General features: G+C 32.3%; 1 protein-coding gene across 1 annotated transcript; it reads left to right on the top strand.

Annotated features, from left to right (window-relative positions):
* Nucleotides 1-1,325: 1,325 nt before the first annotated feature.
* On the top strand, nucleotides 1,326-24,090 carry LOC127722152 (sodium-coupled monocarboxylate transporter 1-like). Its single transcript, XM_052229009.1, has 16 exons — nucleotides 1,326-1,670; nucleotides 2,114-2,182; nucleotides 4,630-4,681; nucleotides 5,933-6,000; nucleotides 7,139-7,219; nucleotides 10,012-10,085; nucleotides 10,440-10,580; nucleotides 12,021-12,159; nucleotides 12,561-12,646; nucleotides 15,587-15,699; nucleotides 16,061-16,131; nucleotides 16,915-17,001; nucleotides 17,658-17,848; nucleotides 19,345-19,445; nucleotides 22,221-22,345; nucleotides 23,504-24,090. The coding sequence occupies exons 1-16, from the start codon at nucleotides 1,326-1,328 to the stop codon at nucleotides 23,735-23,737; spliced, it is 1,977 nt and encodes a 658-aa protein (XP_052084969.1). The 3' UTR covers nucleotides 23,738-24,090.
* Nucleotides 24,091-60,948: the final 36,858 nt, after the last annotated feature.

Genomic DNA, 60,948 nt, shown 5'->3' with positions numbered 1-60,948 from the left:
TGACAAGTAAAAGGAAATACTACAGTTTGAATAAAAGAATGATTATAATTTTGCTAATTGTTTGTTGTCGTTGCGAAGTGGACATTTTTTCATGGACGCCACTTAAAAAGTTACTAGCACAAATCTATTTGAACTTATATAAATATTTGAATACTTTTTGTAATCTTCAGATATAGCTCTATGACACAACATTGAAAAAGGCACAAAAAAGATTGGTAAATTGAATGAAATTTTGAAAATTTGAATGAACTTTCAAATGTGTACAGAGCTTTTTTGCTGTTTTTGAGCCCTTTGGTGTGATAGTTTCAGAGAGTCCTTACTACAAAGCAGACAAAATGTGTTGTCGTTGTCTTTAATAAGTACAATTTATAGACTGAGACAAAAAAAAAATTAGGCCCTGGACAGAGAAAGTGGACATTTTTTTTTAAAACGCCCAGACAATACATTACCATTGTGTAGTTGTAAAATATATTTTTATTTGTTTCTTCACCTTTACATTCTTGGCCTAGATAAAGAAACATTTAAAATATAAAAAATAAATGACTTGACACATATAAATCATTAAGGTCATTTTTATATTATTTTTGTGCCTTTTTTATTTCTTGTTTGTCAAATTACAATGTATGTTATGGTACTGCAGGGGTGTGTGTTTACAATGATTTAGCGCGGACTTTTTATTGTCAGTTTATCATTTCAATTTTTTTTATTCCTTACAAATGTACAAGTCTAAAATGCTCATTGTCAACAATTAGATGGAAGGCGACCCTTGCAGTTGTTCATATTTGTGTAAAAAAGTTGAAATAACGTTATAGTATTTAGGGCATTCACTGTGACATGTATCGAATTTAGTTCTCATATCATTTCCAAACACGAAGAAGACGGACACTAAAATTCAGCTACACTCGGGAAGTCCTCCAATGGTAATTAAATATGATATACTAGATAATAAGTTTGATTTACTGGTCGTTATCTCTATATACAGTGACATGTAAATAAATACAAATTGTAAATAACTGTTGAGATGAGTATCTATTGAGATTAAAAACAAAATGTTGGAGGACAACGGTAAATTTAAATTTACAATCAGTAGTCTGTTACTGTGGACAGAAATAAGTGCTGTGATCGTAGTGCTGTAAATGTCGGTGCTTAGATTGTGACAGAAAAAATTGTAACTTTGAAATACAGCAAAAAGGGAACAATTGACTAAACTTCTAAATATTTGTGATTGGTGCTGTACATGTGGACTTAGATTGTGACCCTGGAATACAATAAAAAGGGAACAATTTTTAAGATTTTACAAAAAATTGTAAAATATTAAAGACACAATGGCACGTTCAAGAGATGAATTTAACGTTTGGGACTGGCTGCTGTTTGCTGCAATGTTGTCAGTTTCAGCAGCCATTGGAATATACTATGCTATACGAGGAGCGAAACAAAATTCAACAAAAGAATTCTTGATGGGAGGAAGACAGATGCTGTTGATACCAGTCGCTATATCTATACTGGTTTCTTTCATGTCCGCTATTCTTATCCTTGGAACACCAGCAGAAATGTACACACAGGGAACCCAGTATTTTGTTTACCTGTTCGGAATGATTTTGGCTGTTATTCTGGCCTCTCAACTGTTCGTACCTCTGCTTTATCCTCTAAACCTCACAAGTTCATTTGAGGTTAGTTTACTTGATCATTTCAATTATGTTCATAGCTCATTCAAATCATAACAAACATATTAATAGCCCACTGTTTAAAAAACAAAATATACTAAGGGCCGATCAAATATCTTATGTTTAAGAAAAACATGCAGTAATATTATGTCAAAAAGAATAACGATGAAAGAATTACAAAAGTCCAGTAGACTGAGCAATAAGAATGCCAACAAAACCACGGGTAATACCAGGTGCTTTAGGAGGGTAAGCACATCCTTCTCTTCTAGCGGCACCCGTTTTGTTTTAAGGTTTTGATTGCTTATAAGGAGACGGCTGAGAGCAAGCAGATATCGAATTCAGATTTACTTTCGGTTAAAAAGTTGTGTTTTTTTTGTTTTTTTTTTTTTGTCGAAAAGGAACTTGAAGAACGTTGTTGCTTTTTTTTCATTATCAATTTTTTATTTCAGTACCTCGAAAAACGTTTCGATTCGAAAGCGGCTAAGTTGACGGGAACAATTATGATGATCTTGCAACAGGTAAGGTTTTGTATGTAAATATTTCTCTAATTCTTTGGCAATTTAACGCTTTCTTGACAAGTTCGTGGAATGTGGAAGGCATTCGAAGGCGATTTTTGTTTATCAATTAAAAAAGAAAATTTATTTGATAAACATTAGAGAAACAGATTCTTACATAGTAACTCGTGTATTATCAGATTTATCAAATCTCGATAGATAAATTATCTCAACTGGATAAATCCGATAATCCACTGGTACCAATGGAAGAATCTATATATATATTATTATTTTTATATATAAATGTCATGAAAATAGGTTTCCGTTACCACTCATAATAAAGTAAATAGAGAAAATATAGCATGACAACCCTACTGAAATCACGATGAAGTATTGAAGAATCCTATAGGTGGCGGATCCGTGATTGTTTTAATGGGGGCGGAAGGAGCAAACGAGAAATGTAACCCGACAGTAAAAAATAAAAAAAATATTTTCTTTTCAAGAAACAAATGTCCGGCCATTATGGGTGCGCCTCCTGGATCCGCCGCTAGTTGGCTGTTGAGTATATATGCATGATAAAAAGTAAACTAAAGTTTATCATGTTCAGCAAAACATGTAGAGAGTATGTCACGTTACTTATGATAAAGTAGCTTTCCAAATGATACATTTTGTATATAAAGATTTATCTCTAGAAAAAAGGGGGGATATGCACATCATGAGTCACTATGACGTTGAAAAGGTCGTAACATCGTTGTGAGGGTATGCATAAGATTAAGTGAATAAAAAATAATGGGCACAAAGTACAGAATAAAGATAAAAAAAATATAAAGTATAGAGAAAAATAAGCCCTAAAATTTTAAAGAATACAGAAATGAAATAAAAGTTAAATAATAGACCCCCATGCAGACCCGCTTACATGTTTAGCCAGTATACCGAAATAAATAGTTCAAACACCATTAGTTAATCCACCATTTTCTACATAAGAAAATGCCTGTACCAAGTCAGGAATATGACAGTTGTTATCCATTCGGTTGATGTGTTTGGGCTTTGATTTTGTCATTTGCTAAGGGACTTTCCGTTTAGAGTTTTCCTCGGAGTTCGGTGTTTTTGTTATTTTACTTTTTTTTTTAAATACCGAGATTTTTAGTTTTATACGGTATATGTTAATTTTTTTTCTCAAGTTTCATTTTTTTGTCAAAAAAAAATACAGTTTACTGTAGAACATGAAAAGAATATAAAAGTTCGTAAAAAACGAAGAAAAAAAAGACAACACCAAGGCAATAATTTTTTTTGTTATGATTTATGGTGAAATGTATATTATACAAAGAATTATACCTTATTCCTAATTGTCTTTACTTTACTTATGATACTTTTCTGTTGACTTAACCGATTTTGCACGTTTTAAAATTATTTTTGTTGTGTAATATATTAAATATCAAGTGCATTCAGCTGTCAAACAGGTTGTAAAAATAATGCATACAAAGTTTATTGTATACTAAATAAAACAGCAAACAAAGTGCAGTAAAACGTTTACTTCTTGATACGTCTTGTTTCAGATATAATAAATACATTGTATAAGGTATAATACACTTTGAAAGGACAATCTGATTAAAATACGGATCCTAGGTCTAAGTTTTTCTTACAATTCTCTGAAAGCACTCTGGTAATGATTTATACGTCAGACATTTCAGCCTTCAACTTTTTAAATCCGACAAAATCCAAGGACCCAGAAAGGTCTTTGAAACAAGAAACCGATGTTAAGTGATTTTTGTATTAATTGATCATACTGTAACTTTTGTTTGTCTACTGAATGAATCAAGATTTAAAAGAGAGAGGTTTTTTAATATAGAATAAGAGAATATTTGATACCATGACCTGCTAGCAATGAACTGTGCAATCGGGTTCAAACCCGCCATTTTGCATATAAATTAAAACGTTAATACTAATTGTATCAGTTCACAGTTTCTGTGAAAAGTTTTGTAGACTACTTTGTCTGTTCGTCGTTTTTCGTTTTTCGCATGTTTTTTGTCTGTTTTTCTTCAACCGTTTTGATATTTGGACACTGTGGTGATGATAGTAGATCTCTTATATTTTCTTTTAAATTTATTCATCTATTTATTCTTTTGTTCGAGTTTTAAAATGTCTCTTAGGCTATTTGAAAATACAAAACAAAATATCTATTATCTCACGAGGGTCTATGAATTAAAAGATTCAATGTTTGCACTGCTTTGACGTCCAACGACTACCGTACGTAACAAATACGGAAAAGTTCATATGACGCCAGAGGGATCTCGAAAGAAATTTGGAGATGAATTTACAAATAAATCACTCGCTACTGGCTGTGAGAAACGTTCAAAAGCAATGCATTTTTCAGCTAAGGTACCGTTGCAGGGGTGAGTACACTGGAATTGCGCCGGATAGAATTATTGCTAGTATCAATTTTATACATACCATATGGTTTTCATCTGTAGGTCATCTATATGGGAATCGCATCGTTTGCTCCATCCACAGCATTGGAAGCTGGTAGGTCAATTTATCATATAATAAATCGTATGATATCCGCAAACTAAGATAAAACTATCAGATTAGATTAAAGCAAATTAACAAGTCGGGCTGAAATGAAAAGAAAAAAGATATACCGCAATATGAAATCGTAATACATTTTACAGTCAGTAACATTTATTTGAACACAAATTTATATTATGCATTTTTTACAAAAGACTACATGAAAATGACCAACAACAGACTATTTTTCGATATATAGTGATACATGTAATAGAAAATAAATAAATGAAGATGATGATGGGTGGCTGTTTAACGTCCATTGACAAATTAAATACATATTCATGACGAGAACATAATACTGAGTGGAATATGAATATCAACCCTGTTTTGTATTAAACCGACGCTAGAATTTTTAATGTGCTAGTTCGCAAAGTAGCAGTCCACAGAAAGACATGTCACCCTAACAGGACACAATATTCTGACCGAGTCGACCACATTTTGCTCTTACTCCTTAATCCCGCGTACTAAGCGGAGAAGGAGAAAATATCAATTTTAAAGACTTTGGTTTGACCCGGCCGGGGTTCGATCACACGACCTTCCTCACTCGAGGCGAACACAAGACCACTTAGTCTGTTAAAAAAAAGATAAAAAAAAGAAATAGAAATCCTCACCCAGTACGAAGATGAAATATATGATATGTCATTATTATTTGAATAACAAAACAGTCAATACTAATATTTCCAATATTGTATGCTAAGTCGCATTTCATTGGTGAGCGTTCTGGGGAACAAACCGTTTATACATATATACATAAGCATTTTCCATGATGTCATGAATTTGAATTCCTACTATTCCTGAAACAGTTCTGTAAATATTAATGTTGGAATCATGAGCAATAAAGGTTATTTTTACGGGGCTTATTGATGTGTTCGCTCATTTCCCTATATTCAGTTTGTAAGTGAGTCGGCAGAGTTAATACACCAATAAAATCCTTCAAAATAAACTTTGTTACTATAATAACATGATTGAATGCTTTATCCCAGAACTCGAATTCCTACACTCCTAGAATTAAACATTAATTTCCTTTATGGAGACCAATTCTTCATTAAAAATAATAATTAAGTGGAATTTTGTTAAGCATATATATATTGTTGGTGTGTGCCATCTTATTGATGTTGCTCGTGTTTTCTTTTGATAAATAAGACACAACTCACATTATTCCGAATAATTTAGCGAGAAACGTGATGCTATATTTTGTTTAATTAACAGTAACAGGATTTCCAACTTGGGCAACCATTGTTACAGTTGGTCTTGTATCTACATTGTACACTTTTTTGGTAAGTTTGCTTCAAAACTTGTATTATCTGTAGTTAGGCTATTTATCAACTAATATTCATAAGTTCACATAATCGAATTGTTTCGCGACAGGAGAACAAAATATGATACGGTCTGTTCATCGACCGATATATACTGAATGACTTTAAAAACGCAACACTAATTTTGTTGATTATTTTTCCCACATCATGTTTGATTCTCATACAACTACTATTTATGCTTACCATACTTCTTTCTCTTAAGAAAAAAATCAACATCTGACTTACCTGTGGTTATTGAACATACCGGATTATTGAAGTCGCACGAATTTCTTAAAGCGAAATTTGGAACCCACAAAAGATTTTTTCAGTTTGTTTTGCTTCGTGAAACAGTTCTTTCAATCCTTTGCCACACTCAAATCAGTTCAAAAATGTTGCATCTCCATATTGCCAAGACTGAGGAATAAAAAACTGAATCAGCCCATAAGAATACTGCAAACAGGAAAACGTGAACGTGCTGCAACCATACAGTTTGACTTAAGAAACTCGTCTTACTGTCCTTCCGACAACGATACAGGTAGACGGGATTTGTTGCTGACCATCAATGACCAGATCAACATGTAGTGACAATGCAACGTCAATAGAATTTGATTACGCAACGTCATTTGCGAGACATGTTTACGGCCGCAACGTCAACTGCTTATCAAATTGAAGAATGCCATTGCGCACAGATTCATGCCATAAACGTTTCCCATAAACTGAACTGCCAAAGAATCGACTGAAGAAAAAACATTTAAAGCCCTGAAGTTTCAACCGCTTAATTTCCAAAACCTATTGTAATGGGTGGAACAAACGCATATTCAGAAGGTGAAAAGCAGAATCCAAAACATGTGGAACAGAATTGGTTGATCTTTCTGACAATCATTTTGGCGTTTGTTACAGGCAGTCATTGCTTTTGATGGTGCCACATTTATTCAAAAATTTAAAAAGAATAATCGAAAATATCTTGAATGTAAAATAAAAAATTAAACTGCATTGCAACTATCTTTACTAATTTGAAATCAAAAACCTTCCCTTGAACATTTTAATATTTCGTTAATAGAATTGTTGCATTGCTTACATTTTGTACCCAATCATAATGAAGTTATGTTTACATTTCAAGGGTGGAATGAAAGCTGTTGTATGGACAGATGTATTCCAGTCATTAGTTATGATAGCCGGATTACTAGCCATTGTAATTCAGGTAGGGATTAGTTCTTATTGGTGCCGTGACCATGAAAGTAGTTCCAATGCATAAAAAGGCTTAGGATGCGGTTCTGTAGAAGAAGAAAAAACACACATCTTCACTACTTCAAAAACTTAAATATACATTTATGTCTGTATAAATGATTAACCATTACATATGCTATACATTATTATTGCATCAACGTCAGAAAAATGTTAACAAAGATTATATCGTCGTAGCTAGAAAAATACATTTACTCTGTAAAAATACTTAAGTGAATCGTATATCCTTTTTAATGGCAATACCTTTTAATTTGAGAACTAGTTTAATTTTAAGTACGCTTCATTTGGACCAATGATCACCATGGTTTTGTCGTGCTTGGCTGATAAAATTTAGAAGGTTTCATCCTTTGTCTTGATAGATTTTTGTCTGGAGTCAGTACAGTCCATATACAGACATATAAAGGACAAATATAAAATTACAATGGCAAATTCCATTGATCTTAAAGACTTTTTACAGAAGTGATTAACATTACGTACGAGTAAACAGAGATATGGGCTACACCTCGACGAGATAGCAACCTAGTTAAGAACTCTTTTCAACCTCGTGACCACGAAAATAATTAAATATTCATTCATTTAGTGTAGTCTCCTTATCGTCCAGTTGCAATTATTTCATGCATATTAAGGACAATTAACATTAATCCAATGTTAAGAAGAACAAATAAACAATATTATAAGACTAACAGGGAAAGGAGCAGAAATGTGGCCTTGCAGCAGACCACTCACGGGTACACCAACAGAGTTTTTGCAAGGGTGTTTTAACGTGCAGATACTGTTTCACTCTTAAAAAGATTTTATTTTATATCAAAAAGACAAGTTCTGAAAGAAATAGCTATTTTTTGTGTAGAAGTTGGTTGTAATTGTATAAGATTTGTAACAAACTGGATAGCACATCCTTATTTATACGGCGACATTGTTTACAGAGCACGTAGATACGATCCAGGTAAACGTATTGATCCTTTAAATAAACTTTTTCTAAAAGGTTATAAAGTAATAAGATCTTTCAAGATTGTTTTTATCGGTATGAATATTGATTTTGTTATCAATAAATTAAAACCCAACTAAATATTATTGTTATACACATATGTATATCCAGGAACCTACAATCTGCCGATATCTATATTTTACCATTGTACAATGTCATGTTTTTCTCTTACTGTTAATCACGTCTTTACACTAAATCCATTGAATGTTGGATGTGTTCTGATTGATATTTTAGTGTTAGATACATGTTTTTTTATTAGTTGTTATTGTCTTTGAACTAGCTTTCAATAACTGTGAGTACTCTCAGATCCATACTTTGTGTCTGTTGTGTTTGTGTTAGTTGTTAGTGGCTTTGAACTAGCTTTCAATAACTGTGAGTAATCTCAGATCCATACTTTGTGTCTGTTGTGTTTGTGTTAGTTGATAGTGGCTTTGAACTAGCTTTCAATAACTGTGAGTACTCTCAGATCCATACTTTGTGTCTTTTGTGTTCATGTTAGTTGTTATTTGCTTTGAACTAGCTTTCAGTAATTGCGAGTACTCTCAGATCCATACTTTGTGTCTTTTGTGTTAATGTATCTACATTGTACACTTTTTTGGTAAGTTTGCTTCAAGACTTGTATTATCTGTAGTTAGGCTATTTATCAACTAATATTCATAAGTTCACATAATCGAATTGTTTCGCGACAGGAGAACAAAATATGATACGGTCTGTTCATCGACCGATATATACTGAATGACTTTAAAAACGCAACACTAATTTTGTTGATTATTTTTCCCACATCATGTTTGATTCTCATTTGCGAGTACTCTCAGATCTGTATTTTGTGTCTTTTGTGTTGTTGTAAGAATTTCTTTGTGCTTTGTATCGATCTGATGAGCTAAACTCCTTTCAACTGATTTTTATAGTTTGTTCTTATGTTGTACTGTTACACCACTGTCCCATGTTAGTGGAATGGTCTGACGCCAGAAAACATGAATTCCCCGCCACATTTTATATGTGCCTGTACCAAGTCAGGAGCCTCTGTAATTCCGTGGTTGTCGTTTGATGCTGTATATAATATTTGTTTTTCGTTTATTGTTTTATACATGAATCGGACCGTTAGTTTTCTCATTTGAATTGTTTTACATTTGTCATTTCGGGGTCTTTTATAGCTTACTAAGTAGTATGAATTTTGCTCATCATTGAAGGTCTTATTTGTATATAATACATTTTGTATTAGAAATACATGTTCTGAAGAAAATAAATGTTTTATATTAGAAAGACAAATTTTGAAAAAAAAATTGTTTATACAACATTCTTATGTGTCTGTCCTGAGTCAGGAGCCTAATATTCAGTGATTATCGTTTGTTGCTGTATATCAAATTTGTTTATAGTTTGTTGTTCATAAATAAGGCTTATTGGTTTTCTCGTTTGACTTTTTATATTTTTTTATGTTGGAGCCTATTATAGGTAGCTATGCGATGTGGGTTTTGCTCATCGTTGAAGGCCGTACGGCGACCTGGAATTGACAATATCTACGTTAATTTGGTCTCTGGTGGACAGTTGTCTCATTGGCTATCATACCACGTCTCCTTATTTTATATGTATGTCAGCAATAAAAATTCTGAAAAAGACTTTGTTTATATAAGAAAGACAAATTCTGAATAATGAATAAGATAAATTCTAAAGATGAATTGTTTTGTATCAGAAATAAAGACAAATTCTAAAATTGTTTCATATAAAGAAAATGAATATTAAAATGAATTGTTTTGTACCTATAGGGTGTGATAGAAGTCGGAAGCATGAGTGACGTGTGGGCAATCAACGACAAGTGGGGGCGTATCGATTTCTTTGAGTAAGTGTTGACAATTTATGAAATACGAATTTGTTAGGAGCAGAAAAAAAACTTGGCATGATGAAGTGACTTTCTAGATGCGCAGGAATACACTGGTTGAACTCACTGGTAATAACATTAAACAGTAATCATGGTATTGCACCAGATGCACATTTCGACAATTAAGATGTCTTCACTAATGTTAAGTGTACTCCTTAAAGGCGCGTGAAATTAATATTTTTTAGTCAACATAAACCGAAAGTTCTCTATTATTTTAAAAAGAAATTATTTCATGCATATATATTTTGCTTTAATTTTTTAAACTTTAGGTTTATTATTTAGATTATATAATTTATTATTATTACTATTTGACAGCTTTAATCCTGATCCCACTCAGCGCCATTCCTTCTGGTCATTAATTGTTGGTGGTATGGTAGGTTGGACAGCGACATATGGTGTGAATCAGGCCAGTGTCCAGAGATACTGTTCAGTACCAACACTTAGAAAAGCTAAGCTGTATGTTTTAATATTTTTTGTTTGGTGTGAAACAAAGTTCGTGGTCAGATGTATTGCTCACTGTCTATATATGGAAAGGATAAGCTGCATGTTTAAAAAGTAAAATAACAAAAATACCGAACTCCAATGAAATTTCAAAACCGAAAGTTCTTTATCAAATGGCAAAATCTAAAGCTCAACCAAATCAAACGAATGGAAAACCACTAGCATATTCCTGACATGGTACAGGCATTTTATTGTGTAGAAAATGGTGGATTAAACCTGGTTTTATAGCTAGCTAAACCTCTCACTTGTATGACAATCGCATATAATTCCTTTATATTGACAACAAGTGTGAGCAAAACAAACAGACATAATAGGTAAACATGTAAAAAATTAGGGTACAGCAGTCAACATTGTGTTATAATCTTAATCACTAAAAAACAAATAACTATTTCAACAAAGCAAAACAAAATAGCATATAAACACTATATAGACAAAGTACATAAGCAAAAATGAAAGACAAGAATACAAAAATGACCATAGCATAATGACACAATGGCGGGATGTATAAATACCGAGCCATACCAAAAGTATACTACCAAAAATGGATTAAACAGTAAAAGTTAAAAATATACAAAGACATAAAAAGAACACTATAACACGTAATTAAGATGATGAACAACGTTAGTACCTAGAATCTATACTTCAAGACCATCATACATTATTTGTGAAGTTGATACGGAATATTTATCAACAAGGTCTTGGTATCTTCCGATGAACTTTTTTAGAAAAAGGACGAGACGTACGACGTTCTTTGACATAACCCTGGTTCATCAACTTTCTGCTCAGACACTGTAATAGTGTTTACTTCAACTTGGTGTGTCGGAGGCCAATGTACAGAGAAACTTTCATTACATTTACTTTGACAAGCTAAACCGTATGTTCACAAGCTATTGGTTCTTCATATAAAACAGATAACATAGATCAAAATCTATTGTGCAAGATTGCAAAATCTCATTGTATTGCAATGGCAATCGAAATGTCAAACAAAAATCCGCTGTACACGAAAGCAAAAACAATTGTTTTGAATGGCAATTGGGAACACAGATCCTATTGTATCTACCTTAATGATAGACGGTAATAAGACCAAAGTATTTCCTGAACGACATTTGTCAACATATGGAAATTGATAACTTCAGTAGTATACTCTGTTGTATCCTCAATATAATTTTGCATAATGACAAACTTCCAGGAACAATCAAAAACCGGAAGTCGAAAAAAAAAGACAGACATAACAAAAAAAGAAAAAAAGAAAAAAAGAAAAACAACAGGAACCCAATCAAACCCACGTTAATTTAAGGTGCTCTTGAAGGGTAGCAGTTACCGCTTCACTAATAGAACTCCAAACTTCTATATAGATGTATGTATTTCAGTAGTCTCCCTTTTTCCTATTTTCAGCGCTGTGTTGTTAAACATCCTTGGTGTTGTTATACTATTGGTTATAACGTGTTTAGCAGGAATAGTTGTATTTGCATATTATAATGGAGTGATTGGTTGTGATCCATTAGCCAACGGAGACGTAGGCAACGAAAATCAGGTTAGCAAAAGATTTGTACAAGCATGTCCAATAATTAACAAAAATGGTAAAAATCACGTGATATTAATTTGTGGTATCAAAGAAAATAATTTAAACAAGCTGACTGTATAAATAATACAAGTTAAAAGATTTTTATCAATAGATATGAACACAAACTATCAAATTCAAACTGAAACCACAAAACAAGACAACTCACAGGCACGAAAAAAATGAAAAAAAAGTTTGCAGAGCCATGTATACGTTTTAACAGAATAATGATCATGAATGTTCAATTAATGAAATTGAATACATGTATATAATCGTTAATTTCATATACAGTACATTGTGTAGAAATCTTCGATTAAACGATTGAAATTGTCTTTACGGTGGAAAAACGATTGTATAACCTGTCATTATTTCAGATCATACCACTTTTTGTCATGAAAACATTGGCATATCCAGGGTTACCCGGCCTATTTGTTTCATGTTTGTTCAGTGGAGCACTTAGGTAAGCAATTTGACAAAAGAAGGGTAACTCAATAGCCGCTGATTTTTTCTCCTTTCGCTGATTTGCCACTATTGTTCAACATTGAAACAGTGAAGAACTATTGGTTGCTAACGATATCGACGTTAAACACAAATTCTAATGCAATTCGTTTAGAACGATAATTTTCATTGGACGTTGAAAACTATTTTGAAGGGTAAGGTTTCACGTTCTACCAGTCCGTAACTACGGAAAGCCACCATTTTGAATTCCATTTTTTTTTTATTTGTAATTTCTCATAAAATAAGCAAAATAGTCACATTTTGAACCTCATAATCTTCTTTTTGTCAATATTAAAACCATTCAAAGTACGAAAAGTATAAATACGTCTAATGTTTATATTTAACATCAGGAGTATACCTATGGTGTCACATTGGTTAGATGCCAAAGACGATGTAACAGTTTCGCGGACGTTTTCGTTTCAGGCACTTTTAAGCCAAAATATTTGCTAAAATGGAATTATTTTTAATGTGTGGAATAAGAATGGAGATAGCTGTAATGTATTTAAAACTTGGTCTTCATAAAACTTGATTTTACAGCTGCAAATATCCGTTTGCCTAGCTCCGCTACGCGTCGCTAGGTAAACTCAATTTGAGAAAGATTTGTAAAAGCAAATTTGCTTGTTTCTGAATCAAAATATTTTATTTCAATTGTATTATATCGTTATGTGATCATTTATCTGAAAAAATATTGTTTAAGGTAGATCATAGGTATATGTTTCGCGAGATAGAATTGTCGTATACTTAGCCATAATGAAGACTTTACTATGCTCTTATCAAAAATATAATAAAAAGGATGGGTCACCGTGCTATTGTTTAAGCTATGAGTCGTTGAAAATTGCCTAAATTTGCTTAGAATGATCATGAAAAAACACATTTTTGTGCATAAAAAGAAATCTATGAGATAGCATTTTGAAATAAATTGTGAGAAGATAGGCTTTATAATATGTTTTCAGAAGATAAAAAGAAAAAATGGTGTCACCGAACTTGTTTTCTTGCTACAAGTAAAAATAAAAAGTTTCCCTATCATTCCAGTATAAATTTTTTACTAAAAAAGTTATTTCCCCTTAGATGGCATAGTTGAAAAAAAATGATTCTAAAACACAAATGTTTAGTATTTGTTTAAATATTTTGATTAATGCAATAAATTAGCAAGTTTTCTTCATATAAATAAACAGTCTAACCAATAAAATTGCACATCTGTCTACAAATTCGCAGATTTGGGCAAATAACTAGACTGATTGTGTACTTAAACTAAACTCAATATCCGACAATAAAATCTACGTTTTACTAAGGCCAAGCGTAAAATACAATACAGTTATCTCCTAAATAGCTTACATTTACTAACGTGTTATTATAATTCAATTTTGCATAAAACACGTCTTATGCTTGGCTTAAAGCTTTTTGTCTATCAGCTCATAGACATAATTTTGTCATTTGACCGTGACGTCATCAACGTCTTTTCAGATTTACTCCTTCAAAAATGGAATTTAGAATTAAATCATAAGGACATATTTTACTGGTATTCGAAATAACCTCAAAAATGATGTGCACACTTTTAAATAACACGTTACATTTTTTATTTTATTTCTTCATAGACAGAAAAAATATTACAGTCATTCCTTAAATACATTACCTGTTTACAGTGATAACTGAACATTTTATCCGTATAATTATAAAAGAATTATAGATGGTATGACTGCCAATGAGAAAACTATCCACCGTTGACAAATGACGTAGATGTTAGCACAAATAGGCCACCGTACTGCTCTCAGCTATGTGCAAAACCCATAGGCAATAAAACATAGCAAGCAATACCACAACCCTTAAATTAAAGGCTCCTGAGTCATGTTATGCAGTAGATTCATTAAAGAATATTTTGTACGATTTTCAATGTAATTATACATGTTTTCGGTTATACTGAATTCCGAATCAAGTTTCACTGTATTTCTAAACAAGACATCATATGGAGGCGAAGCTGTCACAGTGTGTTGCATATATCATTCAAACTGAAACAAGGCTTCATCGGCAATGATACTGCTACAATACTTATTACTCCTATTACATTCTAACTGTGTCCATGGTGATTCACACGTGTATTATGACTGAACATGGTTATAGCTAAAAGTTTGAACTTCAAGAATTTTAAAATAACATTTATATAAAAATTATCGAGAAATTTAACAAAATGCGTAAAAATACCAATGAAAGTTCATCACCCAAGTACAAAATCAAGGTGTGTTGTTTCACCGCAAGCTTTTCATTCTCATGGTAACAGTTCATATTGTTTGTAATTGATTCACATATGTTTAATCATTCTCAGCATGTAGAGCAGGATCGGCTTATTCTTCCAGAGCACCTGAAATAATCCCAGGTTTTTGAACGGGTTCGTGTTGCACAGTCTTTAGTTTTGTATGTAGTGTTTTGTATACACATAGGCTAGCATGTCTTTTCGTCGTTTTTCTTTTTTATGCTGTGGTATTGTCGGATTTTCTTCGGCTTATCATATTTGGTTATCCGTTTGCTATATTAAGCCTCGTTTTCACAATCAATCAAGAGTACTATCTGTACTCATGTTGATCTCAAATATAACACTGGACGTTCAATGATATTTAACTCATTGTATTGTCCATTATTGCAAACAAGAAAAATAGTAAAATAAAGAACGGTAAAGGGATCATTTACTGTAACAGCTTACCTCTCAGTCTTCAACAGTGAAAAAAAAATCAACTGCTAAATAAATGTAAATTCCATTACGTGAACACAATGAAATTGATGAAAAGTATTCAGTACTTGAAAAGGATTATCTTATCCTACATTATTTCTGTGATTAAAAATTTAAAACGAACCTTTTCGTTAGATATCAATAATTGCAGCTTATGACATTTTTTTCTATCTTTTTAAGTACCATGTCCTCGTGTTTAAACAGTTTAGCTGCAGTCACTTGGGAAGATATTTTAAAACCATTTTGGGGAAATATCTCAGAAGATAAGAAAATTTGGGTGACAAGAATATTAGGTATGTATGATGTGGAAAAAGGTCCTTTATTTTTCATATCAAATGTATGTTAAATTGTTCATATAACAAGCATCTGTAATGCAAAGAAGTGTAATTGAAATATGTTGTTGAAAATGAATTATTTAGAAATACAGGTAAAGCTTAGGACATATTTAATTATAAGATACATTGAAATGGTAAAAGTCCGAGAGGTTATCAAATATCAAAGATCCGAGTAATTACGATCGGTACAATCTTTAGAAACAAATTTAATACTCTCATATACATTTTAGAACATTTCAGTTATTTTTATGTACATTTAGAATACTGTTAATGAAAAGTATACACAACCTAAATGAATACACTTTATCCAATTTGATAGTGGTGTTTTATGGAGGATGTGGTATTGGTATGGCTTTCATGGCAATGAATCTGGGAGGAACTGTATTACAGGTAGTTTATATTGTATTTAAAAAACTATTCGTCCTTTCATCCGTCTGTCCCACATATGGTTCTTGGATTGTCCAGCTAACTCCTCATCCAGTTTCAACTTTTATATTATACAGAGTGTCAGTACTTAACTATACCAAATGTTAGCATATTATCGGGATTTTATATTTTCAACAAAATGAAGGATGACGGGCTTTGTATTTTTTGGTTGAAAATACCCTTATAGTGATGATATACGGGTTGTAAATGCTAATTTGTCGTACGGTAGCTTTAACTTAATTTTCACACAGGGTGTTAATACGCTAGCAGTTAGTACATATACTAAAGTATAGAAGCTGGTAAGTGTCAAGGGTTAGTGTTGTGTACGACTTGACTAACTCATGATCACAACTAAGCTTTATACGACCAAGATAACTCGTTATTGTTCAGTCGCTCAAGAGAAATGCTATATTACTTATGGAATACAGCTTGTATACAACAGGTACCACGTAGTTCCATCGTTTCAGCTACGACATGTACAGATAATGAAAACATTTTGAGGGTTTATTACATTCTATCCTGTGGTCCCTTTATCTAACATAACATAAGGCAGTAGATTTAAGAATTATTCACAAGTAGTAGCTCAGGAGAAAATGTTACAGAATAGCTGTTGAATATGGCTAACTAATTGCATTATAGTAATATGAGAGGTGGAATGTGTCCCTGCTATGCAGAGTGCGTAATACAGTACCAAATGGATTAAGAATAATTATATATATTTTGGTTTTGGTCTATATTTTATTTCAGGCTTCACTGAGTTTTACCGGAGCTGCCTCTGGTCCTTTATTAGGAATATTTGTTCTAGGAGCCTTCTTTCCATGGGCCAACTGGATCGTGAGTATTTAATGGTTAAACGTTTTTGTAAGTATATATTGGATATAACAGCAACCCAATGATACACAAAGCATCAGAGGTCGTTCTTGGTATGAAATATCTATTCCCTATAACCGCAGGGGTGAGCCTGTACATCGTGGCACTAGGCATGCAAGTAACATGCATGCAACTGAAAACGTTTTTCATCTTAATGGGTTTATAAATACTAAGACCATATATCAAGCCGACTTTTGGTGGATAAATAATTAACAAGTAAGTTACGCATTGCACAGTTTGTTTAATCTGATAAAAACCTTTTAAAAGAACAAAATATGAGACAGATGTGTATAACAATTCAGTCAATCTTAAAAATGAGGAAACCAGCGAATTACTTAACGTTATCTGTATTATGATGGTATACGTATTGCATAATAACAAAATAAAAAAACATAAAACCAAAGGTTTAAAAATGCTTCAATACAACTTTTGAAATTTGGATCTCAAGAACGTGCACAGTCATGTAAATTGACATTATTTTCAGTTAAATTAAGATACAGTTATGTTTGTGTCCATCATCTAGATCTTGTACTGAAGTGGGTTTTGGCAACCGATTCTTTCTGTATTACTTCTCAATATGAGGCAGACGTTAATTTTTAAAAATAATTTTACTATTGCAGGGAGCAGTTATTGGGAGTATTTTAGGTTTTGTTCTCCCAATGTGGATCAGTATAGGTGCCTACAGCGTTGGCGGAAAAACGAATCTCCCGACAAACACGTCACTGTGTTATATTTACAACCAAATAGACAACAGCACGAGCTCATACGTCACTTCCACCGAAATGACTACTACCGTGATGTCAGATGAATCGTAGGTTTTATATAGTGTTATGAAATGAATAGTAGATTTCTATTTTTTCTTAAATCTATTTTGTTTTATTCTCGCCGAAAACAGAGGGGGGAAATTCAGAGGGATAATAAAAAAAACCATCGCCAAAAATAAAAACGATGATAAGTCAATAGAAACGATTTAGGAATACAAAACAAAGTGAAAAAGTATCGTGATAATTAGTTTACAAATAAACAATGTATTAGATATACTTCTCTTTTCATAAATGATGTCACCAGAACACGGTTTAAATACATCGGTTTATAGATACTGATCCATTTTAAGGTATAATTATTCACGCGAAAGGAGTTTGCTCTGTAATTAGAAAAAAACCACTAATATCAGACATTACGGCAATAAAACTTCTTCCAAGGGATGCCAGTCTCAATGTTCGTGATGTATAAATACGCAGTCGCGCTTGATCTGATTGTTGAGATGAAACTAAAGGCACGTATGGCAATATTTCATACTTTTCCTCGTTATGAGATACGTTTCTATGTGTTCCCTAAGTACCTGGTTGTAAGAATGACACCTTGACCTCACGTTTTAAAGTCTGATACGAACGTCACGGACGAAATTATATTGTAAACTTCTCATCGTCCTAAAAGTGCATTAAATATTCATTACTGCGCGTAAGCCTTTCTGTTTTTATCTATTATTTCAGAAAGTGTTGTTGTTTTTAAGTGTATAAGTTAACATTTTATTATTAGATTCTAAAAAAAAACTATTCCTTAACATTCGTCGCAATTATAAGCAAATTAGAAAAAAATCCAACAACATTTAAATCGATGCACGACAAGAGATGTTTGGTAAGAATGTTCTTATCGTGCTATTTCCATGATATACCAATTAATTCCTACCTTAACTACGTGTAAGATAAATTACAATCTTTGGTGTCAGTAAATCAAGACTTTAGTTTGTCTAGTCTGAAAATGCCTGTACCAAGTCAGGAACATGACAATTTAGTGCATTTTTAAAGTATTTTTTTAAAAGTTACCATCATATCCACAGTTGGCATGTCGTAACTAATGAGTTACGCGCCATTTCGAATTGCTAGGATCAAAAAATGTTTGATTATTACTATATTATCGAATTTTTATGAAGTCATGTTCAGTCATAAATCATGAAGTTTCGCGATTTTTTTTCTATTTCAAATTTGTACATTTTTTGAAGCTCTAACATAGTATTTCTTCATGTAATGCAATAGAATCGGCATAACAGCACCGTAGCTGGAGAGTTGCCCCTGCCATTTTTCATCTGACGGTCGCAAATATCCGTTTATCGTCTCCTGCAAAACTGCATTTACGACCGTCAAATCGATAATTAACGGAGGCAACTCTTGAACTTCAGTACTATTTTGGTTTGGTTTTGTCAGTTATTATGAACTTCCCATTTTTTAATTTACCTTGGATTCTGACATTTTCTACTGACTTGATTGAAATTTGTTTCAAAAACGGATTTTCGTTTTCATTTCTTAGGTCAGGCATATCAGATTTATACAAAGTATCATATTTATGGTATCCGTCGATAGGAGCTGCCACTGTTGTTGTCGTAGGGATGATAGTCAGCGCAGTCACGGGTGTGTATTTGTACATTGATGCTGTTAGATCCAAATAAAGGTGTAATACCACCAAATCATAGTACGTCACATCCGGTTGCATACGAAAATAGGTCGAAAAAAAATATTCCCTTAAATTTGACAGTTGCAGGTAATTGATCCTACATTTCATTGCAGTAAAACATTTCTGGGTCATAAACATATATCTTGGGTATTTCAAAGCACCATTATTTTTTTATTTGGGGTTTCTATAGAATATTTTGGAAACTTGAGGTTACATGGTTACTAAAGCTTGTACACAGGTTAAAAAAGGGGGAACATTTGATTGGTTAACTTCCAGTGATGGTTACTTTCTTATATGCAATGAAATGTTATGTGAAATTTTTTCTATAGTACTGGACAGGATAAAACTTTACTCATGCCAAGTATTTCTTTATTTGAAACAAAGATAAATTCTGCACATTTTTTTGAAAAGTGCAAATTTAACAAAGACTAATAGGGGAAAATCAATGGTGGTATTAATTACACCTAATATGGGAAGCTGTACATGCACCTTTGACCTTGTGAGTATTCTCATGTGTTAAAATTTCTTGCTATTTAAGTGAAATATTACAAATAATGAAATATTCTGAGTGGATTGAGTCTCCAAAACACATTTTATGAGAAAATTTCCATGAATATTAGTTGACAGCACAAGCCGTACTTAGAGTTTTGAGGAGCTTTTTCTCCTTATTTCTTATATTCTGCTATACTAGAAAAATTTTCCTAAGAAATACTTCAATAAATATATAGTTTTAAGTAAATGAAATTATTTTTAAAGCAGTAACAACAAATTATTCACCAAAAGAGAAGCTTTTTATGTCCCTCTCTGGAACGCGGCGTAAATTTAAGTTTTACGTAAGGACTTATTGAAACCTCCTTGGAGACAGTAAACTTTTATACGGATAGTTCATTCAGCTTGAATACTTCAATTAATCATTTATTATAACATTTCTATCATAAATGAGTGAAAGTTACCCCAAAATTTTTATTTATTGGCCTAAAAAGTAGAAATTTTGAGGAAATGAGAGGTATAAATGGACTAAAAGAGATCTTATAAGGAAGACAAAGAGGTCCATTAGTAGTATTTATCATCCTAAAGTCATCTTTTGTATCATATTCAACTGTTTGTAGGCAGATGAGATAAATATTTGATCATTTATTGGTCCACACTATATTCTATCATGATGCGGCTTGGTTTGGATTTTTCGAAGAAATTTTGCTGGAATCGCTGTAGATGTCGTCTTACATTATACTAGATTTTTCTCAAACAATTGAACTGATTATGACAAAACTTGACAGGAATGCTTGAAATAACCAGTATTACAAAGGAAAAAAGTCACATTCAGTATATTTAACAAAAAAGTCTTCTTAAAGAGTACCAGTATGAATTAGAATATAGCAAAGTGCTCTCGACCAGTGAAAGTGTATAATTTGGTGTTCCTTAATTGTGAAGAATGAATGTAAATCATGTTCTTGGTTAGGGATTATCCTTTTGTTTAGGCCTATTTATAGTTCAAAACAAAAAATTTCTATAAATGAGTTACAACTGCCTGAAGCACATTTATAGGGATTATTGATTGAAGTTGAATTTTGAAACAAACAAAAATGACCAAAATAAGTTTTTGAAGTTTACTTGTGCAGTACAATTGATACCGTTTGTGTTATTATGTGAATATTTAGAACTTTCAAATTACAAAAACAATAAGCAATATCAAGAAGAAAAGGAAAAAAAACTTTTAAAATTAAATATAGCCTAAATCTTTAGCTACATGTATTACGCTTATCAAAACTCAGATTCCTGTATTCGCAGTTAGTAGGCATAGTCATTTCCAAAATACCGGTACATACAGGAAATTGAATTTACTTTTGAATTTCCTATAAAAAGCAATTTCTTTCAACATTTAAATTTTAGTTAATTAAGTAGACTAACTATTAAAAGTAAAGAGCTGAAATAAAATTGGCTGTGGTATACAATTTAGTTGTAACTCTGATTTTGAATCTATTACATTGAACTGTAAATAAAGTAAAAGATAATTCCTCACTTAAATATTGCACAATTTATACTCATACTTACAATGAGGAAACTTATACAATTTCATTGTAACTTTGTGTCATCTAATGTCTAAAACACAATTCATTACAATTTCCCAAATTAAAAGTAAGTCCTTACATCACTAAGACCAATACATAAATGAAATGTCTAAAAGGGAATTCATTCATTAATTATAAACATTGCACTGACAATGAAACAAATTCTTGAATAAAACCTATCAAGAGATTATCTGAGCCTTGAGCAGTTTACAATATTCTAAGTTTGTAAGAGAATGATAATCCATTTCATCATGATAAGTACTCGCTAACGCTCATATTTAATCATGAAGAAAGAGGTTATCATTCTCTTACATATACATAGTTTTTCTTTAGTGATACAATTGTAATCATTTGACTTTTCACGTTTTATCTCTTGTATAAAAGCTATAATATTGGTGTGGGTATGCACATATCATGTGACTCATTATTGAAAATTATTTTTAAGATATGTGGAAAAATCTTGAATTTTATAACATATTTGTAGCAATATTATAGTTTGAATAAAAGGAGATAAATAAATAGTATACAAAATTATCATTCCTGTGTGGTAATAAAAGAAGGAAACGCGGAGAAGTTATGTCAAAACACTGTATCTAAAAACCAATTATTTGATGAATGGTTTCAGACACAGGTATATGTTAATTAACCATTTTACTTAAATAGGTTTCACAAGAAAATCCGACGTTGATCCAAAATATCTGATTCCATTGTTTGACAGAATTTTCTGCTGCCTGCCATCTTCTTTCCGTCATTGGTTAAGGTGTTATATAGACTTTCCGGATCCAGAGGTAAGACTTAAATAATTTAAACCTTTGTACAAAGGTACGGAGTGTTTGCTGTATCATGGATTAAGCTAGCATGACGCAAAAATTTTGACTGCATCTTGAATACCCATACTGTAATTTAATATCTTCCCAATTCTATATCTCATTTATGGCAATTGAATTTTAGCCACATTATATGGCAACTAATCGGAACAAATTTGTTAGGTGATTGTTTAAAGACGGCGTGAATAACGAATGAAATTAATAGTTTCGCACCGTGATGTGAAGCAATAAAGAAAACCAACCCGGACGATACATATATGTTCAATGCGCGTAAGCCGATCTTTTCTTTTCTGACGCTGAAAGTGTTTTGAGTCTATACCATGACAATAACCTTGTTCATGTTGTTATCAACTGTCGAAAATTGTCATTTAGATATTCATAGTCGCAAAATATAAAAACATCGATGACATTTTGTTAAATGCGAGTTCTGCAATTCGAAAGTAAAGTGAACATAAAAATATAGCATGCATCTCTTAATATGATAATGTTTCTTGAACATTTTCTTCGGAGACTATTCGAGATAAAACGACAGGAAGGCAAACACTATATGTGTTTCAGCATCAAAACGATAAGGCCTAGAAGGAACGGAGCATAGTGGATAGACAAGGACTTGATAGTCTTTTTTTATGAGTTTCCGTTTCAATATATATATATATACGAGAGTGATAACTGAGAAACCATAACAAACACCCGCATTTGAGTAGCAGAACCTTGAAACATGTTTACACGTCAGATTCATGAGAGCAACATATATTTTAAAAAGTAGGCATCATACACCCACTAAATTCTGTTTTATCTAAACAATTTTCGGGACATCATAACCTGAATAATTCACTCTACAGTCAAGGTTCACTATTATTATTCAAATGAGCTCTAACCCTAAATCTATTTTCGTATGTCAGCTTTATACCTCCTGAATACTGTATATTAAACTAGTTATAAAATGACACAGTAACTGGGTCAAGAGGCAGATAAAATGTTTACCAAATTCAAAATGTAATTAAAAAAAGCCATAAATGTGGCACACAAATTATTTGCTACTGAAATTTAAAGCTACAACAATTAAGAGATCTCCAGAAACGTATTTACTTATATTGATATTAATAATGTATTCTAAAGGATATAAAAGAAGAAGAAAAGAAAGAAGAATTTACTGTTGACAAGGAAGGCAACCTATACAAGGAAGAACAACCATCGATTATTGGATCGATGAAAAACGGCGATATCATCGACTACAATATCGGACGATATTCTAAACTGAATAAACCTTTTGATAATGGAGCACCGCCATCTTATGGAACATTGGAACATAACAATTTGGCCTCTACAGATGAATCTCATACAAGAATATGAACACCGGTAGAACATATTACTGTAACTATAAGAGCCAGAAAATAAATTAGAAAACAATATAAGTGAATATCTTTATAATCTTTTTAAATTATTAAAATGGTGTATTCGAACTATGGTAGGCAAACTGGTTTCTTTATACAATATGATTTATGTAGTATGTAATTAGTTCAGATTGGGAAGTTTTCTGCTAGTCATGTACGCGTGTACGCTTAATCATGGCTATTGTTTTATGGGTGAATAGATAATCAGATAGTCCGAGGTTGAATGTTGAAAAGACACGATAAACTTCGTTGTCCAAATGATTTGTGTAAACACATAATTTCTCTTTAAACAAGAAAGGTAGTAATTATAGAAACGCCACGCTGTTGTAAAAGCTGTTTAAAACAATTAATATTGTTAACTTGTATCATCGAGATCACTAAGGTGAATTTGTCTTTTATCGCAATAGTAAAGAATTTCTTGTCAACTATTGTATTATATAGGGAAATTCTGTTTAACACTTACAGAATATTCTGTAAAGATATTTCCGGAAAAAACAAACTAGACTTTTTCAGAATTTTTAAACTGAATGCATTTATAACTATAGATAACAAACAAAAAATTGAAAATCAATATTCAAATTTTGCATTTTCGCCTTCCAAAAATAAAAGTCTATATCGTTAAGGATGTTTGACAAAAACTAAACGGGACAACTTCTCTTTTAGTGGTACATTTTCATAAACAAACTAATTGATGAGACGTTTTTACATTGATATTGCACCAAATAAAATGGAAACATTTTATTACAAGTACAATGTAAGACGTGCACTTTTTAACAGCACGATGTAATTTTGTTTTTCAAACACACTGTACGGGTTGATGATAAAAAGTGTTACATGTATTTTCATTTTATACTGCTGGGTCGATACTTGTAGTCATCAGTTCTTCGGAAATGACATGGTTTATAACATACTTTTATAAAATTCCCAGGTCATAAATAAAAAAATTATTAGTAAACTGAAATTCTAATACCTTCAGGCATTTGCCTTAGCTGAGTCTGTTTTTTTTTTTTTTTTCATATAGTTTTCAACGTTTCTACGTATTTACCGTTGTTTTTATACATTTTGATGATAAAGTAGTGGACTCAAAATATGCATGAATGTAAAATGTGTACCCGATATACTCTTTCGGGATTAGGTTATTATCATTTTAAGTATTTTTACAAAACTGTTTTCGCAAGATTTTGTTCATTTGTCTAACTGATTGTTAACATTATGTTCTTTTCTAAAATATGATAAAAAGTATAGCTTGGTCACCGATGTCAGTTCTAAGATTATACAAAAATTCATTTTAAAGGAAAGATGTAGAATTAAAAGAATTGGTACAAAATAAAGATAAAAAGTTTGGGACTACATACTTTTTCTGCTATGTAACATATAGATAAATTTTCTGTTCACTTTTTTTTATAAATATTTATTCCCGGTTATCTCCACTTACAAAGCAAATTAATCCAACAGTTTCATGTTCTGTATTTCCAACAAAAAAACTTTTTTTTTCAGCGATTGCAAGTAATTTTTTTAGTTTGATCACGCTTAAGGGATGAACAAAAATTAATACTGAACAACCTATACTGATGGTTCCATTTAGAAAAAATAACGTTAATTTCACGATATTTCCGAATTCCTTAACAAGAATTAGAGTTTCTCTAATTTTTTGACCATTTTCACCTTTCCCAACCGATTGTGAAAAAAATTTTCTCCTCACTAGTGAAAAAACTGTTCTCGGCAGCTGATTGGTCAATATTTCTGCCGGGACTACTTTTTCTCCAACTGCATGAAATATGTGGTGCGCCTTGTTTGGAGGGACTTCCCGGAACAGAACATTCTGCCTTCGAACTTTTCGGATTTAACCTACTTTATACTCGTATAACTCCTTGGTTACGTGTAAACAAAATCGCGATATCATCGTCTGCTAAATAATTAAATAATAAAAAGATGTCCCTGAACGAAGTTCTGGAAGGGAGAAAAAGAGTAAGACTTATCTCGGGTGAAGAGGGTGTTATATTAGCGGAAAATGGAAACTTTGGTTTCCCGTTATGGGAATAAACTAAACCAGATACAGATTCAACGTTCTAACTGATCCTGAGGTACCAAAAGAACCAGTATTTTCTTCCTCTCCGCCTACAGTAACAGAAGAACTTATGCAACTTTTTCAATTTCAAATGTATGACTCCGATGATTTCAGTCCTACCAGATCTCCCCCCTCCTCCACCAAACCCTCCACAAACACATCAATCTGAAATACCCAGGGCAAGAAAAGATACCACAAAATGTATCAGACAGTTTGTCCCCATTGATGAAGAAGAAGTTGATAATTTTATTGCAAATCAGGAAAATAGGGGTACAGTGAAAAAAAACTACATCAGATCTTCGCACACTTATGCAGTTCTTGGAGAAAAAAAAATGAAAAAAAGAGAAATACATAACATTCCAGCAAAAGAACTGAACAACTTACTCAGCCAATTTTTCATATCAGCTAGGAAAAGTGATGGAGAAAACTATGAACCAGCAACATTAACAGGTCAGTTCTGTAGTTTCAAGAGATTCCTAAAGCGCCATGATTATGGACATGATCTCACAAAGACTAGAGATGCTTTAACAGCTAAACAGGTAGACTTGAAAAAATGGGTAAGGGAAACGGATTTGGCAAGGCAGATGTATTAACTGATGCAGATATTGATGCCTTGTTCAGCAGTGGACAGCTGGGATTATCCAATCTATCTGCATTGCTTCATACAGTTTGGTTCTGTAATATTGTTTACTTCGGGCTTCGTGGTGTAACAGAACACTATCAGATGAGGTGGGGGGGGGGGATGTAAAATTTTGTAAAGATCACCTTGGCAATGAATATTTACAAATGAATGAGAGAAACACAAAAACAAGGAAAGGAACAGATGTGAAAAATAAAAGGAAAATACCTCAGAGGGCTTGGGCCAATTTAAATGACCAGTCAAGATGTCCCGTTGAGGCCAACAAGTTGTACAAATCCAAGCGTCCTTCAAATTTTTCCAAAGATGAGGATCCATTCTACATTCAAGAACAAGTCCATACGTTGGTACAAAAGTCAGATAGTGGGTGTAAATAAATTGGGCAAGTTCATGAAGATTATGGCAGAAAAATCAGGTACAAAATAATCAATACACAAATACAAGTTATAGGTGGTAATACTTTTCTTTCTCCAACTCTAATATGAAACAATATTTCTACCCGAGACATTTGAAATTTCTCATTAGAGGCATGAGGCTTGCAGAGTGCCTTGTAATGAGAAAATGCAACTGTCGAGTGTGTAGAAGATTTTTTTCTCAAGCTTGTAGAAAAGGTTACAAGAAATTCATTTTCAGATTCTTATCTTGGACCTTCATAAAATGTGGGACGGGAGTCACTGGATGGAAGAGTTTATAGTTAATAAAAATGAAATTTGGGGTCAAATTAAAAAAACCTAGTTTCTCAACCCTATCTGCACCCCTAAAAAAATGCTTTTGGTTTTTTGCCAATTTTTGATGAATAACTTTAAATTTTACAGCATTTTTCACTTAAATTGATAAAAAAAAAAAACAATGAGCAATTTCTCGTACATACAAAAACATTTACCTCATGAATTAACAAAATATCATTGCACAAGTCAACTTATGATGTGGTGGTACAACTAAAGGATCATGTCTCGTCTTTTGAATGATTCTCGTCACTACGCATCGCTAGCTGACTCGTAATGATACATTCTCATTCCACAGAATCAAAATGATACAAAACTGGTACTATCACACCATGTACATGTATAAACAATATTAAAATGTAAAAATATTTATCAAATTGAGCTAGTTAATAAACAAGTCTTGTTAGGTTTCTAAACTTTCAAAATCAACTAAACAAAATTTGATAAATAACCAACCAAAAAGAGTTGTGAAATATAGTTTGTTTCCGTTGCAAATCACAATCTTTATTGAAAATAAAAATTATAAGTCAAAACCAGGTGAACTAAAATGATGATTTCTGTTTGTAGTACTAGGGATTATAAAAGAAGTTGGAAACAGGGATGAAAATGATGATCAAGATGAGGGAGCAGAAAGGCATCTCACTAATCATTCTGCACGACGTTTCATGCTCCAGAAGCTGGATGATGCAGGAGTTGAGTATAATCATATTAAGCAGGTCATAAATTTATTCCAATTATCATAATCAAAAATAATGTATTGTTCTATATGAATGGGCCTGCAAAGAGCATGACAAAACATGTAAAATTACAGAGATGTAAATACTTTTTTTATTTATATGTAGCAGAAGATATAATTCGTGGGCATTTCAAATTATCATCATTTCATTACGGGCTGGCCCTTTATGCAATTTATTTTAACAAGCTATCATGTGTGGTTAGATAATGGCATTAACAACCAATTGCAACCCTGTGGTAAAATAAAGATACAATGGCACCCATAAAATAATTTGATTCTCACAGGACAAAGTGATCTAGGTATTTGTGGATGACCTGCCATTACACACCACAATTTCATCACTGTCATCACAAAAATAGATGATGTTTTTGAAAATGGAAATTAAAATCGATCATGTACACTACACAAACTGCATAATTATTTTTTTTATGAATGTAATATTCCATTACTGTATTCTCTGGAAAAAAACAAAAATAGACCAATGTTCCCGGAAAATCTTACATATGTAGAGAAAAAAAAACTTATAAGTGAGCATCACAAAGTGGAAGAATATATTGAAGAGGGATAGGAGGTCAATCTCTGGGGTGGTCTCGTCCCTGAATCCCAAGTTTAATTGTTATCCATCCTAATTTCTCGTTCATCTTTTTGGACAGCTAATCCATAAGTCCAATTTGACAAATATATATGATCAGATCATATGTTTTCGTACTTCATATGTTAACGTACTATGCATGCTTTTTAAATGGAAATCGTGACGTCAGAATGCATTCTTAATAGAACGAAAACCCATGAGACGAAGATAAGATTCAGTCCCATATCCAAGAACTTGAAAATGTCCAATCATGAAGTCCCAAAACATAAAAAAAATTCTTGTCATGTGTGCTATGTGTACGATAATGACATTTTATTGTGTATGTGCTTTTAGTATGTTTTCTCACGAAGAAGTTTTAGATTTTAAATCGTGGGCTTCGTAAATTAATTTTGTTTTTGTTTCATTTACAGATATCCGGTCACAGAAACATTCAAAGTATATCAAGTTACTCGAAGCTAAATCCCAATAAACACAAAAAAAAAAGCTAGTTGCATTCTCGGTAGCTGCGAGGACAGAATCCAGGCATCACAAACATTAGTGACGATAGACAATAACCAAGGAGAACGAAATATCTACCAAACAACAACATCTGAGAGGCAGATCTCAGTTGGACAAGGTCAGGCCGCACCTGCCGGGCTTAACTATGTTTTCGGGGCCCCAATATATGGGGGAACATTTAACATTAACATTCATAGTGTACCTGATAATCACCTAAACAAAGGAAACGTAGGAGGGTCATTTTTGACAGTGATAGTTCTCAGGAATAATTGCTATGAACAGCTGTCATTGAAGTTATTTTTTCTGTAGATCCTTCCGCGCCAATATTTTGTTGGACGCGTTATTTTTCAGGAAATGATGAGCAATTTACTGATTTGTTACTTCTTTTCATAATTGAAATATATATCATTTGCATCCATGGCAACAGGATGCGTAGTAATCTACCGGGGCGGATAGAAAGGTTGGGAGAATTTGCTCATCAATTTAAATTTCGTTGTTTTAAAAAATCAGAGAAACAGATTCTTACATAATTATGAGTGAATTATCGGAGTTCTCCAATCTCGGTAGTTAAATTATGGAATTGTAAGACCTCACCAAGGCTCGGTCTTAAAATTTCATAATTAAACTACCTCGATTGGAGAACTCCGATAATTCACTCATACTAAGGTAAGAATCTATATATATCGAGACAGCTAGAGTATATTCGATAAACGTGGAGCACTTAATTTCATTTTTTCAAATAATGAATATGCTAGATTTTTCAAATCTCCAATACATTTTTTTTAAAGTTCTACAACCTTAGGCATAATTCCATATAGAACTGGTTCAAGGGAAGAACAATGTGAGATATTCTTCTAAAACTTTAATCTTAAGCAATGAAGTAGTATACAAGAACAGTTTGACTACATTCATCTCCCGCTATCCACTTGCGTTGAACTTGCTGGCTCTAGTCATGACTGTAAAAAGACGTACCATAAGTACCAAAGTGTCAATTTAAAAGGTTTTTATTTTTTACCGCGATTAGAAACTTCATTGAATTTTGTTTATGCTGAGTATGGGTAAAATTGACATGAAGTATTTTCATCTAGGTATTCTTTTTTATATGTTAGTAATCAAATAGGGCTAAACGGCTTTTTAGGTATCAACAACACCGTCAAGCGAATTGACTAATTTATCATCATATATTTTTAAGGTTTTTAGACTTATAAAACTAGTTATTTTCTTTATGTCTGGACTTCTATGAAATTTCATAAACCCTTCGTTTCACAATGTTACTGTGCCCCTACTATTGTTTATTTAAAGAAAGCAACGTGATAAAAAAGTTGTTGATACCAAGTTACCATTCATTTGGAAATCACGTTGCCGTACTGTAAAATCTCAAGACTTTGTAAAGTCGAGCAAGATGCCGTAATAAGCAGAAATAAGAAGATGTGGTATGAGTGCCAATGAGACAACTCTCCATCCGAGTCCCAATGTGTAAACCGTAAAACAATTATAAGTCAAAGTACGGCCTTCAACACGAAGCCTTGGCTCGCTCCGAACAGCAAGCTATAAAGGGCCCCAAAATAACAAGTGTAAAATAATCAAACAGGAAAACCAACGGTCTAATCTATTTAAAAAACGAGAAACGAGAAACACTTAAGAACCACATCAACAAACGATAACAACTGAAACAGGTTCCTGACTTAGGACAGGTGCAAACAAATGCAGTGGGTTTAAACGTTTTAACAGGCGCCAACCTTCACCCTAACCTGAAATAATAGTGTAACATTACAACACAGAAAGACAAACTATTAAATATCAATTGAAATGGCTTAACTCAACCAAAAAGACATATTAACAAAAACAAGTAAACATAAACTGAACGAATAAATTTGATCTATGACACAATGTCAAAAAGACAACTTTAACCTTGGACAAAATGGCGTTAAATAAAATAACGTACACAGGTAAATTTAAATATAATTATTTGTTGTTAGGATTACGGAGATAATTTTTACAAAATAAATATATTTGTTGTTCATTACGAGAACAGCAGATGTAATTATTTCTGTTATCTAATACACGTGGCTATATTGCTTACTCAAGTGTGCATTCACGTGTAATTGTTTATTTACTTTAATAAACATTGACCATTGGTCCGAATTGGACCTTTAACTTATGTTAAATTTTGAGTTTAAAGTTGAAACTTATGTTGCACGAATTTCAAAAGCGAGAATAGTTTTCTTTGTTTATCAAACTACAGTATATAATCATTCGAAGCTCAGTTTTCAGTGCAGCTAAACTAGTTATCCCACCCATAGCTATTTATATGGAGAATGTATTTATTTTCATTTATTTGTATACTGACGGTTTCTGTTTTGTCTTTGTAGATATTTCAACATGGCAGCGGCCAGTGCAGATGTCATATTTGACGGTCTCTTTATATGTTTGTTTATAATAAATTTAATATATTTAGCTGCACAACTGGCGAGCTGATCCCATAATAATATGGTGCATTTTTTAATGTACTAGCCTAAGTGTTGTGGTTTAAGGATTAAATATTTTATGTTCGGCTGAGGAACGAATGAGAACATAATGAAAATTTGTCGTCATATTAAATACTTATCAAAGGTGGTACATATTAAAAATAGTGAGACGAGATATAACACAAAATAAGTAAACATTGAATAACAAAAATGCATTACAAATTGTGTAACAGGTTAAATTAACACGAAAATACGATTTAAGAGTACTCGCAGTTACTGAAAGCTAGTTAAACATGTTAAAAGCCAAAAACAATTAATAATAAAAAATCATGCATCAGAGACTAAAATCAACCAAAACACATCCAAGGAATTTAGTGTTTTATCGCCATGGGCAGTCAAAGAAGACGTGACTTGTGCAATGTTAAAATAAAAGTATCGACAGGCAGTAGGATAGTTTGGATTTCTGAATGTATTTTAATAATATTCTTTCGAAAGCACATACATGTATACATATAACGATCAATATAATTGGTACAAAAAATAACGAAGAAAAAAATCATAGATTGTCGGCCTTTTGTGCCAGGGCAGCCAGCAAACGTATTATGTAAAAAAAACACAACATTTACAATATTCTGTTGTTTAAACTTCATTTATTTTGAAACATCAGCCAAACAATTCCATAACAACAATGAAATTTGATATTTAGGATTGTAATCCAGTCTGATTGCATAGCTGAACTTCTTGTTAATATTTCCGCTTTTCTCTAGTGTGACCTACCGAATTAGACTTATTACCAGGTTTGTACTAACATGATCAACACGACGGGTGCCACATGTAGAGCAGAATCTGCTTACCCTTCCGGAGCACCCGGTGGGTGGGGTTCGTGTTGCTCGGTCTTTAGTTTTCTTGTGCTGTCAGTTTATTTTCGACTTATGAGTTTGAATGTCCCTTTGGTATCTTTCGCCTCTCTTTTTAAGTGTCTGTTTTGTGTCTGCACACCATATGGGAAGTAAGCATGTACTTATAAGTCATTTTTTTAGTTTACGAATTACCTATTCATCTTTATGATGCATTTACTAGCTACTAAATGTTTTAAAACTCTAATCACTATGATAAATTATGATGCTGGTTTAAAATTAAAGCCCGAAAACTGTACCGTGGATGAGTTTTAAATTTGAGTGAAAGACTGAAAATGCCTTAATACTTTAATTTTTGGTCTTTTAGAGTTGTTCAGATCGAATTTGATTTCCTAGTAGTGAAAACAGACAATACCAAGCCAAATTTAAAACAAAAGAAAAATTAACAGCAAAATCAAAGCATGACACAGAAGACTTACGCCCACTGCTGAATCTCTTCATTAAAACACTTTGAAAATAAAAACATATGTTTGAAATCGATTAAAGTATTGTAAAATTTTTAATACATGTCTAAAGCAATTGCAAAATATAGATTACCTAACACGAGATGAATACAATTTACTAGCATTTTTCCATTTATAAGGCAAAATAATTGTACAGGTTCTCAGATAGATGCATAACATAACTCAACTAAAACTCGACCAAAAATGAGTAAACACGATGATACGTTATTATATCAATTGTTAAAAATCAATTTGATTCTAAAACCACAGGCGATAGTGGGGACCATCTCAAAAAGTACAAATACTCATTCATCATAGTTACATGTACGGGTGTGTTTGACACTGCTGAAATAATTTTTCTACACTTACACAAAAAACAATATAATCCACAATAAATATACGAGGATCCAACAAAAACAAGATCGTTATTCATATATACTGTTTGGTACCATTAAAACGTTTAAACCCGCTGCATTTGTTTGCACCTGTCCTAAGTCAGGAATCTGATGTCCAGTAGTTGTCGTTTGTTGATGTGGTTCATATGTGTTTCTCGTTTCTCGCTTTTTAAATAGATTAGACCGTTGGTTTCCCCGTTTGAATGGTTTTACACAAGTAAATTTTTTGGGGCCCTTTATAGCTTACTGTTCGGAGTGAGCCAAGACTCCGTGTACTATGACCTATAATGGTTTACTGTTATAAATTTTGACTTGGATGGAGAGTTGTCTCATTGGCACTCACACCACATCTTCTTATATCTATTATATTGTTATTATTATATTATCACAAAGTTGCCTTGTTTCATAGAAGTGATCGATTCCACTTCCGGGTACTCTTCAAACGAGGTGTTAAATTGAAGTTTCAGTAAAGGGTTTGTGGGTTTATTTCTTGATATATCAGTATCAAATAAAACTGAATATCACGATACAACTGAAATATTGTTGAAAATGGCGTTAAAATCATATGAAAAGAGTTTCGTGAGATTACAATGTTAAGGAAAATATTGCACCATTGCATGTATATATGCAAAACTAAGTCATACATGCACGATTGTTTTACATATATTACCAATTCATAACATATAATTGACAAAAATATTCCATTCAGTAAAAATATTTCTTGTTTATTAACTTTCGTGTTTTACTGTCGACGTTTACCAAACGAGACCTTAATAAACAATCAACACAGAATCATGGAGGACGTGAAAAATAAGTTTGTGTTTTCCTCGCATTTGCGCTGTGCGGTTTCCGATGAACTAGCGAGAGGTCTCTGCATACGGAAAAGCTATTGTCGAATTAGATAACGGATAGACAATAATTCGATAGCAGTACATTTCTGAAGATTATGGTCATGTATATGATTATTTTTTATTCCATGTACACTTGTTTTATAGTAAAACTTATCAAGTCATTATGTAACATATATTATTATTTTTTTTTTCAAATTTGAAGTATCATATGACTTGAAGTTGAAGCTTTCATAAGTAGAAGTTTCATTTATTGTCTTCGGGTCAGGAGGATATTCAAAAACAGAATATTCATTTTCACCTGTTAAAAGGCCTACTTATTGTTTGCCGGAAAGGTAAACTATGCTACGTATGGAAAAAATCTACATTAACATATTGTATCGGTATTGTTTTATTTAACATCAGTACAGTATTTACATCCTTTTCATAACACGTATATTGTTTCTCTCTATAAGAAGTGTGTTAATTTCATCGTATGAGTGTTGTCTACTGTAAATTATACCAACATATTATTTTTATTTAATGTTCCATTTTAGTTATTTCATGTATATGGGTAAAACAGGAAATAATGCAGTAAATTCAGTACATCAATTTATCTGTTCTAACTTAAGCACTTGTAAACCCTGTAAACTGGATATTTGAATTTAATATCTATGTACATTCACCATCTTTTGGAGGTATATTCAAGGAGGTATATATATCATTTAGACCATTGTCGGAAAAATATATTAATTTTGTTGTGTTTTGTGTACTATTGTTTGTCTTTTGGTCTTTTTTTCATGGCGTTGTCAGTTAATGTTCGACTAATGAGTTTAAATGTCCTATTGGTACCTTTTGCTTCTCTTTTTTGTATAAGGCTTATAAACTGTAGAAGAGCGCGGTTCTTGACACTAATTTTATAATATTTACACTCCATCTCAACTAGCTATATCTATATTTTCCTAAAATTTTAAAACACAAATAAAACTTATGTTCCGTCCCGTTCCGAAACGCATATTGTGAGGAAAAGTGACGTGACATGAAATCAACAATACACGAAATAACCCTTTGTTACTATATTTGATAGATAACGACACATGAAGTGTTCTCGCTGCAGCATATAAGTAATTATTAAGAATACAAATGTCAAGAAGTTAATCTTTTTTTACTATGTTTTACATACAGACTATGATATCAACTATCTTAAAAAGAATTTCGTGTATGTGTATATTGTGATAAATTTGTAAAACAAAAAGCCATAGATCAATATAGGCTGGCATCTATTCAAAAGTCGTTTAATATATAATGTATATGATACATTCATTATTAGAACCAATGTAGTTTCTAATATAAATCCTTAATTCAAACTGGTTAGTTTAAAGACATATGTAGAACCTATGAAATGTTGTTACATAAGTTGCCGGGGTATTATAAATCAGAACGTAAGGGCTACGATGAAGTTTTGATCCTACGGTGAACTTTTGACGAAAATTTTCATACAAGATATCTTTACCTAGATAAAAGAAGATGTGGTATGAGTGCCAATGAGACAACTCTCCATCCAAGTCAACATTTGTGAAAGTAAACCATTATAGGTCAAAGTACGGTCTTCAACACGGAGCCTTGGCTCACACCGAACAGCAAGCTATAAAGAGCCCATTATTTAGTCAATTTAAATATAAAGATTGCTATCTTCATGTGCTACTTTTAGGTATAAATAATGTAAAAAATTTTAGACATTAACTTAAACTTTCGATTTCTTTAACAGTTCTATCCTTTGGACGGACATACCAAGCTTTTATTAAACAGAAGCGAATTTTTGTAGAATCATTTGGTTAATGATTGATTGATTGATTGGTGTTTATGATAGCATTTGGAAAATCTTCTTTACATATCTCTGCTTAAAATGTCTGTAATAACTGTTTCTGCACACCATATTTTACAAACACAACATGATGAAACAATTATGCTGATTTAAAACTAAATCCCCAAAAGTGTACAATTGATAAGTCTGAAATTAAACAAAAAAGACTGAAAAAGTCTTAATACTTCCATTTTGAGTATTTTAGGGTTGTTGAGATCAAACTGACAGTTTTAGATCAAAATGATTTACTAGTGGTAAAAACAGAAAAAAACGAAGGTAAAAAAAACATAACGAAACATGAAACAGAAAACTGAAGATCGCAATGCTGAATCTCTAAATTGTCACACTGTGAAAGTGGTTTACTAGTGGGAAATCAGATATAAACAAGGCTTAATTTAAAAATGACACAGAAAACAAAAGGGTGCACTGGTGAATTTCTAAATTGACGCACTTAAAAAATAAAAATTCATTGAAATATTATAAGCTATATGTTGATCCGTCTTTTGTTACAATTATCATCTACCTGAGACGCATCAGTTACTTTCGAATCAAAACAGTTTGAGGTGTAATACCACCATTGATTTTCCCCTATTAGTAAATTTGCACTTTTCAAAAAATTGTGCATAATTTATCTTTGTTTCAAATAAAGAAATACTTGGCATGAGTAAAGTTTTATCCTGTCTAATACTATAGAAAAATTTCACATAACATTTCATTGCATATAAGAAAATAACCATCACTGGAAGTTAACCAATCAAATTTTCCCCTTTTATTAACCTGTAACCTCAAGTTTCTAAAATATTCTATAGAAACCCCCAAAAAAAAAGGAAAACGGTGCTTTTAAATGTGATAATGCGTATATCTCATATTTTATAATACATTTATAGAATATGCTTTATTACATATGAATATTTGATATTTGAATAAAATTACATTTTAAAGTTATTTGATTGATACAGTTCTCTTTTGTTTAAAAAGAATATATTTTATTCATCTACTTGATAAAGTATTGATTTTGTCTTCAGGCTATGATTGAACTTTATAGTACATGTATTGTTATATTTAACTATACATTGGATTTAGGAATTTTCCAGAGGTGTTATGGTCAAGTGAGTTGTGAGTAGTTTAAGGTGTGTCTTGTTTGAGTCTTTCTATTGGTTGGATATTTCTAGATTCCTTTGTTTTGTGGTTGGATATAGTTTTCTCGCCAAAATCTATATTGTGACCAGTGGGTTCTTTGTCTTCATATAGTTAAGACATATTTTCTATTCATAGAGTTTGAGAATATTGCAGATTCTATATTCTTGTGACAGATATATGTTTATAAGGTAGATATTCTTCCTTATTACCCTTTTCCCAGTTTTTACCCATTTTTGTGTGAATGAGCATGAGTGATAGATTTATGAAAAATGTGTGTCTTTTGGTACATTATGGTATTCATTGTTAGATAATTTTAAAGTAGTAATTTTGTAATTGTCATATCATGCAAGTATGATAATCAGACCTTTTATTTGAATAACTGATAAAGCATATTGTGTTCTGTAGCTTCAACATATAGTTTGAGGATTTTAAAGATTAAGACAGTTATAATATTTTCATTGTTCATACCGGTAAAAATGTTATTACTTTATATTTTTCAGATAGTATTTACTACTGAATAAGAATATAGTTACTGATACATTTTACCAGTATAAAACCTGGTCCCATAGACAGGTAATTACATGTTCTTGTATTTGTCTTGTGTCATGTCAGTTTTGAATGTATTGTTCGACTGGTTGTATTTTTTGTTATTTTTCAAATACACTTTAGTTTCATAATTAAGTACCAGTCGTATTAAGCAAAGACCATTTTGATAAGCTACATGTATTTTTGTACAGCTCTTGGGTGGTGTAAACTTCCCAAAAAAATGTGTATGGTGTAATGGTGTATGGCATATGGTGCAATGGTAGAAGGTGTATGGTGCTATAGTGCATGGTGTATGGTGTAAGGGGAATGGTGTAATGGTGTAACGTGCGGTCTGAAATGGTGTGAATGAATGGTGTACGACATCTAAAACTATGCAAAATATTGACAAGAACTGATTTCTAATTTTTTACATTAATTTACAATATTGTGATCAAAATTCGTTTTTTAAAATAAATAAATAATTTTGTAGTCGCACGCTTTCTTTGAAATTAAATTGCTTTATGGTGTAATGTGTAAGGTGTATGGTGCAAAGGTGTAACGTGTATGGTGTAATGGCACAGGGTGTATGATATAATGGTGTATGGTGAATGGTGTAATGGTGTATAGTGTTAGTGGGAAGTTTATACCATCCAAGGACTGTATACTTGATTCAGTGTATTGTAATTGTTTTGTATTGTATTGTCTTACTAATAATGTGTTCATGTCTATGTTTATTTGTGTATAACTTAATGTCTATTTATGATAGGTATGTACTTGCAGGGTTGTTGTTTATACTGTCGTAATAAAAGTATTGACATAATCTAGTCTGCTCTACCGCCAACTGTACCCTACTACAAATTGGCGCCCAACGTAAATGGTATAATGCAAACTGTGTAGACCAGTGATTTTGGGGGCAAAATCATTTAGAGGCTAGAGGTGAGACTGTGAGCTCGGAATTTCGTCGACTATAGTGTTGTCTACAGTGCACAAAGCTGGAATTTACCTGTGTCTATTTATAGAATTGACAATTCGTAATTTGACCTGATAGAACTTCCGAAACAGAAACAACGTGGAAAGAAAACAGACAATTTATCAACAAACTTTAGTTAATAATTGGTAAACTTTTACACTTATTATAGTATTAACTGTTTATATTATTTGTAGATATTGTGTGCCAGTGTCACGAGTAACTTACTCGTGCATATTTATGTGTGTTTTGTAATTTACTTTTACTTTTGTGACTGGAAACACCCCCCCCCCCCCCCCCCCCCCTTTATAGTCCACTTCTGGGTCATTATATAGGTCATTCAGGTCATAAGTTAGGACTTCATTGTGCTCTGTTGTTTTCATTTCTGGTTTACACAGTGATATTTTAACATATATTTGATTGATATTTTAGTTACTATACTAGTTTTGAGTTTAGTTTTACATTGATACAGAGTTTCTCAGGTTGACCCATTGTACTAAAGTACTTTGTTACACTTAGTTATTTTTATATAACATATGTGTATTGTGATCCCTTGAGTGACTTCTACTATTGTCTGATATTTATTACTATCCTTGATATTTACATACATATTTATATATAGCATTCGTGTACATATATGTGACTTTTACTTTAGCGTGCGTTATTTTGTCGTCATATCTTTTCGTGCGCAATGTTTTGTCAACATAAGATGTCTGTCAACAAATTATTTAATTACATAAGAAGACCATTGAAACATCCCCTATTTAAAACTTTATACTTAAAGCCTGTCATACTTGCTGACAGCAAAGGATCATACTTGCAATCAGAGATTGTTACTCAATACGAAAGAGAAATCAAATGGTATTTTAAAAAAGGAGCTTCAATAAAGGAAGCAAGAATCTTTCTTCAACAAAACATACAATCAATTATACAGGAATTTGGAGACATATCTTTGTATGTATGGCTTGGAACATGCAATTTAACATCTAAATCTATTAAAGGACGCATAGCCATTACTACATTTAACCGCAACCCAGTCGTTGAAAACATATTGCAAGAAGTTGAACTTATTATTGAACTTTTCAACAAATATCCAAAAAGTAAACTCACATTTTTGTAAACTCCACTATACTCCATTGTTGAATGGAACAGGAATAAGAGACACCTTGATATTACTGAATTTTATGAACAGAATATTGAACTGGAGGAGCAAATAGTTCAACTTAATAAACAAATTAAGCTATTCGCCAAAATTTTCTTCAGATTTTGCTTGCAATACAAAATACAAGAAAGGATTGTGTCATAAAAAGTTAACAAAACGTCATCATCATCATTTTTTTATTTATACAAGGATGGTATACACCCAAATAAGTTATTAGCAGTGACTTAGCTCAAAAAGATAACTGAGCAGATACTAAGGATTGTTGGCATTAGACAGACAAAATTATATTGCGTTAAAACTGTACAGTAGTCAGTTTGGGTTTCGCCAAGCTAAACTACTTCCACAACTACAGTATAGTTAGTAGTAAGTTTGGGTTTCGCCAAGCTAAACTACATTGCATCACAATTGAAGCATTTAGTTATAATATATACGAGACTGCCTGATATTTGAAACATTTCTACTATTTTGAAACTTTGTTTTTGTGTTGTGGAGATCTTTGTACATTACAACTAATAACATCAGCCATATATAAAGGGAGATAATTTGAAAATAATAATAAAAGGTTGACAACAAAATAATTTATCTTTATCAACTTTATTTTTTTTCTATATAACATGGCTAGTCCATTAGAGAACTCCAAGGAAGATAAACTTTAAAAAGAGCAAGAGTTAACAGTGGAAGAAAGAGCTGTGTTATTAAGTGCATTTGATAAACTTAGATAAGCCAAAAACTACCTCCACCACTGGACTTAAGATATGGTTGGCACAAATGTCTGAGGCGAGTAAGCAAGTTGAGGAACTCAAGAAAGCTGAAGCAATCAAGCAAGCTAAAGCAAATAAGCAAGCTGAAGCAACTAAGCAGGCTGACACCACTAAGCAACCTGAAATAAAACCAAATATTAAAATATTAAATAAATTAGGAACTACCCAATCTATACCAGTAACTACTACAAATGTAACATCCTCAGTTACATCTAATCTACTGTAATGTCATCTGGAAATGTTCAAACACTAACATCCTTACCGAATTATACACCAAGAATATCGACATTCTTTGGTGAACCGGGAAAAGGAGAAGCTGCATATGATTTATGGCGTTATGAAGTGGATTCTTTGCGAAAATCAACCTTCGCACCACACATTGTTGATTTATTAATAAGGCGTTCTTTGCGAGGTGAAGCTGAAAAAGTAGCTATGCGATTAGGTCCAGAGGCTTCATTAGACCAACTTTTGAATAAACTTCAAGTAAATTATGGATTGTCTATACAACATGACAAATTAATGGAGGAGTTTTATAGTGCTAAACAAAAGCCAAATGAAGATATTACGGCTTGGGCTAACCGATTAGAAGATCTTTTATATAAAGCAAGTAAACAGAAACTAGTAAGGCATGAAGACATTAATGATAAGCTATGTTCTATGTTTTGGAGTGGTTTAGATCCAAAACTCCGTGAAACTTCAGGACATCTTCATTTTATGATCAAAGATTTTGATAAACTTAAGTTGGCCATGCGTGAACAAGAAGTTGATTTTAAAAGGGAAGCTAGACCTCAACCAGCCAAAATGATGACACAAACTGGAACCGATGATAACACCCAGTCAGAATTTACTTCAATGATACATCAATTAATTGCTGGTGTAAAATATCTTAAAGAGAGAGACACACAATACAGCAACAAATACCAAAACAACAATAGAGGTGGTTCAAATTTCAGGAATAGCTTTACTAATTTTAGAGGAAATAGATCAAACTATCATAATCAAGGTAATAGATCAAATTATCAGAACCAAGGAAATAGATCAAATTATCAGAATCAAGGACAAAGATCAAACTATCAAAATCAATGACAAGGAGCAAATTACCAAAACTCATCATATGGAAATAATGCATCAAGTCAAAGCAGGAGAGAATTTACACAAGATGGCATACCTGTATGTTGGAAATGTGGACAAGAAAGTCACAAAGCATATGAATGCTTTGTTAGATTAGATAACAATAGAAAGGCAGGTTTAAACTCCAACAGGTCGGCATTGAGGGGCAAATAGTCGACCATAGACCACAACGTCTCAACCGATATAGTAGTACTTTGGTGGGATCTGCCAATGAGACAGATATTATTATAGGAGGTATCCATACTCAAGGATTATTAGATACAGGATCAACTGTTTCTACCATTTCTAAAAAGTTTTATCTAGAGAATTTGTCAGATATACAACTACAATCTATTCAAGAAGCACTTAGTATAGAATGTGCTGATTGTAATCAGTTACCTTATGAAGGATATATAGAGGTAGATCTAAACATACTAAGTAAGAAAGGAAAGACTAATACAGACACTACTTTACACAATGGTATATTTCTTGTTGTACCAGATAGTAAGCTTAATTCAGTAGTACCAGTATTAGTAGGAACTAATATATTGGCGTCTTACATTGATCAGTTGGAGCATACGTATGGTGACAAATATTTACAAAGTACACAGCTTTATACACCAGTGTACATGGCTTTACGTTGTCTTAACCTTAGAGAGAAACAACTTAAGAAGCAAAACCACAGATTGGCCATTATAAGATCAACCGAGACAAAACGTATTCTGATTGAACCAAATACTGAAATTAGAATAAGAGTGTATTTGGATAAGCAACTACCATACCACCCAGTTTGCTGCCTCGTCCAGTCAACCAAGGGTTCTTTAATCCCAGATGCTATTGACATTACACCAACTATAGTTCCATACACATATTGGCAAACCAAAAAGGCTGATGTTCACTTATCCAATATCTCAACCAGAACTGTGACTATATCACCAAACGCAATTTTATTTGAGTTACACCCAGTCACTATGGTGAATTTAACAAGACTTGAGGAAGAAGAAAAGGTTGATACTGGAACGTCCAAGCTCATTACAGAAGAGTGAGTAACTATATGTACTGATGATTTAACATCTGAGGAAGTACAACATTGAAAGAATTTAATAGGTAAGTATGTTGACATCATGTCCAAGGATGATTTGGATATAGGAACAACTAAGATAGTAAAACACAGAATAGAATTAGTAGATGAGAGACCTTTTAAACAGAAACACATGCGTATTCTACCTGCCACGTATGAGGAAGTAAGAAATCATATAAATCAGTTGTTAGGTAGTGGTGTAATAAGGCAATAATTTTCTCAATGAGCATCGAATATTGTACTTTGTCGTAAATAAAGGCAACAGTAGTATACAGCTGTTCGAAACTCATAAATCGATAGAGATAAAAACAAATCCGGGTTACAAACTAAAACTGAGGGAAACGCATCAAATATAAGAGGAGAACAACGACACAACAAAAACACAATATTAAAATGTAACACACACAGAAACGAACTATAAAATAACAATGGCCATTTTCCTGACTTGGTACAGGACATTTTAAGAAAAAAAATGGTGGGTTGAACCTGGTTTTGTGGCATGCCAAACCCCCCACTTTAATGGCAACGTCAAACACAACACCAAAACGACAACATCACATGACAGGACCACAATACAAATAAATGGGAGAACATGTAGGACAAAGAAACACACAAATAATAGATAACAAAAGGTACTAGTCTTAAAATTCAATACGCCAGACATGCGTCTTGTCCACACAAGACCATCCAGTGACGCTCAGATGAAAAAAGCTTGAAAGCTAAAACAAGTACAAAGCCGAAGAGCACCGATGACCAAAACTTCCAAAAAGTTGCGCCTAACACGGCCAGGGTTTTCTGCCTGGAACAAGAACATCCTTATTATTTAGAATAATTTATAATTTTGCAAACAGTAAATTTTATAAAATGACTATATAATTGATATACATGATAAAACCGAAGTGGGGACTAACTACAAAATAAAAACGGATACATTACATAAAACAACTTAATCCAACATATAAAAATACACAGCCGAGTTAGCCAAAGCATCAACGCACAAATTGACGTCACATTTGAAATTCTAAAAAAACACACAAAGTGACGTCACATTTGAATTTGTAAAAATATTTCCAAAAAATAAGATAGGATAAGGATTGATTCAAGATTAGATTTGTTATACTGACATTACATTTATAAATAACAATGAAAATTACAATACTTATTAATATCAAATTGTGGTAGTAATTAGATAATTAATTGTATTATCTAGCTTTGTCGGTGTTTCTTCTGAATCAAACTGTAAACCAAATATATCGTATAAATTTCGTTGAACCAAACTAAAATCTAATAAATGAAGGGGTGATTAATTATCTTTACCATAACACACGAATATAACAGAAAAGACGTAAGACATTTGACAATATGCAATGCGGTTTCACACTCAGCAAAACAGTCACAATCGGGAATAAGTCACGTTCGGTAGTTAAAAGATCAGACGACGTAATGACAAACCACAATCTAACACGTGGTAAAAATGTCCTTAGTTAGTTTGGACAAAGACACATCGTATGGACTAACCAATTCGTGATGGTGTCCGTAAAATTTACGGAGTGTCATTTTCAATCTGTCCTCCTCATAACTTTGTTGGAGCAGTTTCTGTGTAAGGAGTACACTCCTGTATATGAAGTCCGTATAGTATGAACAAGCACGAGAATAACATATCAATTGAGATATGTAAACACCATACGAAGGGGCAGAGGGTATGTTACTGCTGAGAAATGGGAAATTGATAATTGGGAAGTTGAAATCGTCCCGTTTATCATAGATTTTCGTGTGAAGTCGTCCATCTGTGTCAATATTGAGGAAAAGATCAAGGTATGAAACAGTCCTTCTAGTATCAGTAGTATCCTTAATTTCAAGTTCACTGGGATATATGAGATGTAAGTATTGGCTGAAATATGGGTTATTCAATGATAGAACATCATCAATATATCGGAAAGTAAAATTAAAGAATTTTACTAGGTGCTTTTGCTTTTTGTCTTTTAGAAGGTTCTGAATGAATTCTGCTTCATACGAGTACAAAAACAAATCGGCCAGTAGGGGTGCACAATTAGTTCCCATTGGAATACCGACTGTCTGTTGAAATATAAATCCTCCAAACTCAACAAATATATTGTCCATCAAAATGTCCAGCATTTTTGATAATATCATCTTCAGTATATTTTCTGGTAGATTCAGTGTGGTTTTTCACAAAATATGAATTATTGTAACCCTAAACAAGAAATTTGTATCTACGATTCCCATTTTGATAGAAAAAGCTCTGTTTAATGAGATGGTGAAGTCGATCTTTCAACTGAGCATGGGGAATAGTAGTGTAAAGCGTAGAAAAATCAAAAGTCTTTATGTTGCTGCAAAATTGCAAAGATTGTGATCAAAGATTAAGCAGTAGATCTTTCGAATTTTTGAGAATCTACATCTGGTTAACACCACTGGTAGAATATATCTCATCACAATATTTTTGAAGCCCATCTTTAAATGTAGAAAGAATAGTAGTCAGTACTTTAGAAAGATGTTTAGTCGAACATTTTGATGACCCAGCTATGTATCGTTCTTTATATGGAGTTTTGTGTAGTTTTGGTATCCAGTATAATGATGGTAAATTTTCTTCGTTTTCTTTGATGCTGATACAAAAAGAAAGAAGGACAGATTTGTGATTTTGTAAAACTTCGTCCTTGGTAAATGATGTTAAAGAATATGTAGGGTTACCAGTAGTTCTATTTATTCCAAGCTCTGTTATGAGACATTGCAAATAATGGTTTTTACATATGAAGACAATATTATTGGAGGCTTTATCTGCTGGAACAACGACATATTTGTCATGCAAAGAGGATAAAGCATCCACAACATCTTGATTTTTGAAAGGGTTAGTAACTCTTGTGCTCATATTGCATCGTAGTTTTTGAAAGCGCTTCTGAATGCATGATCGAATAGCTTTGATCCATTCAGACAAAGTGTCCAGTTCTGGTTCGTCTGGTTCGCGCTTTAACCATTTTCTTGTATAGTCCTCAATTGCATCCATCAGTAACTTGAAATATTTTTTTTCCAGTTGATGGGCTGGGGAATTCTATATTTTGGTCCCTTGGCTAACAACTCTCTTAGTTGTTCATTGGTAACGATGCCAAGGTCACCAGTAATAACATGACCAGCTGGAATATACTTGTATTGTGACGATGCACATGAGCAATCCGAAGGCTTGGATTTCACATCTTTGAGGTTAAAGGCCTCCAAAACTCTCTTGTGGTTGAAAATCTTGGATGCAATACACTTGGTGTAAGTATAAGAAATAACAGGTGTAGCTTTATTTTTGAAGTAATCGTAAAAAGGATGGGAAATTAAGAATGTGTGTGGACTACTGTCAATTACATGACAGAACATTAAAAGATTCCAGTCCGAGAATTGAGGAAATTCTAGAGGCCTTAGCTGGAAATAACTACTTCACCGTTATAGACATGAAGTCTGGTTTCCATAATGTGGAGATAGAAGAGCAACATAAAGAGAGAACAGCTTTCACATTGGGACTTTTAGGCTTTTATGAATACAATAAAATGCCATTTGGCCTTGCCAATAGTCCTTCCACATATCAGCGCCTTATGGAGACCATACTGATGAATTTAAATTTGAAAATCTGTTTTGTATACTTAGATGATGTCATTATATTTTCAGACACATACCGAGGGCATCTAAATAGAATAGACCTTGTATTCCAAAGACTTCGAGATGCTGGCCTGAAATTAGCTCCAAAGAAATGTTCATTTTTCATGCGGCGTGTGAAGTATGTTGGACATATTGTTTCAAAAGATGGAATAGAACCAGACCCTGACAAAATTGAAAAGGTTCGTTCTTGGCCTACACCAACTTCACCGGAAGAAATAAGAAAATTTCTTGGATTTGTAGGATACTAAAGGCGTTTCATTATGGATTTTTCAAAAATAGCCCGTCCACTGACAAATTTAATGCCTGCACCTAATAAAAAGAAACATTATAAAAGAAAAAAAAGCATATGCAAGCAGGAGTTTAACCAAATTTGAAAAACATTCCCTTGTTCATCGATTAGAATTTTTGACACTGAAATGGTCAAAACAGAAAAATTTAGTGATTATTCAAAACTACACAGATTTCTAGTTCTTACAGACAACAATCCATTAACATATGTACTAACATCTGCTAAATTAGATGCAACAACTCAACGATGGATTGCTGTTTTATCTTCATATGATTTTGAGATAAAATATAGATCTGGAATAAATAATGCGGATGCTGATGCAATGTCTCGTTTACCAGAATTGTTACAAAAAGGGACGGCATGTAGTAAACTTTCATCAGAATCTATAGAAGCGATATGCAATGCCATTCCTCCTATTCCAGCTATTGAAACTGTGTCATGTTCATCAGATACTGTGAACAATTTAGAGACCGAACCTTCAACTATACAGCAATTGAATGTTCCGTATATACAAAATCATAACAGGATACTGAGTTTTTGGATTGATAAGGTACAAATAGGTAGTAAACCACTAAAAGATCATATACCAAATACAGCTGGACATAGAGATATACTGAACAACTTTGATAAGTTAGAAATCATAAACAACTGCCATTATAGATCCACCACTGATACTGTATCTGGAGAAACCAGAAAACACTTGTTAATACCAACAACCTATAGAAAATTTATACTTAAGAAGATACACAATGAAATGGGTCATCAAGGAAGAGACCGTACCATATCATTACTCCGTGATCGCTTTTACTGGCACGGTATGACAACAGATGTAGAAAGCTGGATATCAAATTGTGACAGATGTCTAAGAAGGAAAACATCAACAAAACAGAGAGCTCCTATGGTAAGTATAGAGACATCTCAGCCACTTGAGCTAGTATGTATGGATTTTCTAGGACTTGAAACATCAAAAGGAGGCCAACAGTACATTTTATTGATTACCGATCATTTCACTAAATATGCAATAGCAGTACCAACTAAGAATACCATTAAACGTACCACTGCTGAAGCTTTCATGAACAACTTTATAGTCCATTATGGCTTTCCCAAGACAATCCACAGTGATCAAGGTGCCAACTTTGAAGGTAAATTAATTAAGGAACTGTGTGAGTTAACTGGAATGCAGAAACCTAGAACAACTCCATATCATCCACAAGGAAATTGTGTTTGCGAAAGATTCAACAGAACTTTACTAAATATGTTAGGGACACTCAATCCAAATCAAAAGCATGATTGGAAATCACATGTTGCAACTATGGTGCATGCGTACAATTGCACAAGACATGATACAACCGGAATGTCACCATATTATCTACTATTTGGTAGAGAACCACAAATACCGGTGGACATTATATTTGATTTGGACAAATCAGAGAAAATTCTGAACACCAAATATATAAAAGCTTTAAAAGAAAGAATGGAATCAGCATACAAACTTGTAATAGTATCATCAAGGAAACAACAAACACAACAAAAACTACATTAAGATTTAAAATCAAGAAATGCTATTTTGGATATTGGAGATAAAGAACTTGTTAAAATTGTTGCTTGGGATGGAAAACATAAATTATCTGATAAATGGGAAGAAGATGAATACATAATTATAGAACAACCAAATTCAGGAATTCCAGTTTTCCAAATTAAGAAAGAAAATGGTACTGGTCGGAAACGAACATTACATAGGAATTTGCTACTCCCAATAGGACACCTTTCTGAACAGTCAAATACTGATCAAGGGCTAATTACTCTTGATTATAAAGAAGAGGACAATAATGATTCATTGATATTTGATCAAGTAGAGTACAATGTGAATGATACAGCATATGTATCAATTAGTGATCCATTGTCTACACAGGATACTGGAAGTGTGGTAGCAGGGGACGCCTTGCATCCTGGTGATCAAAGTGAAGATGATGAACAGGAACATTCTGTTAGTTTAGAGTCAGAAGTTGAAAGTGACCAGGAATCAACAATTATTGTTGATGATGATATTGAGCATTCCAATTCAGATATTAATCAGAACTCTGAGACAAATGATATAGTTGTTAATAATCAAGAAGACATTGCTCCTACACCAGCTCCAAGGAGATCAAAGAGAACAACTACTCAGCCAAGCTGGATGAAGTCTGGTGAATTTATCATGGCTCAACAGTCCAATTGGTTAGCAAACGCTGAATTACTTAAAGGACTAGCAATGTCTGGAATGTTTCCTTCTGCAGAAAAGGATATTGGGAGAGCACTTGTGAACGAAAATAGTGACTGAGAATACATGAACTCTGTGAATTATTTTATCTTTGTTTTTCAGATTGTACATTGCTTTATTTATTTGTTTTATTCTACTCTCTGGTATGTAAATGGTGGGGTCAATATTTAACTATACATTGGATTTAGGAATTTTCCAGAGGTGTTATGGTCAAGTGAGTTGTGAGTAGTTTAAGGTGTGTCTTGTTTGAGTCTTTCTTTTGGTTGGATATTTCTAGATTCCTTTGTTTTGTGGTTGGATATAGTTTTCCCGCCTAAATCTATATTGTGACCAGTGGGTTCTTTGTCTTCATATAGTTAAGACATATTTTCTATTCATAGAGTTTGAGAATATTGCAGATTCTATATTCTTGTGACAGATATATATTTATAAGATAGATATTCTTCCTTACTACCCTTTTCCCAGTTTTTACCCATTTTTGTGTGAATGAGCATGAGTGATAGATTTATGAAAAATGTGTGTCTTTTGGTACATTAAGGTATTCATTGTTAGATAATTTTAAAGTAGTAATTTTGTAATTGTGATATCCTGCAAGTATGATAATCAGACCTTTTATTTGAATAACTGATAAGGCATATTGTGTTCTGTAGCTTCAACATATAGTTTGATGATTTTAAAGATTCAGACAGTTATATTATTTTCATTGTTCATAGAGGTAAAAATGTTATTACTTTATATTTTTCAGATATTATTTACTACTGAATAAGAATATCGTTACTGATACATATTACCAGTATACAACATGGTCCCATAGACAGGTAATTACATGTTCTTTCATTTGTCTTGTGTCATATCAGTTTTGAATGTATTCTTCGACTGGTTGTATTTTATTTTATTTTTCAAATACACTTGAGTTTCATAATTAAGTACCAATCGTATTAAGCAAAGACCATTTTGATAAGCTACATGTATTTTTGTATACTTGATTCAGTGTATTGTATATTGTTTTGTATTGTATTGTCTTACTAATAATGTGTACATGTCTATGTTTATTTGTGTATAACTTAATGACTATTTATGTCTATTTATGTACTTGCAGGGTTGTTGTTTATACTGTCGTAATAAAAGTATTGACATAATCGAGTCTGCTCTACTGCCCACTGTACCCTATTACATAAATACCCAGGATATATGTTTATGACCCTGAAATGTTTTACTGCAATGAAATGTCGAATTAATTACCTACAACTGTCAAATTCAATGGAATATTTTTTTTCGACCTATTTTCGTATGCAACCGGATGTGACGTACTATGATTTGGTGGTATTACACCTAAAGAAGATTTTATTATTGAATAAACTTGAATGTGACTTTTTTCCTTTGTAATGCTGATTATTTCAAGCATTCCTGTCAAGTTTTGTCATAATCAGTTCAATAGTTTGAGAAAAATCTAGTATAATGTAAGACGACATCTACAGCGATTCAAGCAAAATTTCTTCGACAGATCGAAACCAAGCCGCATCATGATAGAAAATAATGTGGACTAATAAATGATCAAATATTTATCTTATCAACAGACAGTTGAATATTAAATAAAAGATGACTTCAGGATGATAAATACCACTAATGAACCTCTCTGTCTTCCTTATAAGGTCTGTTTTGGTCCATTTATACCTCTCATTTCCTGAAAATTTCTACTTTTTAGGCCAATACATAAACATTTTGGGGTAACTTTCACTCATTTATGATAGAAATGTTATAATAAATGAGTAATTGAAGTATTCAAGCTGAATGAACTAGCAATATAAAATTTACAGTCTCCAAGGAGATTTCAATAAGTCCTTACCTAAAACTTAAATTTACGCCGCGTTCCAGAGAGGCACATAAAAAGCTTCTCTTCTAGTGAATAATTTGTTGTTACTGCTTTAAAAATAATTTCATTTACTTATAACTATATATTTATTAAAGTATTTCTTAGGAAAAATTTTCTATTATAGCAGAATATAAGAAACAAGGAGAAAAAGCTCCCCAAAACACTAAGTATGGCTTGTTCTGTCAACTTATATTCATGGTAGATTCCTATTTCAGGAAATTTTCTCAAAAATGTGTTTTGGAGACTCAATCCACCCAGAATATTTCATTTTTTGTAATATTTCACTTAAATAGCAAGAAATTTTAACACATGAGAGTACTCACAAGGTCAAAGGTGCATGTACAGCTTCCCATATTAGGTGTAATACCACCATTGATTTTCCCCTATTAGTCTTTGTTAAATTTGCACTTTTCAAAAAATTGTGCAGAATTTATCTTTGTTTCAAATAAAGAAATACTTGGCATGAGTAAAGTTTTATCCTGTCCAGTACTATAGAAAAAATTTCACATAACATTTCATTGTATATAATAAAAAAAAACATCACTGGAAGTTAACCAATCAAATTTTCCCCTTTTATTAACCTGTGTACAAGCTTTAGTAACCATGTAACCTCAAGTTTCAAAAATATTCTATAGAAAACCCAAATAAAAAAATAATGGTGCTTTTAAATACCCCAGATATATGTTTATGACCCAGAAATGTTTTACTGCAATGAATTGTAGAATGAATTACCTACAACTGTCAAATTCAATGAAATATTTTTTTTCGTCCTATTTTCGTATGCAACCGGATGTGACGTACTATAATTTGGTGGTATTACACCTTGAAGGCAAAATCAAATACATTCATCTCCTACAATTCCGAAAAGTTGTCCAAAATACTGCTATGGCAATCAATACAAAGGGTTAAAAAATGTAAGTGTCCTTAATTATTAGATGATAATTGGGTGTTTATGCACAAGTGTTTGGACTCTTGACTATTAAGTATAGGCATATTTATATTGTTCAAGGAAAATGCTGTCCTCGTTATGTCTTTTTGGTAATTTTGATTACATGCAGCAAACCGTATTTCGACAGTTACGTTTGTCCTGTTTGGCAAAATTATAACCTCTGAGCTATACAATGTTCCTTCTTTTGTTACAGTTCGTATCAGATATTGACATTCATGGTTTGAAGTGATATTAGCTCTGCATAACCCTTTGCTACAGTCTTGTTCAGACAATTCTTTAACATCTAATCCAATACTGTTCACTAGCTTTTCAGGCAATTCAGTATGTTGTTGATGTAAACGAGTAAATAATTAATATCGAACACTCTGGACATAGACTGAACAGATCTTAAATGACTGAAAGCGAATCGTCTGAACAATACTGAATTAACTGCAGTTGATAAGTTTGAGATTTGACTAAAAGACTGACAATGACTTGATAATTTATTGTTAAGTCTTTTAGAGTTATAAAAATCAAACAAATCTATATCATTAGTTGGAAAATTGTGTATTAATTTGAAATCAGCTTAACAGATTAGATCACATTAGATTAGTTGATTGTTTGTCTATTGTACTATCTTAGAATATTGTTCCCAACTCTTTATAATGTGTCACAATGTAAATATGTTTGTGTTGCTATAGCATGTAACAACTGCTTTGCAATAAATAATTCATTCAAATCAAAAAGACCGATTCAGATCGAAATTGGTTCACTAGTGGTAGAAACAGACAATACCAATGACTTATCTAAAAGAAAAGTGTCAAACAATAATAACAAAGCAAGACATAGAAAACTAAAGATCGTACTGCTGGATCTCTAAATTGGCACATTTCGAACAATCAGAAATATGATAGAATTTGATTTAAAAATATCTCTATACATGTGTAAATCAATTGTAATAAAACACATCCTTGTCCCGTGCACCAAGTAAAAACAAAATTGTTGACGTTGCGATATTAAAAATGTTACCATGATATTGGTCAACATCGTAAGCATTGTAAGACGTAATCTTATAAACTGTTTACAGCATTCACACCGTGATGTATACAATGTAGTAACGATATTGTATTTACATCGTTTACATCGCAATATCAACAATATTTACCTATCTATTTGGCTAAGTATTAAACAACAACTAGACTTAATGAATCAAGCTTGATGTTGTATATTGAATGTCAGGCTCTAACAACCTACGAGTTGTAAAGAAATATGAGTCCAAAACAGCAAAATAAAACCCAAAATGACAAAATTGAGTTATCATATGATAAGGTATAGTCTCAGATCAGTATATGATTACGATGTTGAAACGATATTGTTAGCATCGCGATTTTGAAGAGGTAAAAAATGTAAACACAAAGCTATAGCCTCAGTATACATTATAAATACGATTTTGACACGATATTGACGAGGTGAAAGATGTAACCATAGAGATATAGTCTCGGTATACAACAAAAACAAGATGTCGAAACGATATTGGTCAACAATGTGAACGATGTAAACACAAAGGTAAAAACTCGGCAGTGGCGTGGCTATGCGGAAGCTCGGAAGCCAAGACTTCAACATCGTTTTGTCAAAAACAAAAAATCATAACAAAAAAAATTAAAATTAAAAACGAGCTAGAGGTATGAGAGAGAGGGAGAAGACTCCGAGTGAGAGAAAGTAAAGGGGAAAATAAATTGGCACTGTGCGGTTAAATAAACAAAAAGTTGTAGAAGTCAACGAGTCGATATCACTAATCAGACTCCCGGTGTTCATTCCCATCACCAGTGCTTTATTTCCCCTCTTTTTATAGCAGACGAATATTGTGTCTGCAGGGTGTTCTGCTATCTACAATACAACGCAGAATTGACAATGCCTGTGACTAATTCCTCCGCTGAATCAACGTAGTGTTTCAGTGTCATGTGCCGGGTTAAAACATATCTGCGTTATACGATGACAACTGAACGACTTTCGGGCTATTGATAAAGTAATTGACAGTAGGCTTGCTTTTTTGTTAGTGAGAGAGATTGACTCTGACTTTTTTAATAATTCATATCCACACCAACAATTCAAACGAGAAAACTAACGGCCTGATTTATGTACAAAATAATGAAAGAAAAACAAATATGATACAGCAACAAACGATGACCATTACACTGAAATAGATGCTCCTGACTTTGGACAGGCATATACCGAATGTGGCGGGGCTAAACTAATTTGAAGGCGCCATCCTGCCCTAACCTGGGTACCCACTATATTAACTTGAATATATTGTTTATATCTCATCTCCAAACAATTTTTAATGGTGTGGTTTTTGTCGAGCCTGCGACTTTTGTCACAAACGCAAGACATAGCGATCTTTACATTCCGTCGTCGTCGGCGGCGGCGGCGTCCAGAAATATTCACTGTGTGGTTAAAGTTTTTGAAATTTTAAGAACTTTCTTAAACAATCCTGGATTTCTGCCAAACTAGGACAGAAGCTTGTTTACGATCAGATGATAGTATCCAAAGGTAAATTGTAAAAAAAAAAAATCCTTTTTTCGTTTTTTATTTATAAATGGACTTAGTTTTTCTGCCAGTTAACATTACATTCACTCTGTGGTAAAAGTTTTTAAAATTTCAATAACTTTCTTTAACTATCCTGTATTTCTACCAAACTTGGACAGAAGCTTGATTATGATTAAAAGCTAGTATCTAGAAGGAAATTCCAGTTAACATTACATACAGTCTGCAGTTAAAGTTCTCAAAACATTTATTAGATTTTTAAAGTAGGCGAGACACTGGTCTTAGTAAATATAACTTTTTTATCCCTCTGGAATCTCCTGGTTTTTAAAGTTTCTTTGAAGAACAATGTATACTTTTTCACAAAATAATCTGACTTGTATCAAACAAAAATGCTTTTGACGACACCTTAACATTCAATATTTTCAGTTAAATTTGTGGGTCTAAAACCCTAAAACCCAGACCCCCTGCCGATTTGGGCTTCACCTTCAACATTTATCTAGCTACGCCACTCCTCGGTATACAAAATTAACGCGATGTCGATACGATATTTCTAATTGCGATGTTGACGATGTAAACGATGTAAAAACAAAACTAAAGACTCATTTTATTTTATAAACACGATGTTGATATGATGTTGACGAAGTGACCTATGTAAGCACAAAGTCTCGGTATACAATGAACCACGATGTTGACACTATATTGTCGACATCTCGATGTTGACGATGTGAACGATGTAACGCAAAGGTATTGACTTGAAATACAACATAAACACGATGTTGACACGCTATTGTCAAAATCGCGATGTCTACGATGTGAACGATGTAAACACAAAGGTATAGACTTGTTATATTTTATAACATGACGTTGACTAGTTATTGTCTACATGCAATGTCTACTATGTAAACAATGAAAACACAAGGAATAGATACGATACAATGTTTACAATATTGACACGATACATTAGACATCGCAGTGTTGACAATATCGATAAGACATCGTGCACTGGACAAACTTCAATTAAGATTTCCCAAAACAAGAAGAATACAATTCACTTGCACTTTTCCGTTTATAAAGCATTATATTGTACAGTTCTTATATAGAAACATAATACAACTCAACCAAAACTCGACGATAAATTAAAGTAGTGAACACAATCATACGTTATCGTATCTGTTACGTGTCTACTGTTTTTCGCTAGATATTGTTTGTTAAATTTGTCGTTTTTATATATATGTCTTATTTATGTATTTTCGAAATAATTTATTTACGTTAATGTTTCATTTTAGTTTGATATCATGCATGGATAAAGTAGCAAATGCAGTACATTCCTTTACCTGTTATAAATTTAGGACTGGTAAACAAAAACTGGATTTTTTTTTATTGAATCATTATTTGCATACAAAGAGAAACAGTTTCAGAGGTAAGCTGTTTCAAAATCTCTACGGGTAGATAATAATAAAACAATTTTTTTTAGAAAACAGCGATAATGTGGTTTATCAAGATAGTTTGATAAAACTAATGATATCATTTTTATTTAAACTTATTTTCTAATGTCAATGGGTATCTATATACAATTAGGTCAATGTCATAACATATATTCTTTTTGTGTATGGCTGAAATACTTCGGAAGGGCGAGGTTTGTCGATTACATATGTTTCTTACATTAGCCTAATATTATTTTTATACTGCAGCTATAAATCTACAATAATATGTTTGAAAATTAAATACAAAAATAACGCGTTTTTTCCGTCCCTAAACGAACCCCAAGTTACGAAGAAACGTGACTTGACAAGAATTTGACAATGTACAAAATATCTCTTTGTTACTGTATTTGATAAATATAAACAATAGTAAGTGTTCTAGCTGCAGTGTAAGTATTTATTAAGAATACAATTGTCAAGAAGTCAATCTCATTTTCTTTTCACTAAAATCAACGCTATTATATTAACTATCATTAAAGGAATTTCATGTATGTGTATTACATGTATTATGTAATAGATTTGTAACACAAGAAGATATCGATCAATTTATTTTGGCATCTATTCAAGTTAACAGTCGATATGTATATAAATATAGTACATCAATGTTAGAACTTGTAATTTCAAATATAAATCTTAAATTCAACCTGGTAAGTTTAAAGATATATGAAGAACTTATGAAATGTTATTTAATTACATAAGTGGGCAGAGTAGTACAAATTCGAACTTAACTGAGATTGAAATAGATAAATTCGTAAAAGATATAGTAGTTCTGAGCATTCCTTGAGATGAAATAAATCATCGGTGTACCTATAGCTGCGGTATCCTGTATTGTTATTTCGATTGTATTTTGTGAAGGGGTTTATGTTTTTGTTTCATTGTCCTACTATATCTTCTTTTATGTTTTATTTTGATTTCTACCGTGAAACATGAAAAATGTTGAATGCGTCTGTTTACCAATATGCCTTTCCCGATGCAGGAACCTAGTCCCGATTTATACTTTACATTGCATTTGCTAACTTAATTTTCATTTCATGTGTGGTAAAATATTACTCAATTAAAGGTTTCTCAGTAAACTCTAATGTTAACAGATATAAGCATATAAATTGTCGTAGTAATAATGACATTATATGATTTTAAAATGGCAAATTTTGATAAGACTGTTATTTTTGAAATTCTCTCATAACTCAAAGGGCTACCATCTTTTCTTTAATTTTAATGTTTTCATTTCGTTTCATATCATGTTATACTGTATGTATAAAAAAAAGAAGGCAAAGTAATGAATTCAGAGTGTACATCTACTACTTTTAAATCTGTCACTGGTAACCCTTGACTCGATATTTCCTTTGAATCTTTCTTTACATTGACAAACATGTTGAGGACATTTTTCATATGTAAGCCATTTCAAAATCTTTTTTGGGACTAATAATTTCACAGCTAATTTTGACAATACAATTTAAAGAAACATTAACACAAAGTCATCCTTAAATGATATTGGATAGATAAAACGTAGGTTTTATAACAAAGTCATGAAACATAAAATGGCAGAAGGAAAAATATTGATAGTTTGTCTTTAGTTTGTTTTATTTATTGACTGTTATCCCAGTTTTGAGGTCAGGGTCATGTGAGTCTATTTTCTCACTTCGCCTTCGTCATTCGTCTTAGTAACTTTTTCAAAAGTCTTTTTTTTAACATTCAAGCAGAAATGATGTATTGTGTTCCTGTCAAATAAAAAAACTGACCGCCACAGTTAGTTTACAAATGTAATGCGCTAGTGACATTATTTTATTGAACTTATATTTATATATATTTCGACTTAAAAAAATTGCCATCTTAGTTTCAATGTTTCTTTCGAATGCAATACAGGACTAGATGTTTATGTTTTAAAATAGCTCAGTTATATAGGTAATTTTAAAACAATTTATTTAATCGAAATTCCTGCATTTTTTAATCAAATAAATAGTAGAAAATAACTGTCATTATCGTCTATTCTAAACGATCCAATATATATTAAAGTTGCTGGTTGGTTTTTTGTTTATAAATTTATTATAGTATGGTACAGTATATGTTATTTAGGTCTCAGTTAGGGGTTTATAATGTGACATTAACGACTGAGAGTTTATATTCCCTTCGCTTTAGGCTCAGAAATTATAAAAACTAAGCCGAAAATAACACATATATACCCTGACGGAGACCTGAATTACACACATTACGGATTACCTCTGCCTTAATGTATTTTTCAGTGCAAGCAATTTGTTGAATATTCATCATGCAGTACAGATATGCATGTTTCTGTTTATTATATTTGCTTCGCTTAAACACATTTATTTATCTTGACAAACAGATTTTGTTTACGTAAGAAATAAATTTTAAAAATAATTTACCTTTTATATGCACTGATTGAATGCAAAAATTGTATTTATATTTTTGACCATAAGATATCGTGATAAACACAACATGATATTTTTCAGCATAGGCGAAACTTTTAGTTACTTGCAGTAAAAATAATTTTCACGTGTATGCGATACTTTATTTTAATACTTTAAGCTATTAGTTTAGTTTTTGGTGTGTAAATATCGTGATTTCAAATTTAAAAAACGTACTGTTGAATAATACTCCTTTTGTTTTACCCTTTGTGAGCCTCTGTCGTTGTTTTACTATTATGTAGATTATCACCACGTCACATAGTAACGTTTAATTTGATTGACGTTCCAATTAGGGTAAAATAAACGTCATATATACCCCGGCTGAATATATTCTGACATTTTTGTGTAGTTATCCAATCCAAAATCTTGACATATTTGAAATCTGTAATACAAGTATATATACAATAGCTCATTAATCCGTTATTTACACACCAGACCGTACTGACTACCGAACTGTGGATACACCAAACCAGGTACTTCATATCTGAGATATAGGCAATAGATGCCCTCAATTTTAGAATTCATTCATACATTTTTGAATAATCCAAAATGACCAGTCAATATGTCTTCTACAAGGACCACCAGTCCTTCATCTTTCATTTGATACCTTAATCAATTACTAAAAATATATTCTATATAGTTTGATATTTACATCAATGCGTAGGAACTACTTTGTTCTAAGTATGTACTACCTTCCAGTATGTTCTTTTTTGACAGGGCCCGATTTTGTGGTGTTACATCTTACAAAATCCATCCGAATCATTTTGCAAATAATTCCATTCAAACTGGTGCTAGGGGCTGTCTTAAACTTGCAATTAGGTTAGGGTTTTTTTGCTCCTTGTTGAATGCCTCACTGTGATTTGAGATGAAGAGCAGCAATAAAAGCGCTGTTCCTTTGCTCTTTGTGTGTTTTTTTATGTGCATGTACTAATTTTGTGTCATGGATGGATACCCCATATCCTTTGTGTTTCTATTATATAATATTGCGTGACACATTTTTAAAGCTTGAGTAAGTTCTATAATTTCGTCCAAAACATGCAAAAATAACTTTGTACCCATAGAGTAACTACTGAAAAGTGTCTAACTATAATTTGATTAATTCAAATATGTTCGGTAATATATTTTGATGTTCGAGTTGCTATTTAAACATTCGTCAAGAAGGCCTTTCGAACCATGAACATATACAAAGATCATTCTTCCTCGCATTTCATATTTGAAGTAAGGTGCAACGACACAAAGACGGAAACCCCTGTCGTGTTCCATGGTGCGTCAGAATGATAAAACTATTCACAACATTATATGTTTAAAACGTCTTTAAAGAATTAGACGCATGCGACGTGAGGAAGCATGTTAGCACTTACACTACAATTTATAGTATTGGTCACTGACGACGATTAATTAGAGGTATTAATTTAAAAATTGTATTTCAAAAAAATCTTACTTGCACAACAACGATGGATTCCTAAAAGAAACTAGTTTGAAACATTGAAATTTAAAAATAAAGTTAAATCTTTCGCTGACAAATTCCTGGTCGACGATTTAACCCAAGCTCACACACTTGTTTTTACAAAATACAACTTATATCAGAGTTACAAAAGTTCAATAGAAAAAAATAATCATGTTTGAAATGGCTGTAAAATGTTAACATTTTGTACGTTTTGTAGCACCAGGCGCTATCCAAATTGACATTCAAAGATAGCCGTTAGCCGATATGACCCTAAAATAAATGTAAAGTAACATATAAAGCATAATTTTATTTGTCTATTTTATTTGATATCACTGATAAAACATATGACGTAAAACCTGGTTTTCCCCGTATAAGAAAGACTTTTTTTGCGGGCCGAATCAGTCCAAGAAATCGGTCTAAGATCTATACTTAATGTCCTTTTTGTTGTTCGGGATGAGGGATGGATAAATACCCTGCCACGTCCGGTCCGTGTTTATGTTTGATATTTTTCTGCTTTGTATCGATCTGATGAGTTAAGCCTTTTCCAACTTATTTTTATAGTTTGTTCTTATACTGTGCTGTTAAACCACTGTCCTAGGTAAGGGGGAGGTTGAGCGCTGACAAACATGTTTAACCCCGCCACATTCTTTACATGCTTTATGTGCCTGTCCCAAGTCAGAAACTTGTAGTTCAGTGATTGTTGTTGGTTCTTGTCTGTCATAATTGTTTTTCGTTAATTGTTTTGTAATAAATAAGGCCGTTAGTTTTTTCAATTGAATTGTTTCATATTTTTCTTGTCGGGACCTTTTATAGCCGACTATACGGTAGGTGTTTTGCTCCGTGTTGAAGGCCGTACGGTTGCCTACAATTGCTTACATGTACATCCAATTTATTTGAACTTAATATATATTATTCTTATTGAGGTTGTCCTTTTATCTATCAATAAGTCTGCGTAGCAAGTGTTTTATGATGCTACGTTTTAACACAAAATTAAACAAAATATTATATAAATGTTTGATTATATCAGATATATACCTTACACACATGAGATACTTGATAAGTGTATACAACCCATGTGCTATCACACTTGGTTGTGTAATTTAAAATATAAAAGAAAGTTCATTGATTTTAACATTCAGACAATAAAATATACATAAGTTTCTTAAGTTAAGCGGGATTCTGTATAAAAACCTCAAGCAGAAACATTCAACAATCAATACCGATATCAAGCAAAGGACGTATGAATACTTAATTACGTGATATTTTATCATCAAAAGAGACCTGAAACTTGTAAAATGAATAGCCATTGCCCGAGGTTTTTAAACTTTTATTTCTTCATCATTAATTGATTTATC

Source organism: Mytilus californianus, unplaced genomic scaffold (assembly GCF_021869535.1).
Source record: "Mytilus californianus isolate M0D057914Y unplaced genomic scaffold, xbMytCali1.0.p SCAF_12, whole genome shotgun sequence".
Classification (NCBI taxonomy): Eukaryota; Metazoa; Mollusca; class Bivalvia; order Mytilida; family Mytilidae; genus Mytilus; species Mytilus californianus.
Note: the sequence above shows the minus strand (reverse complement) of the source record. Positions and strands in the feature narration are given on the sequence as shown.

Excerpts from the sequence above, each read along its gene's own strand:
- LOC127722152 (XM_052229009.1), top strand. The coding sequence starts at position 1,326 with ATGGCACGTTCAAGAGATGAATTTAACGTTTGGGACTGGCTGCTGTTT. Across the intron at positions 16,132-16,914 it reads TGGGAGGAACTGTATTACAG|GCTTCACTGAGTTTTACCGG; the intron begins GTAGTTTATATT and ends ATTTTATTTCAG. Across the intron at positions 17,002-17,657 it reads TTCCATGGGCCAACTGGATC|GGAGCAGTTATTGGGAGTAT; the intron begins GTGAGTATTTAA and ends TTACTATTGCAG.